Source organism: Amborella trichopoda, chromosome 4 (genome assembly GCF_054954075.1).
Source record: "Amborella trichopoda isolate Santa Cruz 75 chromosome 4, AtrichopodaSantaCruz75HAP2 v2.0, whole genome shotgun sequence".
NCBI lineage: Eukaryota > Viridiplantae > Streptophyta > Magnoliopsida > Amborellales > Amborellaceae > Amborella > Amborella trichopoda.
In genome coordinates, this window is record NC_142339.1 from 5,396,058 (window position 1) to 5,456,907 (window position 60,850).

At 34.2% G+C, this 60,850-nt stretch overlaps 2 protein-coding genes and 2 long non-coding RNA genes across 5 annotated transcripts; 3 read left to right on the forward strand and 1 right to left on the reverse strand.

Moving 5' to 3' along the window:
- The first annotated feature begins 2,243 nt into the window (after nucleotides 1-2,243).
- LOC18439244 (serine/threonine-protein kinase BRI1-like 2) lies at nucleotides 2,244-6,910 on the forward strand. Its single transcript, XM_006849413.4, has one exon. It carries the CDS (start codon nucleotides 3,115-3,117, stop codon nucleotides 6,760-6,762), a length of 3,648 nt encoding a protein of 1,215 aa, XP_006849476.3. The 5' UTR covers nucleotides 2,244-3,114; the 3' UTR covers nucleotides 6,763-6,910.
- Nucleotides 6,911-23,882: 16,972 nt separating this feature from the next.
- LOC148782215 (CASP-like protein 4D1) lies at nucleotides 23,883-36,341 on the forward strand. Of its 2 annotated transcripts, XM_088864516.1 has the most exons (4): nucleotides 23,883-24,057; nucleotides 25,007-25,142; nucleotides 30,392-30,496; nucleotides 34,414-36,341. In XM_088864516.1, exons 1-4 carry the CDS (start codon nucleotides 23,894-23,896, stop codon nucleotides 34,654-34,656), a joined length of 648 nt encoding a protein of 215 aa, XP_088720642.1. In that variant the 5' UTR covers nucleotides 23,883-23,893; the 3' UTR covers nucleotides 34,657-36,341. The 2 variants fall into 2 exon arrangements, with proteins under 2 accessions (XP_088720642.1, XP_088720643.1); XM_088864517.1 differs by lacking the exon at nucleotides 30,392-30,496.
- A 1,544-nt stretch (nucleotides 36,342-37,885) lies between these two features.
- Nucleotides 37,886-46,016, forward strand: LOC148782216 (uncharacterized). The gene is made up of 2 exons (XR_016053902.1): nucleotides 37,886-38,142; nucleotides 44,871-46,016. It is a non-coding gene; the product is annotated as an uncharacterized LOC148782216 (long non-coding RNA).
- A 3,205-nt stretch (nucleotides 46,017-49,221) lies between these two features.
- LOC148782217 (uncharacterized) lies at nucleotides 49,222-57,936 on the reverse strand. The gene is made up of 2 exons (XR_016053903.1): nucleotides 57,458-57,936; nucleotides 49,222-51,614 (listed from the first exon to the last, which is right to left on the reverse strand). It is a non-coding gene; the product is annotated as an uncharacterized LOC148782217 (long non-coding RNA).
- Nucleotides 57,937-60,850: the final 2,914 nt, after the last annotated feature.

Below are 60,850 nucleotides of genomic sequence, written 5' to 3' on the forward strand. Positions count from 1 at the left end.
TTCAATAGTATAAAATTGCAACTTATACAAACTTTTTCCTTACTTAAAATGTTTAAACAAGGTTCGAGAACTTCCAATCTTCACAAAAGAATCAGTTTTAATATAATAAAACTTTTTCTAATGTTATTTAGGCACGTAGGTCCAAGTCCCATTTCAACCAAGAACACAAGCCGAATTGTTACGAATCCCAGTTCAACCCGGGTGGGCCTGATTGAAGCAGGCTACCCGTTCCAGACCCGGTTGGCACTATACATACATTATCAATAGGGAAAATTTATGTAAAATCCCTTATCTGGAATGTGCTACACATAGACCTTACAATAATTTTTTTGTCCACATTATAAATCTTATTATTATTTTTCATTGCATTTACCTCACATTGTGTTGTTTTTAAATTATTTTCCACAAAAATGCCCTTGAAACACGAAAAAATTTAAGCTCAAGGTCACTTCGACCGTGGACAACTTCTTGAAGCCGAGTTCGGCCTGACTTTAAGCTAAAAAGTTTTTGTGTTTTTTATATAATTAAAAAGTCTTTTTAGTTTGACAGAGACAGACTTTGTCAAAAATGACTTAAAACATTTATAAGGGGCTGATGTAGAAGAAAATTTACGATGAGAATAAAAAAGGTGTAAAAAAGAATTGTTTAAGAAAATTTACGTAATTGCAGCAACAAAGAAAACTGTAGTGAAATAATTATTGTCTGCATATTTTTTAATATCGAGAAATAGTAGGAGGGTGGAGCATACACTGAAAATGCATTGGTGCACCGCATCATCATTTCTGTCCTCCGCACCTACGCCTTTCTCTTTTCTTTTTTTGACTTTTACAGAAAAAAAAAATTTGTGTTCAACGAAGCACCATTTTAAGAAGAAAAGAAACATTAAACTTTGGATTAGCCAGTATTTAAATGTCGTTTTCATGCTCAAATATTTATTTTTTCCCATTTGTGAAAAAGGGATTCGTAGAATATATTGTGTGCGCTGGGTGGTCTGAAATAGCCATGATGGTCACTAAGTGCACTCATATGTGTCGAGTCTAGAGAGAGAGAGAGAGGTGGGGAGAGAGAGAGAGTACCCATATGTGTATTTGTTTTATAATGTTTTTGACATTATAAAAGAGAGAGTGAAAGAGAGAGAAGGAATGAGAGAGACAAACCATTTTCGAATCTTGATCATATGCCAAAATAAAAGAAATTTAGATATGGATTCGAGAAAAGACCTCTGCATTTTTTATAAGGATTGTGTACTACGAGGCCAATTATTTTTTGGTACAAAGAGGTCACAATTGATCTTGGCTATTTGATATGAAATTCAATAGATAAAAGTATGTCACAAAATTTTTATTTTAGACTTTGTGCCTAAACAATGGCATATCATTAACCACCTGATTTCAAATGTAACGGTCAATGTTAATTGTGACCTGCTTGTATCATAAATAAATGATCTTGTTGTATACATTTCTTTTTTTTTTTAGATATATTATGTGAGATCCTACTTTTTTAATGTTTTCCTATTGGACGCCTGACATGAAAATAACTTGAAATACATAAAAATTGATGTATTTTGGTAGCTCAAAAATTGTTAATACATCAATTTTTTGTATCTTGGGCAGTTTTAAAGATTAATTTTTCAACCGAGGATAAAATGATAATAAAAAATAAAGAAATACGACCTAAATTTTTTTTTTTAACGATGTCATAATATCACATCTTTATCCAGTTTTGTAGTACGCCTGATTTGAAAATAACATGAAATACAATAAAAGTTGACGTATTTCGGTAGTTCAAAAATTTCAAATACATCAATTATTTTGTATCTTGGGCAATTCGAAAATCTAAATTTTTAATAGATGATTAAATGATAATAAAAAAATACGACCTAGGCATTTTCTTTTTTAACCATGTCATAACATCACATCTTTTTATCCAGTTCTGTAGCAGATTCAATTGCCATTACATGCCATCGTCAACTGGTAAAAAATGAGAGATTTCACACACTCATCAAGAATCGAACGTGGTTGTGGATTGTTTGGTTATATAACGTTGCAAGTACTCCTTATAAGAGAGCTGTAATATAATTCCAATGCTGTAATATAATTCCAATACTGTATTCTTTGGGCCCAAATTCCCCATTGATTTGCCACCAAAAAAAAAGAAAAAAAGATGGAATTTTTATGGAACCTTGGCTTAATGAAAACAAAATAAAGCTTCATCTCGAATCTTCATGTGTAAAGCACTTTCGGCCACAATAATATCCATGATGTATCTAAATCAATTTCCAACAAACTAAAAAAATAGTACACAACACTTGAACATGTATCTAAATCCTTTAAAATCCTTTTTTTTTTCCCACTGTAACAGTAAGTTTCATGTAATGGAACGTCGAGCATGAGAGAGAGAGAGTAACGTGGATTACTGTATACGAAGTGACAGGTCGAAATGAGAGCAAGCATCATGTAACTTCTATGATGGAGAGGAGATATTGAGAGAGAGAGAGAGACTTCACATTAGAGAAAGAGAAAGAGAGAGGAGAGAGAGTGAGAGAGACTTGACAAGAAAGAGAGAGAGAGAGAGAGAGAATCTACTTTTGATGTTTTGGGCAATTCAAGTGTGGCACTCGAGGCTGCAAGGCGTGGTTGGAGTCCAAGAAAATGAGGCAATGGGCCCATTCCTCGTGCAACTTGACTTTACCAACGGTGGGAGGCCAAGCTTTCGATTTAAAGCATTCTCTCTCTCTCGACTGACTCCCCTTTTCATCTCTCATATCCAAAACGCCTTATCACTCCTCCTCACTCCACTCCTGTCGGATTCTCTCTTTTTGACCACCCCATCTCTCTCTCTCATACCTGTTTTTCTCCCCCCTCGAGCCCCACCTCTTTATTCTCATCTCCTCCCTCTTTCTCTCTCTACTTATTTAAAAACTCTCTCTCTCCTTCACTAGCTTTTCCTCCCTTAAGTTGGACCTCATCTCCCTGTACGAGATTTCCCTCGCTTCATTCACCTGGTAGCTTCCCTTTAGCAGAGTAGAGTTGTCTAGGCTCTCGTTCCATTCTTCTCTCTCTAAAAATCCTCAAGTTTTTCTCTCTCTAAAACACCGATGCCAAAAAACGAGCCATGATCTCTACACTCTCGTCTTCAATGGACTTGGACGGAAAACTTAGAGCTCTTGTTGTCCTTATTTTCTTCCTCGTTTTATTGCCTTCTGTTCGACATGTCGATAGCTCGGATGGCGAAAAGACCGATTTCGAGGCCCTCCTGATGTTCAAGAAGGCTGTCGAGAAGGACAAAAAGGGAATTTTGCACGGGTGGGTACCCAACAAAGGCCAATGCAACTGGTATGGAGTTTCTTGCACTTCACAGAGAGTAACAAAACTTGACCTGAGCCAAGCTGAACTTTCTGGTTCTCTTCCTTTAACCACCTTGGCTTCGATGGACTCCCTACTTGTCCTTAATCTCTCTTTCAATTCCTTCTTTCTTAATGCCTCTTCTCTCGTTCAATTGCCACCAAGTTTGCAGTACCTTGATTTATCTTTCAATGGAATCTTTGGCTCTGTTCCTGAGGGCCTGTTCTTGAATAACCCGAACCTCATCTCCCTGCAACTCCCTCATAACAACCTCTCTGGATCCTTGCCTGAGAATCTCTTGGCTAAGGGAATTTCGGACAATCTTCAGTTTCTCGACCTCTCTTACAACAATATCTCAGGGCCCATTTGGTCAGAGAACTCTTGTAATGCCCTTTTGTATCTTGACTTGTCGAAAAACACTCTTTCCGGTGAGATTCCATCGAGTTTATCAGATTGTTATAACCTCAACACCTTGAATCTCTCCTTTAATGGATTATCCGGGGGAATCCCCGTCTCCTTCAAGGGCTTCACGAAACTGCAGAGTCTTGATCTCTCTCAAAACCATTTGAATGGGATCATACCCCAAGAGCTCGCCAATAGCTGTGAAACTCTACAGCAATTGAGGCTCTCTTCTAACAATATCTCTGGCTCGTTTCCTCTTTCATTTTCTCCGTGCTCTTCTCTGAAACTCCTTGATCTCTCCAACAACAACATATCCGGACCTTTTGATGACTCCATTGCTGGAAACTTGCAAGCCTTAGAGACCCTTCTCATGAGCAATAACTTCGTTTCAGGTGAAATTCCAGCCTCCATTTCCAACTGCAAAAACCTCAAAGTTATGGACTTCAGCTCCAATAAGCTTTCTGGCCATATCCCTGAAAACCTTTGCCCTGGTCTTGCTTTGTTAGAGGAGCTCAGGTTGCCGGATAATTTGCTTTCTGGTGGAATTCCACCGAGTCTTGCTCAATGTCCTAATCTTAAAACCATTGATCTCAGTATCAACTATCTTAATGGGACCATACCTCCTGAATTTGGTGGCCTCAAAAATTTGGAGCACTTTATGGCTTGGTTTAACGGCCTCTCTGGTCCACTCCCAAAAGAGCTAGGCCATTGCAGCAATCTAAAGACCTTGATTTTGAACAACAATCTCCTCTCTGGCCAAATGCCGCCTGAAATTTTCAATTCTAGCAATTTGGAGTGGATTTCGCTCACTAGTAATGGAATTTCAGGCCAAATATCTCCGGAATTTGGGCAACTAAAAAGGCTTGCAATTCTCCAACTCGCTAACAATAGCTTTAGTGGGGTTATTCCTAAAGAGCTTGGAAATTGCAGTAGCTTGGTTTGGCTTGATCTTAATAGCAACCAGCTCTCCGGCGTGATTCCGGCCTATCTTGGACGGAAACCAAATGAAAAGCCATTAAGTGGTATTCTTTCTGGTAATACATTGGCCTTTGTTAGAAATGTTGGGAATTCATGCAAAGGAGTTGGTGGTTTGCTTGAGTTTGCAGGAATTAGGCCTGAGAGGCTTTTGCAGGTGCCCACTTTGAAAACCTGTGATTTTACAAGGCTTTATTCTGGAGCTGCTTTAAATGATTGGACCCATTACCAAAGCCTAGAGTACCTTGATCTCTCTTATAACAATCTCAATGGAAGTATACCCGAGGAATTCGGCTCCATGATTGTTCTTCAAGTTCTTGGGCTCTCACACAACAAAATCACAGGTGAAATTCCTTCAAGTCTTGGAAATTTGAGGTATCTTGGGGTTTTTGACGCATCTCATAACCATTTACAGGGGAGAATACCAGAGAGTTTCTCTAACCTCACATTCTTGGTTCAAATTGATCTCTCTGATAATGCACTAACAGGGCCGATACCGTCAAGGGGTCAATTGAGCACTCTGCCTGCCTCGCAATACAGAGACAATCCAGGCCTTTGTGGGGTGCCATTGGCTCCTTGTCAAAGTGATAACCCTAGTTTAAATGGCTCTGGTAATTACTCAGCAGAAGTTCCGGTCAAGCCCAGGCCAGCCACTTGGGCTAATAGTATGGTTTTGGGGATACTTGTTTCAATGGCTACGACCTGTGTTTTGATTGTTTGGGCTGTTACTGTAAGGGGAAGGAGGAGAGCTGCAGCTGCTGCAAAGGCAGCCATGATCAATAGCTTGCAAGCGTCTTATGCAACGACATGGAAGATTGGAAAAGAGAAGGAGCCTCTCAGTATAAATGTGGCCACTTTTCAAAGGCCACTGAGAAAGCTCACATTTTCTCAGCTTATCGAGGCCACTAATGGGTTTTGTGCGGGGAGTTTGATAGGGTCTGGTGGTTTTGGTGAAGTGTTCAAGGCCACATTAAAGGATGGATCGAGCGTTGCCATTAAGAAGCTCATTCGTTTGAGTTGTCAAGGCGATCGAGAATTCATGGCGGAGATGGAAACCTTGGGCAAAATCAAGCACAGGAACTTGGTTCCACTCCTGGGTTACTGCAAAATTGGAGAAGAAAGGCTTCTGGTTTATGAATACATGGAATTTGGCAGCCTTGAGGAAATGCTCCATGGTGATAGGAACAAGCTTTTCGGAGATAAGGCTAGTACTTCTGGCGAAAAGAAGGAGATCCCAGGCAATGAAAAGATGGGTTTTCATGGGGACAAGAAGGAGAATTCAGGAAATGAAAAGATGGGCTTTCATGGAGAAAACAAGGAGAATGCAGGAAACGAAAAGATGGCCTTTTACAATGATAAGAAGGAAAAACCATTGATGGCATTTTCCAGTGAAAAGACCGGTTTTTCCATCGAAAAGCCAACTGTGACAGGTGGGTTTTTGAGCTGGGAGCTGAGAAAGAAGATAGCAAAAGGAGCAGCAAAGGGACTGGCTTTCCTACACCATAACTGCATTCCCCATATAATACACAGGGACATGAAATCAAGCAATGTTCTCTTAGATTCATTCATGGAAGCTAGGGTTTCAGATTTTGGCATGGCTCGTCTGATAAGTTGCCTTGATACACATTTAAGTGTGAGCACTTTAGCTGGAACTCCAGGTTATGTTCCCCCTGAGTACTACCAAAGTTTCAGGTGCACAGCCAAAGGAGATGTGTACTCCTTTGGAGTCGTCATGCTTGAAATTTTGACAGGTAAGAGGCCCACTGATAAAGAGGAGTTTGGTGAGACCAACTTGGTGGGTTGGGTCAAGGCACACGTACGACAAGGCAGGGGAATGGAGGTAATTGATGTGAATTTGAAAGGCAATTATGGGGAAAATGAGGTCGAAAAGATGCGCAGGTATCTGGATATTTCTATGAGGTGCGTAGAGGATTTGCCATCAAGGAGGCCTAATATGTTGGAGGTGGTGTCTTTGTTGAGGGAGATAGAGGGAGTTCCACAACTGGGTGAGGAGGAGGAGAAGGGGGATTCTAGGGTTTAGATCTACTAGTGTTGATTTTATTGTTATTATTAATGTTGTTAATATTATTTTTCTCATGGAGACATTGTTAGTATAAAGTGTATTTTGATTTTGTCTTGGTTTACTAATGTTAGGGTTAGGGAAGTGCAATATGACTAGTTATTTTGTATATTTGTCTCTTATTTTTTTGCCTTTTCCCTTTTCTTCCAACTGATGATGATTTATTTTACATAAGATGCAGATATTGTGCGACAATGTCTAACATAGATGCAAGTTTCAAATGCGTCAATTTCAAAATTGACCATGAGTACGGCAAGTAACGAGTCCAGAGGCCTTGCCCTAGCCCATCCCTCATCTCTAAAGGCCTGGGCCGAGCTTGGCACGGCCTTGATGAGGCCGAAGTAGCTTGGGGAGGGCTGGGCTGAGCCTGATAAACTTCATGGGTAAACAAAAAAAAAAGAAACAAAGGTCTGGGTAGTCCTGTCATGGCCGTGGCCTAGGCTCGGCCCAGCCCTACCCTTGGGCCGTGGTGGCTCAGCCCTCGGGCAACACTTTGTGGCTTAGGCCTTAGTTTTACAAGGCCTAACCACCGGGTCCATTGCCAGCCTTAGCCATGTGGGGTTTGGAAGGTGACATTAAGTTTTCTCATAGTGAGATTTTAAGAGGAAAGGTCAAAGAAGAAATGCCTATTTTTCTAAAATGTCAAATATACATGTTGTCTTCAATGTTTCACTTATGTAAAAAACCATGGCTATAGTTGTCCAAGTTACATACAAAGTGATAAGGTCCAGGGGAATGGTTTTATTTTCTTTAAAGTTCTTTTAGTGTGAGATAGGGGCTAGTTTTGAATTTCTACAGGATTTTGAACTGGAAAGCTTTGTACTCTTTCCCTGCGGCATAAAACTTATATACTTCTCTTTATCCAACTATCCATTCTGAGAGGATGGTTGAGATGGCCTCAAACACAATGTAATGTTTCTACACTATTTTATTTTTAATTTTTATGTGTTTACAAATTATTTTGACACCAAATTTTGGGCTTTCATTACTCTTTTAAACTTGTGTCTCTAAAAAATATAAAAAAAAATTTAATAAAATAAAATAACCAAAATACTCCTGAAATATTCAAGAGGCATTTGGATCATTATATTTTATTAAAAAATTCTTTTTATTATTTGTTTTAGGTGCGCCCTATTGAGATGATAGCACATATCAAATTTCAATGAATAATTTATATATAAAAAAAAAAAATACGCTAAGACGTTAGATCTAGGTCAAATGATCAATAGCTCACTTGATCTAAATTGAACTGCTGGATAGAGGGGAAAGTATATATCTTCGCAGTAAAGGAGTATAGAAACCTTTCCCTTTTGAACCAGGCTGGATATAATGCCTTTTCAAGTGAAAAACATATGAAAAGTCTGCTGAATTAGTCTGAGAGTCCAACGTTTAGTTGGTGTTACCCAAAATTAATCCAAACCAGCTCCATCAACTATAATTGGGTTTCATAATGTCACGAAAACATCAATTCTTTACTAACCACTATTTTAAAGTTTTACGAAGAGCAAAACAAGGATGGATATTGACTGTGATTTGATCTTAGATTGGTTAGACTAGCGGCCCGGGCCGCTGGGTCAAAGTTATGATTGGATTTGACCAGCTAGTTTGACCAATCTGACTATTGATCAATGATTTGGAAGGTATGGTCCAAAATAAAATTCAAGTTATGTCAAATTAATTAAACTCATGTTTGAAAAGTTATTGTGGTTAGACCCACTGATTTTGACTGGTACGACCTGCTAGAGAAAGTTGGGCAGTTTTCTAATTAATATTACGTTTTTAGTTATTATTTTTATTTTAAAATCTAATTCAACCATAGTCGAATCAGTTTTGATTGGGCCAAGATTAATTTGATGGCCAATCCAATCTTAATAAAAATGTACATGTACCTGATGGGACATCCCCCGACCTAACCCAACGGGGGTAGAGAACATAAGTACAAAATAAAGAAGAACAGAAAGCCAAGTTGTATTTGCTCCTGCTAGAGCATATCATAAATTCAGTAAAACCATGAGAGAGTATTTTTAGGCTACCAAATTTTGGGGTCTAACCTCGTGCCCTTAGATCGATCAAAAACAATTCAATTTTTTAATGGTGAAATCTAGGTCTTTAGGTACATAAGTTCTATTGCTTTTTTTCTTGAGAAAATACCAATCTAGTGATTCTAAAGTTGATCAAGAAATTTCAAAACTAGACAATCAATCATTTGCCTAGGGAACTAAGTGTATAACTTGCTTCCACAATAGCAAATTACACACACTCAAGAGGGTTTCCAAGTCCAAACTGTTTATTTTCTATAAATTTCATTGTTTTATTTAAGCAATACATTTCATTGTGCAAGTTTCTCTATTAATTTCATTTGCTACAACAAGAAGTGGAATGAGCAAGTACCCATACCCAGTTATTTGCTCACCTCATGTTGCTTATGGCAAGGATGAATGTTGCCCAAAGGCCCAAACTGTACCACATGGGATGCATTCCCAATATAAAAGACCTCTAATATTTGGTGCTTGCATAAAATGGCTATCACTAAATGAGAACATGCTTTTCAATAGTTTTCTTTGCATCTCTTTTGGAAGGGTAAGAGAACCTTTGACCCATCTTTGGACACATTCTTTACCACTAAACAAAAAGCTTAAAGCCTAAAACCAGTGTTTAAAAAAACACCGAGTCGAACAGGACTCGCCCGGTTCGACTAGGAAATCGCCATGGACAGATCGAATCGGCGAAAAAAACGGGAATCGTCCGGTTCTAGAGAGAACCAGACGATTCTGCACAGTGACTCGCCGATTCACTGTACGGAATCGGTGAGTCCCGTATGGATTTTTTTTTTTTTTTTTTTTTTTTTTTTTTTTTTTTTTTTTTTTTTTTTTGTAATCCATGATAGATTTTTTTGTAATACTTGATCGATTTTTTTGTAATCCATGATCGAATTGTTTTTTTTTTTTTTTGTAATCCAAGATCGAATTTTTTGTTTTTGTTTTTTTTTTGTAACCCATGATAGAATTTTTTGTAATCCATGATCGAATTTTTTGTAATCCATGATCGAAATGTTTGTTTTTTTTTTCTTGTAATCCATGATCGAATTTTTTGTTTTTTTTTTTTTTTTTGTAACCCACGATAGAATTTTTTGTAATCCATGATCGAATGTTTTGTAATCCGTGATCGAAATGTTTGTTTTTTTTTTGTAATCCATGATCGAAATGTTTGTTTTTTTTTTGTAATCCATGATCGAATTTTTTATTTTTTGTTTTTTTTGTAACCCATGATAAAGTTTTTTGTAATCCATGATTGAATTTTTTGTAATCCATGATCGAATTGTTTTTATCTTTTTTGTAATCCACGATTGAATTTTTTGTTTTTTTTTGTAATCCATGATCGAATTTTTATGTAATCCATGATCGAATTTTATGTAATCCATGATCGAATTTTTTGTAATCCATGATTGGATTTTTTGAAAATTTGTGATTTTTTTTTTTTAATCCATGATCGAATTTTTTTTTGTAATCCATGATAGAATTTTTTGAAAATTTGTGATTTTTTTTTTTAATCCATGATCGAATTTTTTTTTGTAATCCATGATAGAATTTTTTGAAAATTTGTGATTTTTTGTTTTTAATCCATGATCGATTTTTTTGAAAATTTGTTTTTTTTTTTTTTAATCCATATTATTCAAAGAGAAAATGAGAGAGATGATGATTCTGAGGCCAGCTTATCCCAGCCATATTATTCACATATCGAGTCCCAATAGCAACAGTGTAAGGATGAGCACGACAGTACAGGTGAGCATGAAGGATGGACAATCTTCGGGGATTTTAGATTGGGAACACAACAAAACACTAACACTCAGAGATTTGGGAATAATCAGACGCCTGCTAATATCGATGATTCGTTTTTAGATCGAATCAATGAATTGTTAAACGAATTCAATCAATGGCACCAGCGTGAGCAAGAAGAACAATAACGTCGTCTATCATTTTATTTTTAGATCATATGTTACTAATTTTATGCTTTATTGTAGTCCATGTATGTTGATATACTTATTCCATGATAATTCTATGTTTATCCTTTTGTGTGATGTAAATTAAATGCTGAATGGCGGTTCATGCAGGGAAAGAACATATCAATATTCGCATATTCATTCAAAAACATGAAAATTTTTAATGGAGTACCCTCATTTCTTATTGAATTCCTAAAAAGCAATATTTATAATGAATTTTAATAATTTTTTCGGATTTTTTTTAAGCTTTATTCTGACCGATTCACCCGATTCTCGATCCGGATCGCCGATTCACCGATCCGAATCGGTTTTTTGGGAACCCGATCCGGGTCACTGATCCATTTTTTAAACCATTGCCTAAAAAGGATATACTTTTGTATTCTCATCTTCTACACATCCTTAAAGAAATTTATGTTTTCCTTAGTGCCATTGAAATCCTCATACCTTAAGTGGTTTAGAGTTCTTTGCTGCAAACCCTGTGTATTGGGTTCAAATCACATTGATAATCATATTGATTTGGGTGGGATTAAAAGGGAAAGTATGCCACGCAATAGGTCCATGGTGTAACATGAGCCCTACTCTATTGTAGTGTACTTTCCCCAACCAAAAGAAAGTAAATAATCAAATCCCACATTGCAATAAAGAAAACTATGTTGGCGTTGGTCCTTTGAACTTCTCTTTTTCACTTTTCTTTCCATAAACTAGATTATGTTTTTGGAATTGTTTGTGTTAACCATTGTTACAAAAATCGGAACTGGGCACGAAGTTGCCAGGGTGGGATTCTGGTTGGACTGGTTCCAATTGGTGAATTCCCCGTTTAATTTGAGCTATATTTAAAAAATAAAATAAAATAGAATCTAAAAACTAGAGAATCATTCTGGGTTTCTTGGAACTGGCGACATACCAACCGGACTCGAGCTATTTTGATTTTTCAATCACTGGCTTTAACCCATGCACACAGGAGAAAGTAAAAGGACATATTTCAAATGCTTTTCTACATCACAAACAGGGACTCTTTCAAATGCTTTACTCTACATCACAAACAGGGACCCTTTCAAATGCTTTTACTCTACATCACAAACAGGAACTCTTTCAAATGCTTTATTCTACCGCAAAGTCTCACATGAGAGGGAGAATGAGAGAAGGAAAAAAAGGAAAGAGAGAGAGAGGCAAAAGCAAAAAGATAGTGAACCCACATGTCCACCAAAACGCTTTAAAAAACCTGTTCTTAATATGAAGAAGATTCGAGTCAAAGGATAACATATATGTCTCTCTAAAAGAAGTAAATCTTTAGAAAGAACATTAATCGTTCAAAACAACAATATATTAAATAGTATTACCCCCCTAAAATACCCATTTTCTAAAGAGGTTAGACCCCTTTTGGACATAGCACCTAATTCTAAATAAATAATATTCATTACCAAAACCAGTTTTGAACTAATTCAGTTTTGAACTAATCCGAGCAGGTTTCCTTTCTAATTAAAGGGAAATTTACATATAACTTTCGTTTTATTTTTTATATTTACAATAGCCTGGGAGGTAGAAAGGGATGGTATATTTATTGTGAAATCTGGATATCATTTGGTCTTTTATGATCGTTTTAGATGGTCATGGCCGATGCTTAATAAGGAGTGAAATGGCCTCCCTCATATGGTACAAACATTTCTCTGAATTGTAATGCAAGGCAAGGCTTTAACTATACATAATTTGGGGCAAAAAGGGGGGGTAAGATGTGTTGGAATTTGGTTGGGTAAAATGGGTGCAGAAAACAGTACAATTTGTAAAAATAAAAGCTCTTTAACTCTTTTTATTTTTGGGCACATTGAAGCGCTATCTCAAGACGATATTTGTCCCCCTTCGATATAGTATTTGACGTGCATTAAAAGGGCAATTCGTCTTCGGGATACAAGAAAACATAGAGGTCTATTACAATGTTCCTAAGCTCTATGCACCCGAGCTTGGAACCCGCACATGAGACACCAGAGTCTTGATAGTTTAGAGAGAGAGACAAAATCGAGTAGAGAGAGAGTTAGCCCACTGATTTGCTTGCTGGAATTGCAGAGAATTGTATGTTGAGAGAGTCTAAAATGAGCTACAGATGTCTAACTTGTATGGGTAGGAGGGCCTTAGTTATAGAGCACCAACAGGCTACCCGTTCAGTGTTGTGGTGGTTACATGCACCACCCAACAACTACAAGTTACATGCACTTGACACTCAACAGCTACAAGTTACATGTACTTGATGGTTGTTGTTACGAGCCTCCATCTCATCAATGGCTAAATGACAATCGGATGTCCCACACACATCAACGGCTAGATGATCGTTGGATCCCCCTACGAGCCAACTCATATAAAGATAACGAGTCACGAGCCTAACCCACACATGTGCTCGTGCGAGGGGCGCCCCATGTGAAGTGCAAAATGTATCATCAAACGCCCTTATGCCCATGCCCTTGAAATATGGGACATGCACTTTCTTTCTCTGTTGTATTAAGAGTATATTGTATGGGAATGCGTGCTCTTAAATACAGCTCAAAAAACTCTCAATGTGGGACTCACACCCACATCTTTCTCTCTCTACAAAGGCAATTTAGGAAAGAATAATAAAACCAAAGTTATCATTTTGAAATACACTTAAGTATTTTTCAAACCAAAAATAATACAAATTCCCTTCGCTATTTCAAAATAAAAAGCAAAACATAGGAACATATTATTTGCATACCATGAAAGTATCTTTCAATTTGAACTTCATTTAGAGTATACACTACAAAGTCCATCAAGTATCGTGGTAGCTTATAAATTTGGACCCGGTTGCTTATCTAACAGATCTGTAGTATAACTTACAAACAATATTCGACTCTAGTGTCTTTTTAGCTACCAACACGTTTTGGGTCTTGTGCTTATATCCCAATTTCATAAGTGCACTAGAGACGAGTCCATCTCATAGGAAACGGCATTACTTCCACAATTATATAGGTGTATCTATCAAGAGTGCCCATCTATATAAAACACTCCGACTTATAAATATAGTTCATAGACAACATTAAGAGCACAGCTCATCCTACTAACATACAGGTCATCACTAGACTTATCCACTGTATGGATATCCTTAGAATGTGTACTATTATATTTTGTCATCTAGTAACCAAACTACCCATACGTACAGTTTGTTTTTACCACATTGAACTTAGAGTTTTGAGGTTACAAAAGACTAAGTTGAGTTCCAACTATTATAGATGATTACTCAATGGACTCTAGCCTCGTTCTTTTTTACATCTTACTAATGTCATCCCTTGCTGACATCTTACTAATGGCATCCATTGCAAGGCCTTTAGTCAAATGATCAACCAAATTTTCCTTTGATCTTACATATTTTACATTAATCACTTCATCCCCAATTAACATTATAATAGAGTTATGCAGTCTCGCAATAAATGTAGATTTTTCATTATATATGTTATTTAAGTTCTCACAATAGTAGCTTGATTATCACAATATATTGTTATTGCATGTATTGGTTTTGGCCATATGGAATGTCATATAACAAATTATTTAGGCATTCAGCTGAGTCTAAAGCAATAATTTCAGACTTCATAGTAAAGCGTGAAATACACAATTGTTTATTTGACCCCCATGATATCGCATCACCCGCTAAAATAAATATCTATCCGAATGTTGATAGTGAATCTTGGATTTCATTATTCCAATTAGCATCACTATGCCCTTCCAACGCTCCAGGATAACACAGATATTTTATGTCATAATTGATAGCTTCTTTCAAATATTTTAATACTCGAGATATAGCATCCCAATACTCTTTACTTTGGCAACTTATATATCTACTAAGCTTGCCAATCGCATATGCAATGTCAGGCCTCGAGCTAGTCATTGCATATATCAAACTACAAATTACCCTAGCATATTCAAGTTGAGATATACATCTCCCATCATTTTTCTTTAATTTAATATGATGATATATATGGGTAGAGACTGGCTTACTATCAGTATGCTCAAAGTTATTAAGCATTTTCTCAATGTAGTAAGATTGAGTCAAGATTAATATTTTTTTTTACTCACTATTTTGATACCAAGTATCACATCAACATCTCTTAAGTCCTTCATATTATAGTTAGATGTGATAAACTATTCAGTTTCCTCCACAATTTCTAGATTAGAGCCAAAGATAAGCATGTCATCTATATATAAACAAATTATGACACATAAAGAATTTATTTTCTTACTATATATACATTTATCAGCCTCATTTCTCTTAAAACCATTTGACATCAGCCTATTGTCAAATTTCTTATGCCATTGTTTAGGTATTTGTTTTAGTCCATAAAGAGATTTTACCTATTTACAAACTTTATTCTCATGACCTGGCATCGTAAATCATTCAGGTCGTTTCATATAAGTCATCATTTAAAAAAGCATTTTTTACATCCATTTGATGTATAACTAGATGATTGATAAAGGCTATTGCTAAGAGCAATCTAATGGTAGCAAACGTTGCCACATGTGCATATGTGTCAAAATAATCAATGCCTTCTTTTTTATTAAAACCTTTTAGCAACTAATCTTGTTTTATATTTATTAATAGAACCATCAGAATTCATTTTTCTTTTAAAAATCCATTTGCAACAAATGAGTTTAGAACTAGGTGGAAGATCTACTAATTTTCAAGTTTTACTAATTATTATGGAATCCATTTCATTGTTAATAGCTTCTCTCAAAAAATTGCATCTTGAGATGCAAAAGCTTCATTTAGAGATGTAGAATCTTCCACATTTTAGACTATAGGTAACGAATTCAAAATTTTATTTTGATTAGCCTCAACAAGATAAATATAAAAGTTAGTTTCAAAGATATAAGAAGGATCACCTCTAATTCTCTTACTTCTTTTTTGTTCTATTAGTTTATCATAATTATTTTCTACATGTTCTTTTTTAACATATTCATCATTTTTGTGATTATTTTCATGTTGCATGCCATTTCATTCATTCAATTCACTTATGTAAGATTTTCAAAAAATTCAGCACCTCTAGATTCTAAAATTGTATTAGAATTTAAATCAAAAAATCTATAACCTTTACTAGTTTGATAATATCCCACAAAAACACATTTAGATGTTCTAAGACCCAATTTATTTCTTTTAGGATCTGGAAGTCTAACATATGCAAGACAACCCCATACTTTGAAAAAATTCAAAGAATGTTTTTAACTGAACCAAAGTTCATCAGGGGTCTTATCACTCTTTTTATATAGAATTCTATTCAAAATAAAGCATGCAGATAATAAAGCTTCATCCCACAAATTTAATGGCAAAAAAGAAGAAATAAACATTGCATTTACCATTTTAACTAAAGTTTAATTTTTCATTTCTGCTGATCCATTTTGTTTAGGGGTATGTGGAGCAGTTATTTGATGAATAATGTCATTATTTTCACAAAATTCATTAAAATCATTTGATAAATATTTTCCTCATCTATTACTTCTAATAATTTTGATTTTCTTACTAAGTTAATTTTTAACTTCTGCTTTGTAAACTTTAAATTTTTTAAAAGCTTCATTTTTATGTCTAAGCAAATAAACATAAGAGAATCTAGAAAAAACATCTATAAAAGTAATAAAATATTTTTTACCACCTCTAGTAAAAACATTATTTAAATCACATAAATCACTATGTATAAGTCCTAATAATTCACTATTTCGAAGGAAAAGTTTTTTTAATAATTTTAGCTTGTACACATATTGCCTATTTTTCTTTAGTTAATTCATCACAATTGGAAATCAATCATAATTTAACCAAAGATTCAATTGAAGCATAATTAACTTCTCCTAATCTACCATGTCTCATATTACAAGAAGTAACTATTCACACAAAGTTTTTTATTTCATTAACAAGATCAAACTTTACATCAACTACGTCATTTATGTTGGCATTAGACTTTTGATCCTTATAATTTTCATTATGGACCTTAGAAAAGAAAGGCTTCTTGTTATAAGGAGCACTTGATTTTTGCCCAACAAAGTTTGCATTACAATAAAAATTAATTGATTCGTCTTTCTTTTCCCTAAATCTATTATCTTTTTCAATTCGAAGAGATCTTTGAAGTTGAACCAAATCAAGCTTAACTTTCTTGTGTTTCATCTTATTTCAGTACTCTCTCCGAGATGGTGGTAGCTTATAAATTATAGAGCTAACTAAAAATATTCATCCAAAGAAAATCCACAGTCAAATTGAATTGGCTTGTATTAAAATCTAGAAAAATAGGGATAAAAAATCTTTTGTTACCGGACTATTGCATTGCTATCTCTTGAAATTCATCCCGTTGAAATGTTCGAGTCTACGTAAATTCGTGATTCAGGACCTTCAAAGAAATCATAGCAGACTCCTTTCTTTCACTCATAAATCATCGTCTTAAATTGTTGGATTTTGGTTGTGACGTGGAAAACATTGTACAATTTAAAAAAATAAAAGCTCGAACTCTTCTTTTTTTTGGGCACTCTGAAGCGCTATCTCAAGACGATATTTGCCCCGCTTTGATATAGTATTTGACATGCATAAGAAGGGCAATTCATCCTCGGGATATAGGAAAACAAAGAGGTCTATTATTATGTTCCTAAGTTTTATTCACCCGAGTTTGGAACCCATATATGAGACACCGGAGTCTTGATAGTTTAGAAGAACAAAATTGAGTAGAGAGAGAGTTAGCCCACTAGTTTGCTTGCCGAAAATGCAGAGAATTGTATGTTAACATATTCTAAAGTGAGCTCCAAAAGTCTTACTCGTATGGGTAGGAGGGCCCTAGTTATAGAGCACCAAGAGGCTGCCCATTTAATGTTGTGGTGGTTACATGCACCACCTAACAGCTACAAGTTACATACACTTTATGGCTGTTACTAGCATTCATCTCATCAACAGCTCGATGGTTGTTAGATGTCCCTCACACATCAACAGCTAGATGACCGTTGGATCCCCCTACGAGTCGGCCTCACAAAAAGATAACAAACCACGAGCCCCACCCACACACATGCTCAAGCGAGAGGCGTGCCCTCGCACACACGTATGCATCCCCTCTCTCCATTGGATTGATAACATATTGCATGGGAATGCATGCTCTTAAATATAGTTCAAGAAACTGTCTCCTCTTCAATGTGAGACTTAAACCCACATCTTTCTCTCTCTACAAAGGCAATTTAGGAAAGAACAATAAAACCAAAATTGTTGTTTTGAAATACACTTAAGCATTTTTCAAACCAAAAATACTAACAAGATTAATGGTCAATGTGTGTATGTTTTGTAAAGGGCATGAAGAAACATGATATCATCTCTTTTTATGTTGTCCTTTTACTTAACAACTTTGTGAATGGGCTTTCATGGAAATGGGTTGTTGTATGATGTTGTCCAAGAGGCACATGGAGATCCTTGATCATATGAACATATGGGGTATTCCGAAGATGGGCAAAATTTGGAGGATTTTTCATGCGGCAATTCTTTGAGAGTTCAAGAAAAAAAGAAATAGAAGAACTTTTGAAGGGGTGTTGTGAACATTGATAAAATGAAAATAATAATACAATACATATCATGGAATTCGTTCTCAAACACTAAAGAAGGGTGGGGTGTTGCAAAGTCAGATATAGTTTTGAATTTGGGAATTTTGGTTAAGCGAAGTACTGGCCTATTTGTAGCTAACATCTTCCTTTGAAAATCTATAAATAGCTAGTTATGGGGCTATTCTTAGATATTGGAATGGATGTATAGTGTTCTCCTATGTAAGGACTTTGTGGGCATATAATAAAAGAAAGGTTAATGCGATCTTGTTCGGAAATTTTTTTTTTTCTTCTTTTCACCCATTTTCTTTTATTTTTTTTTTCTTCTAGCAAAGATCACTTACAAGTAGTCTAATTATAATAATTCTTGCTTCAAAAAAATAAAACTAACAAATCCAAGATCTTAAAAACCTTGATGCTATTAAACCAATTTTATTTAAACAAAAAAAATATCCACAATTCTTATGCTTGAGAATATAAAGAAAATATAATTAAATATGACAATAAACAAAAAAAGAGTATCGGAGATTACCTCAACCGGGCTTATTACACCCTACATTGAGTCACCACCATCCGATGGCACGAGATCAATGATCAACTTTCAATCTCAATCGGGAAAGCAAGTTTAGACGTGGATACACCAATAGAACATGAACCACTTTGATCACAAACTCAAATCCTAGGTGAATTCCCTTAGCAACCTAGTTTGAGAGATGGATTCTCTTTTTGCTAAACCCTAAAACCCTTAGTCATAAATCTATAATTGAGAGATAGGAGAGAGAATTATTCAATAACCTAAACCTTTAGGTTCTTTCACTATATGGGAGAGAGATATCAAAGATGAGAGAGTGGGATGTGTCCCCCCGTTTTTTTTTTTTTGGCTTTCATGAGAGAGATAAACTTTTCTTAAGAGAGAGAGAAATTTTAAGTAGGATATGAGAGAAAAATATAGAATTAGGTACAAGAGATATGGTATACGGATTTTTTGAACAAGATTAGGGTTTTTTATGGTTTTTCTTGGCTTGAATATGAACCATTGATCTTGGGTGACTTGTGGGGTGAGAGATTTGAGTCATCCATTCCATAGATGGGTCGTCAACATTATAGAAAGTGCATGAACCATTATCCCTATTTTCTAAACCATTTTCTCATCAATAGAAATTAAATAAATTAAATCTAATCAAAATATTGTGTATACCATAAAATAACACAAGTCTACTCAATCTTTCCACAAAATCTTTCAGAGATATATCAAGTCAATATTTAGTCAATATCTTCCAACGAAATGGCCGCATGCCATATCACCACAAAAATAGAAAAGAGAATAAGGGTGGGGTGTGCCACTCAAGGGAAGCACTCATAGGCCCCACCTTCTAGAAATATGGTGGGCCTGTGTGCACAATGGGCTCTCATAATATTTTTATATATTTAAAATTAATAAAAAAAATTTAGAATATTATTTAAATATTTAAACCATTGTAAAATCAATATCTTTAATTTTATAAATCCAAAAATTATAAATCAAATATCCATAGGTTCATAAAAATTTAAATAATAATTTTAAAATAATTTTCATCATAAAACAAACAAAAATTAAATTAATTTGATGGAAAAATGATCCATATAGTTTAGAAATTAAATCAACAATCATGGGGAACTCCACCTTCAATTGACTTGCTTTATCAGACCGACCCAGTATTTCCCATGACCCATAGTCTAAGCAAGAGCTCATTAGCGGGTCACCAAAGTCTGGTCGATGAGCCAAGGGATCGTAATCCCAGTCTATGGATTTCAGGTCCTCTCCTAGAAACGAGTCAATGTCACTTAGACCTAATACGACCACAGCTCCTATGGTGCATAGGGGTATCTCTCGCACATACATACGCTTCATCCTGAAATGTGGCTTACTTGCTTTCTCGAATGATCTATCAATATGCATGTCGTACGCTGGCACATGGATGAGGCTTTGGCCCCCATCTCTGTAGGCCACCATCACACACAAGAGTCACACAGTCCCTCGGCTCACTCATCCGGGCATATGCTCCGACCTCATCAAAGGATGACCCATTAGAACCCTTCTTGTTTTGTTTTCTTTGCCCAGGTAACATGGGTTTTTCCCAACCGGCTGTCTTAGATTGTCAAGCACAATTTGCTATCAGCAAACATCATTTGCTTAGTATGGTCCACGAGGGACCACACTCCCACTGAGTTTATGCTCCACTATATTATTTCATTTTACAGGCACTCATTAGGCCTTTAAAGGCCACATAAACCCAACATATAACAGCAAATCATGAGGAACTTTGGGCTCTTTTTCTTGGCCTTCACTTCTACATGACAAGCAAACTGGGAGGCATGAGATGATTAAAGGGCACTCATAAAATGTTATCAAATGGTGCAAAAGGAACAGCGGGTTGCATGGAAACTGAGATATTTATGGTTGTCGATGACGGAGATCTCTTTCACCTATATTTATAGGGAGACAAATGGAACGCTAGATTGCTTAGCCAAAAGAGGGGTTCTCTTACCGGAGCTTTGTATTGTCCTTTACCTAAATGTCACTGTGTAGTTGTATTTTGATTTTGTATTTTTAATATTTTTTTAATATTGTTAAAAAAATTAGTTACATGTATTTCATATTTTACAATGAAGTCACCGTTTTTTATATCATGAAAAGTATTTTAATTTTATCTTTTTTGCTCTACATCAGATGCAACTTAAATTTGGTTCGTTTGTATCTTTCACCATTATATATCTATGAAAAGTAATTTAAAATAAATAGAATTATTAAAATACCTCTATATTATAGATGTGTAGTTTGATAATTTTCTATTTTTAATTTTTTAAAAGATTACTTATATGTGTATGACAGTGAGATGTATGGACATTCCAAATTTGACCTTAAATCAATATGTAGAAAAAAAAAAGATAGAAATTCAAATTCACCTTATCTTCTAAAAAAATGGGACTTCATTGTAAGATATAAAATATATAAGGCTATTTTTAAATATCAAAAATAAAAAAATATTTATTTGTAATTTCCTTTGTTAAAGAAATATCTTTTTCTACTTTAAGAATATTGCATATTGGATCCATGACCGCCGGGTTGACCAAATCCGAGTCCAGGTCTGGATCTAGGTTGACCCAACTCGACAATATAATTCATACCATGAATCAAATATTACATATTACATTTATATTATTCATGATATTATATTATTATTACAATATTAGCTAACCCAACCAAGATTGGTCTTGATCTTCATAGCCTGGCCCATGCCTAGGTCCAAAATTTAGTTTCAGGTCACACCCGATTTTATGATAATGAGACCAAAGCCCGGCATCGACTAAAAAAAATTAGGTTAGGCTAGGCCTTCCCCTATATATATAGAAAATATATTTAATATGGGACTTTATACTATGAGACCATTTATCTTTAGTAGAAGGATATTACAATTGTTACTAGTCATTAAATGTTAAATTGGATGGCCTGAGGTGTGTCACAAAGTTTGAAAAGAATTCTTTTTAAACTTTGAATTTAGTCAATGACACACTCACTACCACCCGATTTAAAATATGATGAACAAGAGTGATTGTGACCTCTTTGCGTTAAAAATAAATAGTCTCTTTGTACATTTCTATTTAATATACTTAAGAAAATTCTTTGCACGGGGCACAAAACAGGTAGTACTAGCCCGAGACAAGGCCAAAAATATATCAAGCCTTCTAAGTGCAAGCATGCTTAGTTGAAGTAGGTGATCGCTCTACCCTAACTTGATTATACATTTGGAATTGTATACTATGAGACCATTTATTTTTTATGCAAGAAGATTATAATTACTACCAGCTATCGGATGTCAAATTGGATGCCTTGAGGTGTGACATAAAGTTTGGAAAAAAAAAAATTGAACTTGGGTAAATGACACACTCACAACCACCCAATTTGAAATCTAACAGACATGAATAATTGTGATTTCTTTAGATTAAAAATAAATGGTCTCTTTGTATATTTTTCCTATACATTTATAGGTTGTGCTCTACATTGGAAGTCGAGTTTTTAAAATTCAATCAAATTGCCAATCCAGATCAACTATCGAGAAAATATTAACCATCATTTCGTGCCATGGCATAAGCATCATTTTCATAAGAACCCCCGGCAAATCTTGGATTTTCAATTACTAGTACTTGCAAAACTTGGATGGGACTAAAATAGGATACTCGTGATATTTTTTCAAAATAACACTTTACAAAAGGATTATATTGTAATTAAATAATAGGGAAAATCCCTATCACCATTTAACGTGTTACAACTTCATCATTCAAGTTTATAATTATACAGTCATAAAATTGAAAAGAGCTTTATCAAAGGAAAAAACGTTATATAGAGCCACGCTCTAAACAATCAAATTAGAGCCCACTTCAAAAATTTCACTAGAAGAGGTTGTTTTGATGTCCAAATATCCTCAAATTGATCATCTCAACATCAAGATGCATATGGACATTAGAAAAAAAAATGGATTTATAGTTTTGGAAATAGTCCATCTTGTAAGTATTTTTAGAGTATCAGGTTTCATAGATATGCTTGATCTATACTATTTTTGAAGCTTTAAATTTTATAATTAAAGATGAAAATATATTTTTAGGCTATTACAAAGATTTTCAGTATTGAAACCATATTTTTTGACACCATTTGAAGGTGTGGTTTACTTTGATTGTTTAGAGCCTTAGATCTATACAAACCGCACCCAAAAATTAATAATTATCGGAAAAAATTGACAAACGCGATAATATCCCAATAAGAAGTTTTAACTTCGAGTCTTCTAAGCTGCCCATGATCTCTTGGGAAGAGAATCTGTTGGTCATTTCAAACCCAACTTTTGATCCAAAAATGTAAAGAACTTGTACTTTGTAGTTGTGGGTCAAACATATGGGCCTTGGCCTTTGGGAGTAGGGAGGAAGAAAGTAAGTAAAAAATAAAACAAAAATTCTAGCATATCTAATGAAGCCCAAACCCTAACTAGACAAATCATAAAGACAAGGAAAAGCACTTAAGAGTTGAATAATGTCCAGACACTAGTCCAAGGATTTATAAAATAGATCTTGGAATACTACATATTCAAAGCAAAACAATTGCTTAAAACAATAAGCCGGACTCCATTAGATACCAATTATCGAACAGCCGGACTTATTCAAAGACAAACCACTCAAGGCCAAGAATGCCATGCCCAAGATTGGGGCTATTTTTTAAATGGATTTTAGGACCCGATTTTTACAAACATATAATTTTTAACATGGAGATCATGAATATGAATAAATAAATAACTTTAAAAAATTTAAAATAATAATTTTATGATGAAAACATTTGGACCGTTAGTTTCAACAGTTTTTAGATGGACCATCCATTTAATATTAGATGCTTAATACCTCGGGGGACACAAATGTCGAAATGCGTCCCGTGACGCATGGAACAAATTTCCTTATATATATACATGTACAGCTCCAAACACAAGCATAAGCACAAGCACAAAGATAGCAAAAATGGCATCCTCTAGAGCAATACCTATAGCGACCATACTTCTTCGAATCCTCACCTTCATTCTACTTGCAGTTGCGACTGTCGTCCTCGTCACTGATAAAGTCAAATCCAAGGATGTTTTCGGAAATACATCTGAGATTACCTTCAAAGATATCAGAGCTTATAGGTATTAATCCCGTTTTTAGTAGTGTTAATTGTTGTTATTGTTGGTGCTAATAGAACATTTGCTTGATCTCAAATAACAACAAGAAGAAACTTTGAGTTCTTAAACACTTAGATTTAACCATCTAGAAAACAAATTGTTTGTGTTCAACCTTAGTAAGTCACTTTTTAGAAATTTTAGGGTTGGTATTCAATTTTCTTCTTGGTTGTTTTTGTTTTTTTTTTTTTGGGTGATTCAGTAGAGATGACAGGTCCCTACCTGTTTTTGAATTAGTTATGAGTCTTTTTTAAACTATCAATGGGAATGGAAGCCACAACATACAATTAAAGTATAGGGTGTGTTAGCACCATGACCTCAACCCATTTCTCAAGCATCCCACAATGACAACTGAACCACATGGGACCCAAAGTCGGGCCCAAATAGAACCCTGTATTTCTTATAGGTTGTTTTTAAGGATGAGTTGATTACATCCCTGAATTTTGGGGTCAAACAAGTACTCTGGATAGGTTTTTGCCTTGGGTAGAAAGTGTAAAGTTTGTAATTTGCTCATTCATGAGCATGTATTCTTTTATGAGAGTATAATAATTGGCTCAAGTAAAATTGTATATGGAGAAATCTATCAAAATATATCTAAATTTTGAACAATTTACCCCTTCTGTATTTTGATCAATTTCAAAACCCTTCTTGATGATGATGGGCTATTTGAAATTTGATATTTTTTATTTGAAATAGATAAAATAAATATGGATAAGATGCTAAATAGTTCCAATATTTGGTGAAATTTGATAAATTCCCCTTACATATTTAATTTTGGTTATCAACAACATTCATTCATTGTTAGGATATAATATTTGCTATTATATTTATTTTCTATTTCCATTTTCTTTTTTTTGTCTTTGAAAAGAGTATTGCTTATTCTTCTGTTAATAAGAATTTGATTTTCTTTTTAAAGGTACGTGCTTGCTGCAAGTGTAATTGGGTGTGCATACACTCTCATCCAGATCCCTTTTGCGGTGTATTGGGTGGCCACAAGCAAAAGGATGATTCACAACGACTGTCTTCCCAACTTCGACTTCTACGGCGATAAGGTGTCTATCTAAAAATCAGTGTTTGAAAAACCGGAATCAGAAAGTCCACAAGCATACTCCAATTTGGTTCTTTCTAATTTGAATTGGGTGATTCCGATTCAGAAGAAGAATCTTAATGATAAAAAATACAATTCTTGTTAAAAACATAGAGACTTGGACGATTCCGAGTTTTTTAGGCCCCAAAATCCCCTACCTCCAGCTGGATTTGCACGAATCGGACACGGGATTCTTACAACACTGGGTCTTTCTTTAATAAATGACACACGTTAATGCATAAATTCAAGCTTCATAACAATGGTAAAGGTAATTACTGTGCTAATCCTAAAAAAGAATTTACATGCAAAATCCCCAAACATACAAAGGATCATCCAATCCAAATCAACATGGATTCTCCACCGTCCCTTATCAAACAGTAGAAGGTTGAGATGATCCATTCCTCGGAGTATAGATCCTTGGTGCATCTCAACTCTTTCAAGTAAGGTTGAGAATGGGTACGATCCTTGTGTATCCAATCTATGTGAGATTCGGATCCGGATCCAATCTGATACAAAATATTCAAATCAAGACCGGATCTGACAGGTATGCATGGGATTTGGATTCGAATCTAAACCCGATTAGATCTAAAAACATTTCTTTTGTATATTATTTTATATCTATAAATAAGATATAAAATAATATATCACAAAAAAATACTATATACCATATATGTATATTATAAAATAATCTATATAACATTTTAACGATTGGATCAGATCTGAATTGGATCCACCTATACTTGGATCCAATCCAAATTATTATTCAGATCCGAATTTTGGATCTGGATCATATCCCGATCCAAATAAAATTTAAAATTCAAGGTTCAGATCCAAACCAGATAAATTATCAGCCCTACGCTCAAAGAGAGTGGAGCTACCTGTACAACATGCTGCATGTATCGCCATATATATTGCGCAAGCTACTAGTGAATTTAAAATTTCCAATTCTATTGGGAGCCACCCCGGTCAAAACGAAAACAATCAAATAAATAAAGGTTAGTTGGGTGTTTTTCCTTTTTCTTTTTTTATTTATGAATTTCTATCTTGTTTCTTCATGAACATTTCCCAAATTTATACGTTTGTTCCCATCTTGTTGAACTATAATAACACTAAAAAAGAGTTTCACAACCAAAATCTGTGATCCTCAAGATCAAAATTTGGTTCCTTTTTTCACCTTTTTTTTTTTTTTGAAACGCAATGCACTTTTTCATCACATTCAATTCTCTACCAATTTTTTTGAAATTTGTTACAAAATGATTCTTTTGGATCCCTCTAACATACCTATATCATGATTTATTGAATCGAAGTCCTTGTTTGGAGAGATTTAGAGTCAAATTTTGACAGTTGTTTTAACTTGATTTGAAAATCTTTGATTTCCCACTCATTTTTCCCCCAAATTCAAATTTATCCCAAAATATTCCTATCATATGGATATATGAAAGCCCTAACAACAGTTTTTAATTTATGAATTTATGGTTAGATTAAACCTAATATCATCCAATAACCCAAAATATTCGTATTTTATTTTTTATTTTTATTGAAGATATATTTATCTGAAATTTAGAAGAGAAGTATATTCTTATATGATGCACTAAATAAATTCATGCAGTGTTGATGATATAATATAATAAAATTTGGCGCCAAACACCATAGGGTATTTGATGTCAAAAAATTTGGAGTACTAAATTCTAAGTTTACCACTAGTACGGTGTATTCTATAATAAATATATAAAATTTTCCTATATATATATATATATGAAAGTTTCATGTACGCCCATGGACGTACCGCTACAGTAAACGCCCAACAGCCCAGATTTGCCCAGATCAAATCTGGGCTAATCTGACCGTCATGGTTGTCCGAGAGTGTTTGAATTTTAATTTTTTTTACAAATTTGAATGATCTGAAATTTGAAGTGTGTGTACATCTTAGTGAGGCACACCTAATAAAATTATAAAAAATAATTCAAAAAAATAAAATTGACCAAAATACCATCGAAACTTTTTGGGGGGTATTTTGATCAATTTATTTCATGTAAAATATTTTTTATATATTTTTTATAGATTCACCTATTTTTTATGAATATGCACTCCAAATTTTAGATCATTCTGATTTGTAGGAAAAAATAAAAAATAAAATACTTTCAAACATTTGTAATCATCAGATCGGCCCAGATTCGATCTAGGTTGTTCGACATTTATTGTAGCCGTACACGAATCGGTCTACTATAGCATCTTTCATATATATATATATATATGCAAAACACTACGCAACGCCTATAGGCGAAAATGAACAGTGATTTCACCTACTCCAATCACCGTCCAAAGTGCATCGCGCAGTCACGATTGTCTGGTAGTATTTTATTTTTCATTTTTTTTTCTACAAACCAGAATGACTTGAAATTTGGAGTGTGTATTCATCAACAATAGGAGAATCTTCTAAAATTATAAAAAAAAATATTTTACATGAAAACAATTGACCTTTCAGAGGTACTTTGGTCAATTTACTTTTTATGGATAATTTGTTTTATATTTTTATTAGATGCACCAAAGTAAGATGTACATACCTTTTAAATTTCAGGTCATTCTGATTTGTAAAAAAAAATTGAAAAATAAAACACTACCGGACAATCGTGACCGCGAGATGAAATTTGGACGGTGATGAGAGTATGCGAAATTACTATTCATTTTCGCCTATAGGCGTTTGAAAGAATTTTTCTATATATATATATATATATATATATATATATATATGAAGATACTACAAAACGACTATAGGCAAAAATAAACAGTGATTTCGTCTGCCCTCATCACTGTCCAAAGTTCATTCCACGGTCACGATTGTCTAATACTATTTTATTTTTCATTTTTTTTCTACAAATCAAAATGATCTGAAATTTAGAGAATGTATTCATAAAAATATAAGAATCTAAAAAATATCCAAAAATATATATTTTACATGATTAAAATGACCAAAATACCCCTGACAAGTTTTAGGGGTATTTTGGTAAATTTTGTTTTCTAGAATTATTTTTTTATATTTTTATTAGATGAGCATCATTAAGATGTGTACACGCTTCAAATTTCAGATCATTCAGATTTGAAGAAAAAAATGAAAAATAAAATACTACTAGATAATCGTGACCGTGCGATAAACTTTGGACGGTGATGAATATAACAAAAATGACTATTCATTTTCCCTATAGGCGTTGGGAAGAATTTTATATATATAATATATATATATATATATATATATATATATATATATATATATATATATATATATATATATATATATATATATATATATATATATATATATATATATATATATATATATATATATATATAATGATCCAATGAGACCCTCCCACACCCATGTGAGTAGGACCCCAAATGATTACCATTAAACTTGACATAGATATCTAAAAAAGTCAAGTCCCACACTCATATAATAACTTTTCTAGAAATTTGTACCAAATCTGATGGTGATCCTTTGGGGGTCCTACTCACATGAGTGTGGGAGGGTCTCATAGTGTCATTTATCATATATATATATATATATATATATATATATATATATATATATATATATATATATATATATATATAAAATAACTTTTCTAGAGATTTGTATCAAATTTGATGGTGATCCTTTGGGGGTCCTACTCACATGGGTGTGGGAGGGTCTCATACATGTGTGACCCTCCTACACCCATGTGAGTAGGACCCCCAAAGGATCACCATCAAATTTGGCACAAATCTCTAGAAAAGTTATTACATAGATGTGGGACATGACTTTTCTATATATATATATATATATATATGAGAAATGACACTATGAGACCCTTCCACACCCATGTGAATAAGACCCTCAAAGGATTACCATCAAATTTGGCACAAATCTCTAGAAAAGTTATTACATAGGTGTAGGACATGACTTTTCTAGATGTATATGTCAAGTTTAATGGTGATACTTTTGGGTCCTACACACATGGGTGTGGGAGGGTCGATACTTTTGGGTCCTACACACATGGGTGTGGGAGGGTCTCATAAGATCATTACTTATATATATATATATATACAGAAAAGAAATAGATGAACTCCAATTAAAAAGGTTAATAAGACCAAGCTCTTCACCTTGGAGTTGTGCAGCTTTTTATGTAAATAAAAACGCTGAAAAAGAACGAGGAGTTCCTCGACTAGTTATTAAACCTCTTAATAAAGTTTTATGATGGATTCGATATCCTATCCCCAATAAAAAAGATTTACTAGATAGAGTAGCCAATGCTTGTATCTTTTCCAAATTTGATATGAAGTCTGGATATTGGCAGATACAAATCCAGGAACAAGATAAATATAAAACAGCATTTAATGTACCATTTGGACAATATGAATGGAATGTAATGCTATTTGGTTTAAAAAATGCTCCATCAGAATTTCAAAAAATAATGAATGATGTCTTTAATGCTTATTACCAATTCATGATAGTTTATATTGATGATGTCTTGATCTTTTCTGAATCAATAGATCAGCATATCAAACATATAAATACTTTTATAAATGCAGTCCAGAATGCTGGATTAGGCGTATCGGCAAAAAAGATAACTTTATTTAAAACCAATATTAGATTTTTAGGACATATGATTCACCATGGCACAATTATCCCCATAGATAGATCCATACAGTTTGCTGATAAATTCCCTGATCAGATACTTGATAAAAAAGAACTTCAAAGGTTCTTAGGATGCTTAAATTATGTAAGTGATTTCTATCCTAATCTTGCCATAGATGCGAAACCTTTACATGATAGATTAAAAAAGAATCCTCCACCTTGGACAAATATTCATACTAAAGCAGTTTTATTAATTAAACAAAAGGTCAAAACACTTGTTTGCATTTCTCTTCCTCATCCTACTGCTTTCAAGATAATAGAATGTGATGCCTCAGAAATAGGTTTGGGAGGTATTCTCAAACAACGCATCGATAATCAGGAACAACTCCTCAGGTATACTTCTAAAGCCTGGAATCCAACTCAACAAAACTATTCTATGGTTAAAAAGGAATTATTGGCCATTGATTCACTGTGTTACAAAATTCCAGAGTGATATTCTAAATCAATAATTTCTCATATGAACTTACTGCAAAGCAACCAAAGATATTCTGCAAAAAGATGTTCAAAATCTTGTTTCTAAACAAATATTTGCTCGCTGGCAGGCTATCCTGTCCGCCTTTGACTTTACCATTGAACACCTTCCCGGGTCATCCAATGGTTCCGTTGCTGGGACCTGCATGGGCCACCATAACGCGCTGAGATCTCCAGTAAAACTCATGTATTTGTTTATAGTAAATATGTGAATATTAAACTGTTATATTTGACTATTTCTTGTAGAATTTTGTACAAATTTAGACAGAAAAGAACTATGCAGATAAAAGGTATAATTGATATATCGATGACTAACCACTGTGTGTGGTTGAAATCTCCTATTTTAAAACTAAATAATATTTTAAATTGCATAATATTTCATTCTTTATAACATACAAGTGCCTGATACAAATTGTATACAAACTGTATTCAAACTGATATAACAACTATTACAAACGGTATTAAAACTGATAAACTGAAAACAGAGTGTAAAAGATTACAGACTAGACTGAAAAAGATTTGCAGAATGTAAAAGATGTAAAGACTGATTACAACTGATACACTTAGAATTTACATATGCAATAACTGGAAAAGAGTTTCCAATGTTGGGGGCAATATGAAGGAAGAGAATTCAGATTGCAATCACACATGCTGTTATAAAAATAAGGAGGAGAGATAGAACCTGGAGGTGAATGAATAGGAAGCTATGAGGTCAAGATAGCTTTGATGATGGATGATAGCGTATCTCCGGGAGAAAAAGCAGAGAAGAAAGGGAAAGCAGAGAAGGTAGGGAGAGCAGAGAAGCAGAGAAGGAAGGAAGAGCAGAGAAGCTCGGAGAGGGTTGCTTGGGTTTCAACCTGAGAGAAATGAGAGAGGGCCTTGCCCTTTTATAGAAGGGTTTGCTTCGTGGTGAAGCAAAGAGATGAGGATGTGATAAAGGCGAGAGGACGTAAAGGAGCGAGAGGACATAAAGTGGAGGGGTAGAGACAAAAAATAAAAAAGAAGATGCTTTGAAAAGCATCCTGTACAGTAAGTCTTTTGTTTCCTTATGAAGGTGGCCACAGTAATGGCATCTCTAAATAGTAAGTTCTTTTGTTTCTTATGAAGGTGGCTATAGTAACGGCATCTTAAATAGTCTTCTTTTGTCGGTAGTGATAATGACAGGGCATCTTTGTCGGTGGAGCTTTGTCGCATCTGGCATTATGTCGGTAGTAGCTTTGTCGTATCTGTCAGTGATACTGTAGAGCTTTTAGGGTCTCTGACTGAACTCATCTGGATCTTCTTCTTCGGGATCTGTTTCGTCTTCTGGATCCGCTTCACTGAGTTGCAAGTATCTATTGGTGTGTAATGGTGATGATTGAACGGTTTCGTCTGATGAAACCGGTTTTTTTCCTGCTTCGGCGAATATTTCTTTCATCTGTTGTTCTAACATTTCCTTTGAAGCATTTGGGTTGGATTGGAGCATGTTTCTGAGATATGTAGGAAAGTCAAAGGAGATATTGGCTGTGTTTGGGCTTGGTTGATAGATAGGTGTTTGAGGGGGTATTCTTTTGGGTGTTATGGTAGTGGGATCCATGTTAAAGATATCCCACCATTTGACTGAGATGGTTTTGCTCAGTCTAGGAATGTAAGTATGGTCGTCTGTATTATTAACAGAGATGGTATATTCCCATTTCATGATCCATGGGAGTTGGTATAAAACCATAAAGTAAAGGTGAGTGTCAATAGTATTATCATTATTATTGAATTGCACAAATTGCTCCAGCGCTGTTTGAAAGCAGGAGGTAAAATTGCAGTTGTTGATCCCCAAACTAAAAACCAGTTTTTAAACTAATTGGGGAATCTTTCGAAAATAGGTAACCGGAACTGGATATACCAGCTATGAGTATTGTTTGGATTTTGGTAATAAAATAATTTATGCCAGGCCTCTATATATTCGGCATATTTGTAATATTTGTATGAAAAATCGGGGTTGTGTAATTTCTTGCCTTGAGCGGGATTGCAACCCCACTCATCATAGGAAAGCAATTTCTTAATTTGGACTTTTGAGTAAGCAATGACTCGAGTATTCTGCTGGTAGTAATGGACAACAAATATGGATCATGTTTCCATAAAAATTGCTTCATAATATTCTCTGGTTTTGACTCCATTGGTTGGGTTTAAATGATTTATCAAATATAATGGAGCAAGTTTGATGGGGTCTTTATTGATGTGATGTTCATCAATGGTAATATCCATGAGGTAGGCTCGTTCAATATATGAGGACTTGAGTATATTAGGCCTTGGATTTGGTTTAGATTGGGCTGGAGAATATATAAGATTAGAGGTGTTAGCCTCAGGATAAGTTATTTGGTGAATAGGGGAATTTGAAGGTGAAAGGGTTGCCAAAGGCGGGAATTCATCTTCGAATGGTATTATATTCATTGGGCGTTTATCGTGGCGAGAATTGCTACGAGAACCCATGGAATTAAGTGAAAGTGACAGTGTAATATTTCTATTAGCTTCGAAAAGCTGTAGTGCTAGTGACAGTGGTGATTATTCGTTGTTGGCGTCAGTGTTGCCCCCCTGCAAAAATTCACGGGTAAGAAAATCAGACCCCCCTGGAGATCTCGGCGCGTTATGGTATCAGAGCCAAATAGTAAAACAGTAAACTGTTAGACTAAAAAGTTACAATATTACTGTAGAAACCTACTTAAACTTACATCTAAGAAAGTTGGTCCGAGAGTTAAGACAAGAGACGAAAGGACAAGTCTAGGCAAAGTACCCGCCAAGGCCAGGAAGAGCCGCTTAGGGGAACACGCTGAACCCTTGATCGTCCAGATTGTCATTATCCGCAACCTACAGATGGCAAGTTTAATTAGGAATCTTAAAGGTAATAATGCAACTCAATCTCAGACATTAAGAGTTAAAAATAAAGAACACATTATTATTAATGATATTGAAGATCATATTCAAAATTAGAATATTCCTAAGGTACCAATAAAAGATATTTATCAAAAAGGATCATTTAAATTCAAATTAGGTTATGCTATAAAAACAGTAGAAGAAAATTTATCTGTAAGTCAGAATCAAGAAGACTTTCAACTACTCTCAAGAAAAATTATTGAAAAACATAAAGAAAATAATTATAAATATTTACACATTGGGTTAATTCAAATAGCCATTAAACCTTTAACCCGACTAGGGTTAAACACTTATGTGCTTGTATGCCTAAGAGATACAAGACACAATAATTTCACAGATTCACTCCTAGGTATGGTCGAATCCAGCCTATGTAGTGGACCAATATACTTTAATTGTTTTCCAAATTTTTCTGTTTATTTAACCGATCCAAACATATTAGATATACTATCTATAAATCTAAAAACACATGGATTCAATATGGATAAAAAAGATCAGACTATATTATTTCAAACAAATATAGAAAAATCACATGCAATTGTACCAAAAACAATTAATTGGTCAGATATTACAATATAGATATATATATATATATATATATATATATATATATATATGAAAAGATGGAATTAACTCACTAGCTCATATCAATATATGAGCCCAACAGGCCAAATTGAATTTGGGCGGATCTGACAATCATAGATGTCCAGTAGTGATTAAATTTTTTATTTCTTTTTTCAAATCCAAATCACTTGAAATTTTAGGTGTGTGTTATTCTTATCAAAGCGTACCTAATAAAAATATTAAAAAAATTATTCGTGAAAACAAAATAACCAAAATACTCCCTGAAACTTTTCGGGAGTATTTTAGTCAATTTATTTCACATAAAATATTTTTTTTATATGTTTCGAATATTCATCTATTTTTTATGAACACGCGTCTAAAATTTTAAGTGATTTGAATTTATAGAAAAAAAACTAAAATTCAAATACTACTTGACATCTGTGATCGTCAGATCGGTCCAAAATCAATCTGGAACGTTGAGCTCATATGTTCACTGGGCTAATCTCATCTTTTCCCATAAATAACATTTGATGTAAAAAGATTTAGAGTTGTTCGGACTACCTCTTTTGTTCTATAAATAGTGCCCTGATTTACAAAATTCTATCTCATAACAAATATTGTTTTGCAGATCATTTCTTTCTTTCTAGCCACTGCAGTGGGAGTGGGTTTTGGAGTAACTGTTGAATTGAAGAAACTCTTAAATGATTTCGTCGAGGCCTTTTCATTAGGGGGGGAAGGTGGTGATTCGAAGCTAAATAAGTTCTTCAATGTAGCTCATGTCACCACTGGCTTTCTTTTCTTGGGTTTGATTTGCATGGTCATTTTATCCATTCTTTCTTCATTCAATCTTGCCAAGAGGAGTGGAGGTTGATTCTTTGGTTGAGATAAGGAAGCCCAAGTTTTGATTCATATTTGTTCAAATCAAATTCAGCCTTTCTATGACATGTATTTGGTTTTGGAGTCATTCAATGATCATACAAAATGATAACATCTTGACCTTCTCCTTTTTAGCAAATGTTGAAGCCTGTGTTGTCATGAAACTACTCTTTTTATCTCTCGAACTTTCTATTTTTTCTCTTTTGGCTTTTTTTTTTTTTTTTTTAGGTAAGTCAATGGGGATGACGAGCTCCTACCCATTTTTGAAATATATGTCATAGAAAAGCTGAAAGTTCAAAAGAAATTTTGTCGAACTTTGTGACACACCCAAGCTATCAGATTTCACATCGGATGGCTATAAATAATTGTGACCTCCTATATCAAAGGTAAATGGTCTCATTGTATACAATCCTTTTTATTTTTTAAGTTATATATGAGTGAAATGAAACTCAAAAACTCTTAATAATAAAGAGGATGATTTGACATATTTAATGATTATGTAAGATGACCCTTTAATAGATATTCTCCCCACAAATTTAAAGCTTCTCATTTTATTTTTTCCAAACGAAAAACATCTATTTACAAGAGTTTTTTATTTTTGGTAATTTTATGGGAAGACAGGCCCCTACTCATTGTTTCAAATAGTTTAGAAGCTAGTTTTTTTTTTTAAAGTGTTAGTGGGGTAGTGCCACTAAGAATAGAATCCACAATATAGTGACTAGGGTGTGGGGGTACTACCACCGTAACCCAACTCTATTCCTAAAAAAACTAAAAAAATAAAAAAATAAAAATAAAAATAAAAATTTGTACTAGTTGACGTTTAACTAAAAGTAGACCATATATCGAAAGACCTTAAGGGATTAGATATGTGGCAAGGAGCTATTTAAATTTCAAAGATTTTGATTTGGATATACATGATTCCGAAATAGAGAAAGAGAAGTGTTTTTGAAAATAAGGTCTTGCATGAGGATAGGATAAAAAATAATAGTGATTACCATGATAAATTGGTAGCTAGTTTGGGAGGAATGTTGAGGCGTCTGAGGCATGATAAGCAAATTTAACATGAAAGATTGTTAGGAAGACAGATGGGACGTAGAAGGCCATCTTTCTTTTTTTGGTTTTGTTTAGGGAAATCAGTGGAGAAGACAGGTCCCTACCCGTTTTTTCATATAGATTAGGGAGTTAGTTTTTTTTAAGGTGTCAATGCGATAAAAATCAGAAAATGGCAACTAGGTATGGGGTACTACCGCCACAACTTAGCCCATTTCCTAAGCCCTCCCTTCATAGGTAATTAAAATAAACTTTGATGGTAGTTTGTTTGGTAATGCAGAACCTACAGGGGTAAGGTAGTATGGTAAACGGTCATAATGGGTTTGTTTTGGTGAGATATTATGACCCATATGGGGTGTGATGCTAATTTACAGTTTCTACTTAAAAGGCTACACATTTTAGTGAAAAATTGTTTAGGGAATATAGTGGAAATGGAAGGTCATTCTTTGAATGTGATCAATTAGTGTAGAATAGTAGCAGGTGCAGTAGCTTTGAACTCTATTTGTTTTTAGATGTTGATATGTGTGGGGGGTTTAATGTTTCATTTGCACATGTTTATCGGAAGCTAAAACGAAGAGCAAATGGCCTAGCTAAATAGGGTGTTGGGAAATGAGAATTGATGGTGCTTGTTTGAGTTGTTTGTGATGTGTAATTAGCTTTTGAAATCAACAAAATTCTAGTAACTTCTATCCCCCAAAAAAATGGATTTATTAAATAGGAGGATTTAACACATTTGATAATTTTGTGAGGTAATTTCATCTTTAATTTTCTGACAACGTAAAATATATCATTTTCTCTTTTTTAAATAAATAAACGCATTTACATGAGCATTCTTTATTACCGATTCTGAAAATATTAGGCTACATTCAAGAGTGCAAAAAGTATTTAACTAAAAACGGACCACATATTAAGACTTCAAAAGATTAGACATGAGGAAGGAGCTATTTAAATTTGAAAGAATTTGATTTGGATAGTCCATAACGCGGGGTTCAAAAGAAAATCTCCTACTTTGAATAAACTCCACTCTGATTCTTGCATTAAAAAGCAGTTTTTCAATTAGTTACGAAATCTTCATGACTTTAGCATCAATTCAAATTCTAATTTGGAATCTTCATATAATACACTGCATGATTCACGTGACTGTGGAATCTCTCTTTCAATTATAACTTTGGAATTACTAGGGTTTTGAAAAACATCGATGCAGATCGGATCCAGATCAGGAATCTGTGGGGCTTGATCCGATTCCCACTATATACCATGAACCGGTTAGTTGATAAGGGTTTTTTTTACTAAACCAACCGGTTTTGTCATAAACTAAGCAATCCGACTTCACCCTTTTTGTTATTTTTCTAATTTTTTATTTTTTTCTCAATTTTTTAAAACTTTTGACCCAGTTCTCTTTGCCAGATTGTCGATCGGAGTCATCGATCCATTAAAAAGGGGATTGGCAATCCAGGTCACTAAATGGGAATCACATAGCACCATGATTTGCGTGACGTACACTTTGAAAATCGTAATTTAATATCACATGCTTTTGTTGTGGTATCGCATGTTTTTTATATGGCAAACCTATTCATTCGTATAGTTCTAGCATGGTAATGGTTGTCGCTGTAAATAACAGACCGATAGAAAACAGAAACCCACTTTATCTGTCAAAAAAAGAAAAAAAAAAAAACAGAAACCCAACTTATAAAAGATATAGGAAAAACCGAGGTTATAGAAATGGTAACTCAACTAAGTAAAGAGCAAAATAAACTAAAACCTCCTCATCAAAAGTAAATTTTATGATAAAATAAAAAAAAGAGGGAAAGTAAATTTTATGACAAAATAAGAGAGAATGGGATGTTGGTGGGATGTTGGAGGTGATTGATGGAGCAATCAAGAATTTTTATTTTTTATTATAAATGAAATTTTTTAAAATATTTTACAATTAATAAAAAAATATTACATTTTGTATTATTAGGATCAGTGTTCAGAAAATCGATTTGGTCTAGTTAAACATTGGTAGAGAATAGTTATTCGGATAAGTCCGGTTTTTTGGGGCGTGATGTCAAATAACCTGTGTCATAAGGGGTATTTTTGTCAGTATTCCTTACTATCAGGAGGGATATTTTCGTCACTAAAACCAAGCATTTTTAGTGGAAGCTCTTAAAAAGGTTTGGTTAGAGAGAAACGTATGGGTGAGTAAAGGAGAGTCACTATTATGAGGGAGATTTTTTTTCACTAAAACCAATCATTTTTAGTGGAAACCCTTAAAAAGGTTTAGATAGAGAGAAACGAGTGGGTGAGTGAAGGAGAGAAGGAACTTCTAGAGATAAAAGCTTAGGGGTGGAAATTAGGGGTTTTGCAACTAACTCTACCACCACCATTGAAGCTTGGGTCACCATTTCTTCACATCAGTGAAAGGAAGAAAGGAGTCAATGATTTTGTGGTAAGAAGTTATTTTATTTTAGATTGAAATTGTATGAGGTAAGTTTACATAACCCCAATCTTGTAAGTTTTCTTGTTGATAATGAATGGACATAGGTCATCTTTGCCATCTTAATCGTGGACATAGGCCATCTTGGGTGAAATGAGTGTTCCTCTTTACTTTCATTTGCTACTTTTATTTGTGTTGTGATTTGAAGATTTCCCATATTATTTGTTTTATTGTTTTTATATTTGTTCCAATTATATTGTACTTGTTATTGCATCGTATCTTAGGCATGTCATTTGAATGTCGAAATCATTCTGGTATAGTGCTCACCACATCTAGTGGGATTTGAGATATCCGGACTTACTCAAAATGAGTGATTGGGTTATCCCGATTTTACAATACATGTAAGTTGGCCGATTTCATGTCATTTTTAAAGAAAAGGAAATAACAAATTAAAATCATTAGATAAGGGGTGTCATGTTAAAAGAAATTGAAATAACAAAATAAAATAACCTATATATATATATAAAAGGTGGTAAGTAAGGGGTATGGGAAATCCTCCAGGTATCAAATCCACTTCCATACCTCCACACGTAATCGGAAATGCATGTATGATATATGGAAAAATATTGAGTTTCTTTAAATAAATGGAAAGAAATAAAGTTTCTATGAATAGAAAGAAATTGGGAAAATGAGATTTGTTTAAATGAATGGAATGCTTGTATGATTTGTTTAAATAAATGGAAACAAACTGAGTTTCTATTTAGTTTAACTAAATAGAAAGAAATTGAATTTCTATAAATGGAAAGAAATTGGGAAAGTGATTCTTTGATTTATTCAAGGCTGCGGTTTGTATAGAGCCTAGGCTCTGAACTATCAAATTAGAGCCTACCTTCAAATAGTTTTGAGAAATGTGGTTTCAATATTGGAAATCTATGTGATAGCCTCAAAACGTATTTCCAGCTTTATTTATAAAGTTTAAAGTTTAAAAAATAGTGTAGATCGACAGATCTATGAGAACTTGAAAATCTTGAAAATTGATGGTCCAAAAATGTATTACAAAATACACTGTTTTCAAAATTTGGAATCTATTTTTCTCTCATGTCCATGCATCTTGATGTCAAGATGATCGGTTTGAAGATATCTGGGCATCAAAACAACCTTTTCTAGAGAAAATTTTGTGGTAGGCTCTTATTTGATTATGAGAGCATCGGCTCCATATAAACTTCTCCCTTTATTCAAATACATTGAAAGAATTTGAGAAAAAAATTAAGTAATTTTTTGTCCTACGATTTGCTTTTGTTTGATATTCATTCTAAAATACTCAGCACTTAAAAAAAAAAGTAGGAAAATTGCAAAAAAAAAAAAAAAAAGCCAAGACTGCACTTTCTATGCAACTTACCCCTAACCTAACTTTTTTTCTCCAAAATACATTTTATATACAAATACCCCCAACCAAATAAAAAATAAAAAAAAAATGGCTAAACTACCTTCTCTTACTTTTACCTTACCCACACCTCTCTATCCTCGTTCCCAACAAAATAGGCACTCTTGCACTGTGTAAGTGCGGTCCAGCAGTCCAGCAGTAGGGCTCCGACATTGTGTAAAGTGTGGTCCGGCAGTAGGGCTCTAATACTATGTACAGTGCGGTAGGGTTCCGGCACTGTATAAAATGCAATCCAACCAGTGTTTAAAAAAACGCCGAGTCGAATCGGACTCGCCCGGTTCGACTCGGGAATCGCCATGGACGGATCGAATCGGTAAAAAAATCGGGAATCGTCCGGTTCTAGAGAACCGGACGATTCTGTACGGTGACTCGTCGATTCACTGTACATAATCGGCGAATCCCGTACGGTTTGCCTTTTTTTTTTTTTTTTTTTTTTTTTTTTTTTTTTTTTTTTTTTTTTTTTTTTTTTTGTAATCCATGATCGAATTGGTTTTTTTTTTTTTTTTTGTAATCTATGACCGAATTTTTTGTTTTTTGTTTTTTTTTTGTAACCCATGATAGAATTTTTTGTAATCCATGATCGAATTTTTTGTAATCCATGATCGAAATGTTTGTTTTTTTTTTCTTGTAATCCATGATCGAATTTTTTGTTTTTTTTTTTTTTTTTGTAAACCCATGATAGAATTTTTTGTAATCCATGATCGAATGTTTTGTAATCCATGATAATGTTTGTTTTTTTTTGTAATCCATGATCGAAATGTTTGTTTTTTTTTTTGTAATCCATGATCGAATTTTTTGTTTTTTGTTTTTTTTGTAACCCATGATAGCGTTTTTTGTAATCCATGATTGAATTTTTTGTAATCCATGATCGAATTGTTTTTTTCTTTTTTTGTAATCCACGATCGAATTTTTTGCTTTTTTTTGTTTGTTTTTTTTTGTAATCCATGATCGAATTTTATGTAATCCATGGTCGAATTTTATGTAATCCATGATCGAATTTTTTGTAATCCATGATTGAATTTTTTGAAAATTTGTGATTTTTTTTTTTTAATCCATGATCGAATTTTTTTTTGTAATCCATGATAGAATTTTTTGAAAATTTGTGATTTTTTTTTTTTAGTTCATGATCGAATTTTTTTGTAATCCATGATGGAATTTTTCGAAAATTTGTGATTTTATTTTTTTTAATCCATGATCGATTTTTTTGAAAATTTGTTAATTTTTTTTTTAATCCATATTATTCAAAGAGAAAATGAGAGAGATGATGATTCTGAGGCCACCCTATCCCAGCCATATTATTCACATATCGAGTCCCAACAGCAACAGTGTAGGGATGAGCATGACAGTGCAGTTGAGCATGAAGGATGGATAATCTTCGGGGATTTTAGATTGGGAACACAACAAACACTAACACTCAGGGATTTGGGAATAGTCAGACGCCTGCTAATATCGATGATTCGTTTTTAGATCGAATCAATGAATTGTTAAACGAATTCAATCAATAGCACCAGCGTGACCAAGAAGAACAATAACGTCGTCTGTCATTTTATTTTTAGATCATATGTTACTAATTTTATACTTTATTGTCGTCCATGTATGTTGATATACTTATTCCATGATAATTCTATGTTTATCCTTTTGTGTGATGTAAATTAAATGCTGAATGGCGGTTCATGCAGGGAAAGAACATATCAATATTCGCATATTCATTCAAAAACATGAAAATTCTTAATAGAGTGCCCTCATTTCTTATTGAATTTCTAAAAAACAATATTTATAATGAATTTTAATAATTTTTTGGGATTTTTTTTAAGCTTCATTCTGACCGATTCACCCGATTCTCGATCCGGATCGTCGATTCGCCGATCCGGATTGGTTTTTTGGGAGCCCAATCCCGGTCACCGATCCGTTTTTTAAACCATTGAGTCCAACAATAGGGCTCCAGCACTGTGTAAAGTGCGATCTGGCAGTAGGGCTCCGGCAGTATGTAAAGTGAGCTTCGACAGTTGCAAGGACGGTGTGACAGTAGATGTTATTGGATTCCAAGGGCTCCAGCACTATGTAAAGTGCGGTCCGACAGTATTCAGTTTCAATCCGGTAGTTGTCTTAGGGCGGTTCGGCACTTGTGCTCTCCGACAATGTGATGGTGCGCTCCGGCAATGTGTTATTGGGTCCAAAACTCAACATGAAATCTGGCCAAAATGATTTTTATGTACGGGAAAGGTATTTCCGTCTTAAAAAAAATGAACTTTTTTCTTGGGGGGAATTTTCATAGAAAGTTTGTTTAAGTTACATAGAAAGTGTGGTCTTGAGGTTTTTTGTAATTTTTCCTAAAAATATCCGCCAATATTACAATTGAAATTATGAACAATTGAAAAAAAAAATGTACCTTAAGAGGAAAATGTTCTTAGTTTTTGCTTTAGCCTAAAACGTTAGACTTTGTCTTCAACCTTAAAGCCATACATTTGCTTTTTATGTTTCTGGCCATTCAATAAATGGAAAGCTGATTTGGCCAAAAAAAAGATTAAAGGGGTAATCTCAATCTTATTGACTTAGAGAAAGGATTTTTCTCAAAGATTATATATGGTCATCTTAAGCCTGACTATGAGTTATGATGGTCTATTAAGGCCATATAGAATTTATGGTCATCATAAGCCTGCTGCTATTACTATACTCATCACCCCATTAAGGAGTTCACAAGTGATGGGAAGAGTCAGTGTAGGCTCTGCTTTCTCTCCAAAAATCTTATATTTGATCTTTGTTCCAATATTTATATAAAATGTTAACTTTATATGGTAGAAGTAAGGAAACTTGGGAATGTAGCCATACATCATTCATCTTTGGTCCAAGAATGTGACAATTATTTGTAGTCATTGTATGTGAAACTTGAGGATTGGGAATGTGCTATTGACTATACTCAAAGTTTAAAAAGATGCTCTTGAATTTTGTAACACTCCCTCTCAACTCGTCATTTTCTATATGATGGACGGTTAAGCGTGAGTCTTTTTACCATTGAATCCAGCAGCCCTATTTCCTATTGAAGAACCAAGGTGATTTGTGAGCTCCTTTAGTTATACTAAAGGTAAATGGTCTTATCATAATTAATTTTAACCATTGGATGTGAAATTCAATATTTACATTTATTGCATTGATCAGGCTCAAAGTTCAAAAAAAAATTCTTGAACTTTATGACACTTACAAGCTATCAAATTTCACGTCGCATAGTTATAAGTAATTGTTACCTTCTTGTATAAAAGGCAAATGATCTTATTGTATACAATACCATTTTTCAAATGATATAGGATGTGATTTTGATGAGTCAAGAGACGCAACTACTAAATAGTGCCCCCAAGCATCTTCAACATCCATTTGATATTCAATAATAATTGAAAAAACTTTATATAGAACCGAGGCTCTAAACAATCAAATTAGAGCCCACTCAAAAAATTCGCTCAAAAAAACTGTTTTGATGACCAAATACCTTCAAATTGATTATCTCGATTCCATCCATCTCCTTGTATGTGCCATGAAAGGTCATTTGAACGACCTCCTGTTATAGGTCTTTGTCTGTCTCTTTTGAAAGGAGTTTATAGACGATGCTCAAAGTAGCGAGTGTCTTAAACATGGTAGACTCCACAATCTCGAAAAATATTAAAAAATAAAAAATATATATAATTTATATATGAAATTCAAGGAGAATTAAAGAAAATATTAGATAAGTTTAAAAAAAAATAAATACCAAATGAGCTTTATAGAACCGGTTCGGTTCGACCATTTCTTGGTCCAGAACAGCAATTTATGATAGGGATTGCCTAGTGTTTTAAAACCCGTAGATCCAAATTGGGAATCTTCAATTTGGATCGGGGATTAGCCTTGACCGAACTGATTCTAGGAAGGTCCCGGACCGAGTCGCCCCAAAATGGCCTTCCATTTTTTTAAAGTTTTTTTAATTTTTTTAAAAAGTTTATCTAGTATCTTTTTAGGTCCCCCTAGACCCCAATCACATTATTTTATTTTTTGTTTTTGATATTTTCTAGATCACCAATTCGGACGGATCCAAAATGCCGATCTAGTGATCCAATAGGGATATGGGGGATCCAACCCAACTATTTTGGGTTTTGAAACACTAAGATCGTCATATTTAAGACATTAGCCTCATATGATGCAATTATATACTATGATACCATTTATTTTATTAAAAAGAGGCCACAACTTCTAGTAGCCATTAGATGTCAAATTGGATAGCTTACGGTGTGTCATGAGGTTCGAGAAATTTCTTTTTGAATTTTGATTCTACCCAATAACATTCTTACAGTCATTCTATTTGAAATCTGACAGATAAAATTGATTGTGACCTCCTTGTACCAAAAGCAAATGGCCCTTGAATGTACTTTTTCAAAGCATCCGATATCATACATTCTCCATGTTTTGGGGCCGGGAAACATATTTCTATGTAATGCTTTTATGTTAAGATAACTATTTTATCTTTTATTTCTTCCATCTTTTTTATAGTGAAGATTCATAATCATTAATAGTAAATTCCATTAATAAAAACAGCCAAGCTCCATAAGTACTCCAGTGGATTGGTGCGAATGTGCCCTTTCGGTAAATGTATGTTGATTACTTTATCGGAACCCAAAAGACACAATGTCATTGTGAACCATGCGTGATTTGGTGGGTGTTACTTTCCTGGAACCCAAAGGGTTACCGCATCACTGTTGCGTCCAATTTGTGCACCGTACTAACCGTTGAGATTTCAACAGCCGCACTCCTGACTTTTAAGATCATATGTGAAAGTGAAAAGGGTATTTTACCTCTCTATATATATGTCTATGAACATTTTCCCTCCTATTTAAGCTACATGGAACCCATATAAATTTCAAAAAGTGCTCTTTTAGACTACTTTCTGTCTCTAGAAATTAAGCAACGCTAGTACTCTAGAACTTGTAATGCTTGTGCATTTGCATTGGCAAGTTGTTTTCCTCGATACTATGCTCTTATATATCTCTGGGACAAATTTGCTTGATAGAAACTTAAATGTACATTTATTCATACCAATATGGGGCAAACATTGTCTCGTGAAAATGATATAACGTGCCAAGGATCAAAGAGATTAAAATAACTTTTGTTTTCTATATCTTTATTTTTTTTTTGCCCTGTTTCACCCTCCAATTCTAATAATTCAAGAAAATATTTTGGGTGAAACATGGAGTCAAACAATCAATGATAGCAACAAAAACTACTATTTTTGTTGACCACTCTCAAAGTCGCATATGTTTTCACTGAACATATGCAGGTGGTAATCACAAGTCGAGGGCAGAACAAGCACAACAACAAGAGGAGCAGTCCAAACTTCATTGGATGTGGATAGATGATGGCTTCATATGCGAAGGACACATTCTCAACACTCACTGACCACATCTTGAATATGTACAAATCTTTGTCTACCGCAAAAGAAGTATGGAACGAGTTGGAGATCAAATACAAAACTAAGTAACCAAAGGTTTTTTATTTCCAATTATCTTGACTTTAAATCTATAGTCAATCAAGTATATGAGTTACAACTTATCATAAATGAATTTAAAAGCTGCATAGTGGAGTTGAGTGAGGCTTTCCAAGTGAGAGCCATCATTCATAAATTATCCCCATCATGGAGAGAGTGTCAAGAGAAAATGAAACATAAAAAAGTTGATGTTGATCATATTCACCTTCAACACTCTCTTCGGATTGAGGAAGAGATTAGGCTTCGGGAAATGAAAGAAGTGGCTATGGAAAATAAGTTGACAAGGCCTTCAGTCCAAGGCAAACCTTAGCATAAGTATAAGGACAAAGCTCAAGACAAAAAATCTTTTTTTCCCAAACAGAAAAAAGACATTTCTAAAGATAAAAAAGTCTAAAAAGAAGATATTTGTTACCTATGTGGGAAATCAAGATACTACTTTAAAGAGTGTCGACACCGGAAGAGGTGTACAAGGTCCTTAAACTAAGTAAACTTAACCACCAAAGAAGAAAAATTTGTGGCTATGATCATTGAAGTCAATCTTATTGAAAATGATTCCAATTGGTGGGTAGACACAGGTGCTACCATTTATGTTTATAGCAACCGGGAATATTTCAAGACCTATGAGCTGGTGAAGTACGAGATCTCAGTCTAATTTAGAACCCAAGCCTTAGCAAGTATACTTGGCAATGATGCTTGGTAAAAGCACAGTGAACCTGAAATTTAGTTTGGGAAAGGTTCTCACTTTGAATATGTTTTATGTGCTTGATATGAGGAGAACCTGGTATCAAAATATTTTCTTAACAAACAAGCTTTCCGGATGGTCATTGAATATGATAAGGTCATTTTGACCAAGAGAGTTGTCTTTGTTGGCTAAAGGTACACATGTAATGGGATGTTCAAACGCGATTTGAGTAATGAAATGATGAACTCTTCCACTTATCATGTGAGTGTTTTTAATTTGTGATATGCTATAGATTCTGTAACTTGAATTTTGCTTCAATTAGAAATATTTTTAAATTTGGTTTAATCTTTAAATGTGGTGATGCATCCAATGATAAATGTGAAACCTATATTCGAGCCAAAATAACAACAGTCTTTTCATTCAGTGGAGAGGAATACTGAGTTATTAGAACTTGTATATAACGACATTTGTGACATAAATAATATCCTAATGAGAGGAATGACCAGGGTGGGGAATACATAAAGTCGAAGTTGAAATTAAAATTAAAACTGCGAGGAATAACCAAGGTGGGGAGTATTTATCAAATGAGTTTTCTTCTTTTTGCGAAAATAATTCCTTCTCTTAAAAAAAAAAAAAAAAATGAGTTTTGTGAAGTTTGTTGAAAATCATGCCTTTTAAAGAGATTTTTGAAAAATCAGAGTATTTAGGGGAAAAAAACTCTCCAAAAAAAAGCAGAGAGAGAGAGAGTATTTATACAAAAACCGCTTTAGAAAGGATATTGCTTAACTATGAACATGATCAATGGGCCAATGTTCACAATCGTCATGTATAGGTTCGTCCATTCATTGAATGCTAGACTTTGCAGGAAAACATGTCTTTCCTGCGCCATACTACAAAAACATAAGGATAAAGTGATAAGAACACCTGAGGCATCAGATATGACAAAATCAACTCTGATTAAAATTAGGAAAAATATCTCTATATCTTTATTTTTAGGCTTCATTTCACAATAAACCCAAAGTTTTAAAAGATATCTTGGAACATAAAAATTGTAGATTTTATTTATTCTAACCCCTTTAACTAATTTACACCTATTTTTTCAAGCCAAACAAATCTTAAAAGACATGTCTTTTCTAAAAGTTATCTGCCCAAACTTCTAAAGAAAGAAAATGGCTTCATGGAAGTGAGAGGTTACTAGGAGGAGGGAAAAATGTGTTTGGAGAAACACGGGAAGAAAAAGAGTAAGAGACACATGAAAAGAGAAAAATAAAGAAGTTTCGAGTATATAAATGAAGAGAGAGAAATATGTGGGTTTAAAAAGAACATGTCTTTCTCACATTTGTTTATATTAAAAAATAAGTTTAAAGTGACTAGAGGGTTAAAAGATATCTTTCGAAACATTGGATTTATCAAAAAAATGAAACTTAAAAATAAAAGATATAAAAATATTTTCCCTTAAAATTACACTAATGTATATCCACATCTCCACATCACCCAACAAATAGGTACATCCAGTGTTTTAAAAAACGCCGAGTCGAACCGGACTCGCCCGGTTCGACTCGAAAATCGTGAAAAAGGAACCGGATCGCCCAAAAATTGGAAATCGTCCGGTTCTAGAGAGAACAGGACGATTCTGTACAGTGAATCGCCGATTCACTGTACGGAATCGGCGAGTCCGAACAGTGAATCGGCGATTCCGTACGGTTTTTTTTTTTTTTTTTTTTTTTTTGTAATCCATGATAGATTTTTTTGTAATACTTGATCGATTTTTTTGTAATCCATGATCGAATTGTTTTTGTTTTTTTGTAATCCATGATCGAATTTTTTGGTTTTTTGTAACCCATAATAGAATTTTTTGTAATCCATGATCGAAATGTTTGTTTTCTTTTCTTGTAATCCATGATCGATTTTTTTGTTTTTTTTTTTTTTTTTGTAACCCATGATAGAATTTTTTGTAATCCATGATCGAATGTTTTGTAATACATGATCGAAATGTTTGTTTTTTTTTTGTAATCCATGATCGAAATGTTTGTTTGTTTTTTTTTAATCCATGATTGATTTTTTTGTTTTTTGCTTTTTTTGTAACCCATGATAGAGTTTTTTGTAATCCATGATTGAATTTTTTGTAATCCATGATCGAACTATTTTTTTCTTTTTTTGTAATCCACGATTGAATTTTTTGTTTTTTTTTGTTTGTTTTTTTTTGTAATCCATGATTTTATGTAATCCATGATCGAATTTTTTGTAATCCATGATTGAATTTTTTGAAAATTTGTCATTTTTTTTGTTTAATCCATGATCGAATTTTTTTTTGTAATCCATTATAGAATTTTTTGAAAATTTGTGATTTTTTTTTTAATCCATGATCGATTTTTTTGAAAATTTGTTTTTTTTTTTTTTTAATCCATATTATTCAAAGAGAAAACGAGAGAGATGATGATTCTGAGGCCACCCTATCCCAGCCATATTATTCACATATCGAGTCCCAACAGCAACAGTGTAGGGATGAGCACGAAATACTGTAAATTAAATGCTGAATGGCGGTTCATGCAGGGAAAGAACATATCAATATTCGCATATTCATTCAAAAACATGAAAATTCTTAATGGAGTACCCTCATTTTTTATTGAATTCCTAAAAACCAATATTTATAATGAATTTTAATAATTTTTTCGAATTTTTTTTAAACTTTATTCTGATCGATTCACTCGATTCCCGATCCGGATCGCCGATTCGCCGATCCGGATCGGTTTTTTGGAAGCCCGATCCGGGCCACCGATCCTTTTTTTAAACCATTGGGTACATCTATTAAAGCCTTTTACACTACAGAACGTCACAACAGAATGATCTAAAAGGTCTAAGACCATGTAGAAGGGATCCACATTGAATCGGCATCCCTAATCAATCCAACAAATGCCTTCTCAGCTGCACCAAACCTGCCTCTACTTAAATCAATCACCATATGAGCTCCTACAAGTAATTTTAAATAAACCATCGGGTCCAATGGAGCCCCTCCAACTTAAAAAAAAACAATTATTTAACCCCCTTCCTATTTTTTTCGAATTATAATATTTATCTCAAAAAAAATCAGAGGTAGACACAAAAGGACATTAATCAGAAGTAACTTTTTTCGAATTATAATATTTATCTCAAAAAAGATAAGAGGTAGACGCAAAAAAACATTAATCGAAAGTAGTGAAGAAAGATATGAAGACTTATGACCTCACTGAAAACATAATCCTTGATAGATCAGAATGACAGACTTTTTTTTTCTTTTTTTTAATAACCACATCATCCAAATAGAATTTCAAGTGCCACATTTAAACTACTTGTGAGGTTCACATAATGGATGAGAGAGAAAGAATGGGGTTGCGAAAAAACAAGAGATGGGGTTCAATGGAGGTTGAAAGAGGGAGAGAGTGCAAAGGGTCCATAGGTGATCAAGAGAGAAAGAGGAGTAGCTTTTCAGGGGTGTGAATGATAGGGTCATTAAAAGAAAGAAAAAAGATAAATATTGAAATTTGGTCAATGAAAAAGATAATAAGACGGTTAAATGTCCTTTTGTTTTGACTTAAAGGGGATCCATGATCCCATGGTTTATATCAAATTACAATAATAAAGGTCGGGGTATACCTCTTGTTTCCATAGAAATACATGGGTGCATCGCCTGTATCCTTACCAATGGTTTAAAAAACGGATCGGTGTCCCAGTTCGAGTACCCCAAAAACCCATCGGATCGGTAAATTGGTGAGAATCGGTTGAATTGGTTGGATTCAACCTTACAAAAGTCCAAAAAAATTATCGAAAATCATTATAAATGTTGGTTTTTAGGAACCCATTATGAAATGGGAGCACTACATTAATAACTTTCTTTTTTTTACATCAATATGCGAATATAGAGATGTTCTTTCCATGTATGAACTATTGTTAACCATTAAATTTATATCACCCAAAAAGAGAAGCACAGAAATATCATGGAAGAAATATATAATCATGCATGGACTGCAATAAAGCTTACAATTAATCAAATAAGACCTACTACAAAAATGAAAGACGAGACTGTCAAAGTTCATTGTCGATAAATTAGCAACCATATAATTTCATCATATATGATTATTAAAGCAGCGACATAAGCATAATGAAATCAATAGCAAAAATTTACATGTCCAAGCAAGAGTTCAGCTAAAGCACAACCAGTTGACCAAATAATTAGTGGCTCTAAATATCAATTCCGAAGCTCTATAATATCTAGAACGAATATATGATATATTGGCTCCGCCTTCGCCTATCAATCAGAATATATAAATCATGAAAACCAAAAACATGAGTTTTTGCAGTTATAAGGAAATTTGATTCTACAAGAAGCAAAACCCACCAAAACATTTACACTTCCAAAGTCACAAAGCTTGAGCTAGTGGTATGAAAGCTGACCTGTAAACAAGAATGTCACTAAGCGAGACAAGGAAACTGTGATAAAATGAAAAAGTAAAAACAACAACATTGCAAAAATAAATAAATCAATCAATAATAAAAATGACAAAACAACAAATTCCTAAAGATTATACACGTGCAATTCAAACAGTTTTACTTGACAAGTAAATGTGGAAGTAAAGGATTTCTTTTAAAAACAAAAAAACTATATGCTTGCAAATAATCAAGTAAAACTAATTTCGCTTGAGATTCTTCATTAGGCTCTTCGACATTTAAAATATTAAAATTCTCATGAACAAAATACAGCTAAATACTAATAATATCTGTGTATACAAGTTTGTTACTGCCAGTATGGCAATTTGTGAATGCAAGGACTCCCAATAGCAAAAAAAAAAATAGGATAAAAGGCATACTAAAAAAAAAAAATTGTAAAATTAAAATTTTTTTATCAAATCGATGGAGAAAAGGGGAAGAACACGAGCTCCAAAATAAAAAAAGCTTAAAATTAAAATATAAAACAACAAATCACAGTACTTGATTTTGATGAAAGTTTGTTCTACCATGATCATTCAGCAAAAAAAACGGATCAAATTGATGAAGAACAGCCACAAAAATCTAGTTTTGGTATAAAACACTAATCCGCTAAAAAAAACCCAAATTTCAAAAAAACAAATCACAATCCAACCTTTTTTTGGGTCCAATCCAACCCCAATCAATGTTTTATGGACCTAAAAAGTGATTCCCCTCCATTATTCATCAAAAAACAACAAATGTTGATGAACTTTGATGAATTCTTTGCTAAAAAAGGGGAAGAACACAAGCTCAAAAAAACAAATCGTAAAATTAAAATACAAAACAACAAATCATCATACCTGATTTTGATAAAAGCTTGTACTACCACGATCATTCAGCAAAAAAAACAGATCAAATTGCTTAAGAAAAGCCACAAAATTCGATTTCTGGCGGAAAACCCAAATCCGTTAAAAAATCTCCAAATTTCAGTCGATAGTCTCACAAAAATCGGTTTTTTGGGTTCGATCCAAGCCCAATAGATGTTTTATAGACTTAGAAACTTATTCCCTTTCATTATTGAGCAAAAAAGATGGATTTTTACTGTTTTTTGGTGGAAAAAAAAGCTAGATTTCTGTAAAAAGGCTGTAAACTCACGAGCTTTGGCGAGTCACCGTGTCGACACGGGTGTGTCACTGTAGCAAATCCGAAAGAATCGCCGGTTCCCCTCTAAGATCTCCTGGTTCCATGTTTTATGCTAGAATCGGCACGAGATCACCGATTCTCAGGTCGAATCGGCCGATTTCGTGCAGACTAGCCTAGTTTTCAATCCCTGATCCTTACTCAACGAGCTTCATTAGCAGCAACAGTTTCAAATCTCACACTGAACCCTTCACTTTAACTCCCCTGTATCCCTAAATTCAGATATCAGAAAATGATTTCATCAACCCCTTCAAACCACCCCAAAGATTCTAGTATTATGAACCATCAATACCTCCCAACATGTGGCTAATGGGGAGCACACAGAGAAATTTCTGATGCTCCACAAAGGAGCCACTGTCCACAAACAAAATTCCCATGGAGGACTTGCGAAACACTGACAGAAAAGTGCAGAGCTCATGGAGAAATTCCATTGACAAAGTCACACTGCTTTTGTGCATCAAATACAAATGTTAACCAGCAATCCTTGGTACTATGAGGGTTTTAGTTCTGAATTTGTCAACAGTATTTTCTACATGCCTACCAGGGATACTTCTTCTCAATATTCATACTACTTAGTTGGATTGTGCAAGGAGCTCTCAATACTACACACTCCAATCTCATTATATAAGTTGCTTGATCACACATTTAAAATTCCATTGCCCGTATCATAAACTCACTTGATATTTATCGTCACAGACACCACTGGCTTGTAACTCATATGAGTGTAGCCTCCCAACAACCATTGCTTTAGAACTGATGCACATAAGCATGTAACAATCAACCAGAAGAAATATAGTTTTTTGAAACTCATTTATTCTAAATGTCATTATTCCCCGACATATATATGATTCTATCTCAACTGGTTATGATTGTCACTTTTGAACGAAAAATGGGCACTTCTTGAAAGGGAATTGAATGGTTTTGTCAGTTTCCTCCACAATTTGATGCGGCCACCAAATAATCACACTTAAGATCCCGCATGTGTATAAGTGATGATTGCATAAATTATATCCCCAAACATTCAGTAATGTTAATCTAAGAAAATAACTGCATGCAAACAAAAAGAGAAAAAAGATGACAAATTGTCCTTTTCTACAGCAAAAAACAAGACTCACTATTCTCATTTATGAAGAAATACATAAAAATTTTATCCAAAAAGACAGCTAATTCAAACAGAAATTACAAGAGAAGAAGGAAAATGAATTGATTTAACAAAAAATTGTTTTCTAACCTCTAAAAAAAAAAAGATCAATATGTAATCATATAAAAAAATTCATTTCAGGCCAAGGAAGGACTCATTTTCATGTAAAACAGTGAAAACAGATAATTAAGTGATTGTCAGAAACATAAAAAACTGGCAAAGGGAAAAATAGGCATAAGCCAAAGGACAAGAACTATAAACTTCAATAGAGCTACATCCAGAAGAAGGTAAGTGCAGCCACCACTTTCAGGGGAAACTAATATTGCAAGCCAATGCAAAGAACACTGGTAGAAAATGCAAAATGTAGGAAAGAACCATAATACATCACATTTCTCAAGCCACCCTAAACAACTACATCTAAATGATCCAATATGGAGCTAAACTTTGCAGATGGAAGATTAAGTTGCCAACTTATTAACTATTTCCACTAGAAACATACACAGTTATTTGGGAAACAAATGGTTGTACATCTCAGTTCATGCTCTAAACTGGGGAAGGAGGGAGGACCACATCGGTTGACACATATGCAAGATGAGAACTGTTGATTCCATTTATTCTTTGATGCAAAAGGTATTTGTTTTCATAGGTAAGCTGGTTCAAACCCCACAATGGCATGTTTACAACTATGATACCTAACACCTGCCAATTGTGGTCACTGTATGTATGGTTGAAGGGAATTCTATCCATTTTAATAAAGAGAAGTGAATTTTAGTAAGCCTATAAATGAAAACATATACAAGCAACTTAACCGCTAATGCATTAACCTCCCATTTTAAAGAGACCGCATCAAAATATGAGAGAGAGAGAGAGAGCGGTGCTATGAATTTGTGTGAGTTAGCAATAATCCAAGAAGATGGTAGGGCTAACAGTAAAATCTCTTGCCCCTGGACACTTGGGAGTGTTTTTGACAAAGTAAGGGAGCTTAAAAACAGTATGCTTGTCCATTTCATATACAAATAGGGGCACTAACAGCAACGCTGCAGATTGGCCAAAGATGGAACTTTTTGAAGGTGATCAGCCAAAGATGGAGTTACTAAGGACATATTGTGATTATGATTTGATTTCTGTTCTCGTTTTCTGTTGAGCCCAGAGTTGAGAAGCTCAAACTTTTTAAATTAAAAGGTGATCACACAAACTTGTAAATCAAATTTGTTCAATGAAAGTTCAAGTTACCAATCAAATTAAGAAGATGATAGGCCTGCTCTCTTCAGCAAGAACAACAGCAGAGGAGATAGTGATTAAAAGATGCAAGAACGAAAAGGATAAGAATAATGATCATAAAACTTTACAATGTATGAAAAATATGCATAAAATCCGTACATGAAATTCACATGATTAGCCCCAATACAAGACAACAATCTGTAGACAGCCAAAATAAGATTGATGCATCAATGTGACACCACATATGGATATGTCATAACAAAAAATACAATCTACACAAATCCTTAAACACCAATTCAGTACTCACTGCTTAGTATTTTCTTTCTCCTTGTCAAACTGTAAAAGTTTACATTATCAATCCAAAGTTTTATTTATCAAATCAAGAAAAAAAAATACTCACTACTTAATATGTGTGAGATAGCCACCCCTTATCAGGCTCTCTAGCATCCATACAATGTGATAAGTAGGAAACTTTTCACCGAAAATATATAAGACTGCAAGGAGACAAGCTAAGCGAATTTACTGCATAAGCAGCAATAAAGATACATATATGGGGTAACACTAATGAAAGAAAATGTGGAGACCTTCCTCATAACATAGTTAAACATTTCCTAGCCCTAATAGGAATGGGAAAAAGAAAGCACCCTTGCATAACTTTTTTTATAACAACATTCACATCTGGTACGCAACAAATATGCCGTCAAGGAGAATTTTGGGAAACCATATTTCCCAAGGCTCTTTGCAGCATGCCCCACTCGACAATGAGTGATGCAAGGCACACAACATTACTTAATTACCAAATGATGCACAATAAGCGTAGCACTGAACAGCACACACAAGTAGGATTGGACCTGAAATATACTATCCAGAAACATCAATTAGCTCATTGCTTACCACATAAAAAATAAGACTAAAAATTCGAACTTTACGGCTAAACTGGAACCAAACTGAAGAATTTGAATAACTCACGCTCTAAGGTAATAGTGCGCAACTATTTTAATCAGTTTTACTCAATAAAAATAAATATCTAACTTGTTCTATTCCTATATATAGAACAAATTATGCCGGTTCTAAGCCCAAAAAAAGGAGGAGGGTTATGTTAGGTAGGCAGCGTAAAACTTTACCACATCTTTTCATGAATCCTAAACCTACGTTATAGGATCATGCTAAGGCATTCCCTGTAAGCAACACATTGTACTGGCACTCTAGTGCAGTAAGAAATGAACAAGGGTTAGCTAGGGAATTCCCTGGAAGCGACGCGTCGCAATGACGCCCAGTTGCGATGATAAGTAGGCAAGGCTTCCTGTGCCATTTTGGAAGACTGCAGGTAAAGAAGTTACTCTAAACTAATAGGATTCGTCTAGCCACATGGAATATAGGAACTTTAACAGGTGATAGCATGGAATTAATGGATATAATGAGACAAAGGAGAATTAACATACCTTGCCTACAGAAAACTAAGCGGGAAGAGGTAAAATCTAAAGAAATTAATATATATAAACTTTGTTATTGATGAAAGGATAATAATAGAAATGGCATAGGCATAATAGTAGACAAAAAACATAAAGGATAAAGTAGATGATGTCAAGAGAGTAGGTGATAGGTTCCTATTAATTAAACTTGCATTAGGGAAGGAGATTATTAATGTACTTGGTGCTTATTCGTCATGGGTAGGATATAAGATAGAAATAAAAACAATTCTAGGAAGACATGGATGGACTAGTCCAAAGAATACCAAATAGCGAGAGAACTTTTTTAGGAGGGGACTTAAATGGTCATGTGGGAAAAGATAGTACATAATATAAAAAGGCATATGACGGATATGGTTTTGGAGAAAGAAATGAGATGGATGGTCTAATGATGATGTTCTATTCCTACATCTCGTCAGTGTTAGCACACACACCACATTTTTCTTTTGAAATTTAGTCACAAATTCGAATTTGATAGATGTTTCCGGTTTTCGGGGTGGGCTGGCAATGGTTCTAACCTTTGATTTTTTATGCACAAAATGACGCCCCTATAGGTCACCCAAACCAAACAACCTAAATATAAACTAGGCACTAGCCTCAAAAAACAAATTAATGGAAGCCACCCTGGACAAGTGGGCAACCAAGCGATCCAAACGAGCCTGTATTAGCCTAGGAATCTGCTTCCCAAAAAAAAAAAAAAAATGGAAACTTTTCCCCACCCCAACAAAAAAAAGTTTTTTTTTTTCCCTTAGAAACTGTTCACGATATATAATTGATATATTACCGGTATATAGAGCTGTTAACTGAGAAAACAGTTTCAATATCATGTTATAAAAAGTTGTTAATCTGTAAATCTGATCCAAGACCATGATGCTTCTATTGTCAACAGAAACCAACATTGAGTTTATAAATATAAAATGGATGATTCGGTCAAACATATTCACCCTATATGCTAATCTATCAAAAACAATAAAACAGATAGAAAGGTGCTTAACCGCAACAATGTTAGTGTGATAATCCGAGTATCATCTATCATCCTAGTATTCTCCTCGTAATTTCTCCCAAGAAAACAGAGTAGGCTTGCAAGGCAGCAAGCGATTGAAATAGTTACGTTGTCCTATGAGATTAGGAATCGCATTTACAGTACCCCTCACAATATCATAACTTAACAACTTTTCATGGGATGCCATTAATATAAATTTGTCCACGAGAGAAATTGATGGTAAAATTGGCCCATGAGCTGCTTCAATGTCACAAAGATTAAGGTATAGCAGTTGCTTCCACCCCTTTCCATCTTCTTCCTTTCGAACCCACAACCGCAAACTCGTGTGCGGGACCACCATGCAGAGAGCAAGGTGGCCCTCCCAATCCACTATCTTTTGAGTATCCCTTTTCAGCAGGAAATATGCAAGGAATCGGAAAGATGGTTAATTCCTCTTTCTCCATGTCAAATTCTATCAGATTGCCCTCATCCTCAGATTCGAAGTAGCAATATTGGCCAATGGAATGTGCGATCCAGTGGATGTCCCTCTCCAGTGAGAGGCTATGGACAGGGATGTTGTTGAGCCTTCTCCAATGAGAAGAAGATGAGTCGAAAATCATGTATTGAAATTCTGTAATTGGATCATAGGAAACTGACATGGCTGCTAAGATACTGAAACTGCAAGTTCGGGGCTCAAAGTAAAACCCATACCCGCGCACAAACAAGCCCTCAGGGCACAACACGAGTGTCTCCCTGCGAGTGGCGGGTTTGAGAATGTACAATGCATCATGGCTGTTGTTAGTGTTAGCAGCTGTGCCTGCTTGAAGCAGGTGGCACAATATGCCATGGGCGCAGCTACTTGGTATTATATACGACCGAGTGATCTCTAAACCACCACCCATTGGCCACTGTCCAAAGTGCAAAGGAACAAAGTATTCAGATCCCGAATCAGGATAGCACAAGGAGGTTGTCGGGAAGTTGGGGAGAGAGCATGGATTTGGGCAAAAGACTGAGATGAGAGAATAGAATTCCAATATTTAGAGACTCTCTTGAGGCTTAATATAGATTGTATGGGCAACATAGAGAAGATTTTCATAAGCACATCGCTTGGGAGAATGTCGAACAGAGAATCTGCATCAGCTGCTGCATTAGAGGAAGATTTCCCCCATCTTTTCCCCTCTCTTTTACGCAAGAGATTTGTTACAGAAAAATCAGAGAAGATTTTAGAGAGAGAAGCAATACCGTAACAAGAAGCTCTCCTACACCGAGAAATTACGCCACGATTCCATTTCTACTTCCCCTCTCCTCATCAGAGAACCATCCAACCAGAAGAAGAACAGCCATTTGTTGTGTGGTTGATGATGTAAACTCCATTTTGTAACCTCAGTTTTCATTAATAAAATTATAGGATATTCAATAAATAAAAAAACTATTTGCTTCCCCTTCACCCTCTTGGAGAGAGTGAGTTCAACACAAGCTCCGTGCTTTCCCTTATCTCCTCTGCATTCCTCCTTTCTTTCTGCATTTTACTCATTCTCCATCTACTATTCTTTCTTGTGTCACATCCATTCTCTCTCTCACCATGGCAGGCAGCTACGTAGACCTCACCACCCATCCTATCCACGCCGCCCACGGAGGCAATTTTAGACCCGACCCACTTGGAATTGAAAATCGATCAACTAAAGGACCCGCATTCTATGCTGCCAAGCCCGAGATACGGCCCTCTTAATAAACCTAGTTTTTGACTTCCCCTCTCCTAATAAGAACAAGAGCTATTTGTTGTTGTTGATGATGTAAATTCCATTTTGCAACCTCCGTTTTCATTAATAAGAGAGAAAATTACATAAATATCTATCATAGTTTCTTTATTGCCAAAATATCAAATAGTTTATTTTACTAATGGAATATTCGTTTTTTCATTTCCTAATGAAATATTGTTGAAAAAAAATTGTTTTACCTTTTTTTGGTTTTTGAACAACTGAAATCACTATAATTTCGATTTTTAAAAACCACAAATTTCGGTTTTTGAAAAAACCAAAAAAAGGTAAAACAATCTCTCACAAAAAGGCATTGCTCACCACATCTCAAAAAAACAATCTCTCACAAAAGGCATTGCTCACCACATTATTCTGCTTCTATGAACAAACAGAATCAAGCAACCCCAACGTCTGGATAAATAAGTTTTAGACGACTTAACCCAACATTTGTTTGGTAGTTTTCCGTTCTTTGGTCTCAGACGAAAAATCCCTAATGGCTAGGGTTAACTCTCATTGCTACCTCTTACAAAAGGATGGTTTCAATTTCCACAGTCAAACTCTGACGTGAAAGTGAATGATGAGTCCACATAAGGTTCAACCCTAACCCTAACCCTAACCCTAGATGATAAGTGCTAATTGGGGCTTTTGCCTGGTGAGGCCCAAAATATAGATATTTCTTTTTACAAGCGACCGCTATGTCGAGGAAAGGTCTTTCGAAGACTTCTGCTTCACATCCCTTGAATTGATTCACACCCGAAGATACTGTTTGGTTTGCGAGAAGCTACGTGTAGTTGAAACAAATGATTCTCTTGACCCACATAGTGAGTACCTTTTTTGTGAGAAAGTGTTTTTTTGAGACTTACGTAGGAGTAGCATTTAGAATCACATGCATAGAGCACACGGGACGTACAGAAGAGAACAAAAGTTTTTAAATTATCGGAGCCATTTTTTATTTTTTAAAAACCAAGATGATGCACATTTTGATTTTTGAAAACCGAAAAATACAGCCATTTCGATTGTTCAAAAACCCAAAAGGTAAAACGTTCATTTTTAAAAATAACTCGTTATGAAATTTTAAAAAAATTCATTATGAAGTGAAAAAACAAACATTCCAATAATAACATAAACTATTTAATATTTTGGTAATAACAAAAACTATAACAGACACTTATGAAATTTTCCTTTAATAAAATTATAGGATATTGTAAATAAAAAAAGAAGCTCTTTGCTTCCCCTTCTCCCTCTTGGAGACAGTTCAACACAAGCTCTGTGCTTTCCCTTATTTCCTCTGCCTTTCTCCTTTCTTTCTGCATTTTACGCATTCTCCATCTACCGTACTTTCTTGTGTCACACGGCTGGTAGGCACCGCCCATCTTTTCCACGCCGGCCAACGAGCGAATTTTGGATCCACATGGAGTTGAATGTTGACCCGGATTCTATGCGGCCAAGCCCCAAATACGGGCCTCTTAATAAATCTATTTTTGAAATGGATTTTAAGATTTAATTTTGGGAAACATTTATATAGAGCTGAGGCTCTAAACAATCAAATTTGAGGCTACTTCATAAACTTCATTAGAAGTGGTTGTTTTGATGCTCAAATATCTTCAAATTGATCATCTCGACCTCAGCATGCATGGACATGAGAAAAATAGATTTCTAGTTTTGGAAACCATGTATTTTGTAACACATTTTTAGACCGTCAATTTTCAAGATTTTCAAGTTTTCATAGATTTGCCGATCTATAGTATTTTTTAAGCTTTAAACTTTATAAATAAATATAAAAATATATTTTTGAGCTATCACAAAAATTTTCAGTAGTTAAACCACATTTCTCGATACTATTTGAAGGTAGGCTCTAATTTGATTGTTTAGGGCCTAGGCTCTATACAAACTGCACCTTCTAATTTGGACCCGGTTTCTATTCAGTCAAACCCACATACATAGAAATGCAAGCCTCTTAAAAAATATATTTTTAAGATGGATTTTAAGATTTAATTTTTAAGGACATGTAATCTCTAACATAGAGATCATGAATATGAAAAAATAAAAAAAAATAAAAAAATAAAAATATAATTATAGTAAGAAAACATTTGGACCGTTAGTTTCATTTTTAAAGAAAGGTTTCTATACTTCCTCTACAACATAGAAGATCTATGCTTCTCCTACCATCCAGCCGTCCAATTTTGATAAAGAGGGTAACTCACCGTTTGATCTTAGATCCGACATCTCAAAGTATTTTATTTTTAGTTTTCTTTATACAAATTGTATGAGTATGAAATTTGGTATGTGCCATCTTATCATTGGGTCGCACCTATGAAAAATATTAAAAATAAATTTTCGATAAAATATAATGACCAAAATAACCCTTAAAGCTTTTAGAGGTATTTTGGTCATTTAAATTTATTAGAAATATTTTTTTTATATTTTTCTCTAGTGCGAGGTTAATAGAGGATTAGACATACAAAATTTGATGTCAAAATAGTTCATAAAAAAAAATGAAAAATAAAATAGTGCAAAGATGTGACATTGTAATTGGGGCAATCTTAGCCCTCCATTCAGAATGGAAGGTTGGATAAGGAGAAGTATATAAGTTTTATGTTGTAGGAAAAACATAGAAAGCTTGTCCTTGTTTTTATATGGAACACATGCTTGCATTAATCTTTAAGATGGATGCTTTACACTTTCTAGACCGCATATGTAGAAATGCGGTCCAGCCCGCATGAAATTTTTTTCCTAAACTGAATGTTGTCAGATTTGCTTCGGAGCCTTCTTCAGTTTAGTGAGAAAAATAAAGCAATTCGATGTTCCAGTCGATTCGGGGGAAGATTTTTTATTTTTATTTTTAAAAAAATAGTATAAATAAATATATATATATATT

Excerpts from the sequence above, each read along its gene's own strand:
- LOC18439244 (XM_006849413.4), top strand. The coding sequence starts at position 3,115 with ATGATCTCTACACTCTCGTCTTCAATGGACTTGGACGGAAAACTTAGA.
- LOC148782215 (XM_088864516.1), top strand. The coding sequence starts at position 23,894 with ATGGCATCCTCTAGAGCAATACCTATAGCGACCATACTTCTTCGAATC. Across the intron at positions 24,058-25,006 it reads AAAGATATCAGAGCTTATAG|GTACGTGCTTGCTGCAAGTG; the intron begins GTATTAATCCCG and ends TTCTTTTTAAAG. Across the intron at positions 25,143-30,391 it reads TCGACTTCTACGGCGATAAG|GCTATCCTGTCCGCCTTTGA; the intron begins GTGTCTATCTAA and ends GCTCGCTGGCAG.